The sequence below is a fragment of the Vipera berus genome, assembly GCF_964194415.1.
Source record: "Vipera berus genome assembly, chromosome: Z".
Lineage (NCBI taxonomy): Eukaryota > Metazoa > Chordata > Lepidosauria > Squamata > Viperidae > Vipera > Vipera berus.
Window position 1 is genome coordinate 31,559,308 of NC_138205.1, and position 58,685 is coordinate 31,617,992.

General features: G+C 41.0%; 1 protein-coding gene across 1 annotated transcript; it reads left to right on the forward strand.

Annotated features, from left to right (window-relative positions):
* Positions 1-19,448: 19,448 nt before the first annotated feature.
* Positions 19,449-51,740, forward strand: ETV4 (ETS variant transcription factor 4; the record flags this gene model as incomplete). The annotated part of the gene is made up of 13 exons (XM_081345390.1): positions 19,449-19,514; positions 20,443-20,554; positions 20,674-20,770; positions 22,006-22,053; positions 36,404-36,457; positions 39,496-39,622; positions 42,983-43,057; positions 44,007-44,257; positions 46,605-46,679; positions 47,865-47,933; positions 48,862-49,031; positions 49,947-50,048; positions 51,525-51,740. Exons 2-13 carry the CDS (start codon positions 20,495-20,497, stop codon positions 51,738-51,740), a joined length of 1,344 nt encoding a protein of 447 aa, XP_081201516.1. The 5' UTR covers positions 19,449-19,514; positions 20,443-20,494.
* Positions 51,741-58,685: the final 6,945 nt, after the last annotated feature.

Here is a 58,685-nt window from a genome sequence, read left to right on the forward strand (position 1 = left end):
TTTTTCTTCTGTTTTTAGATTAGGATGCTACCTGCTTACAAGTAAGTAAATAAAAAGCAAAATGGCACATAATATGAACTAGATGGAATGTATAATTTAGCCTTCTGGCATGCAGTATATTGAGCTGTATGGTAATTCTACCTCAATTTAATCTGAATCCCAGGGTAACATTTCCATGAATAAACATTTTAGTGACTGTTTTCAGAAGTGTAGCAGCACTCAGTATGTGGAATCATTTATTATTTATTTTATTTGTTTATTAAATTTTTATACCGCCCTTCTCCCGAAGGACTCAGGGCGGTGTACAGGGCAATAAATATCAAAATGTAAATACAAAAGTTAAAAAAGAGTTAAAAAGAATTAAATAATTATGCCCAATATAATACAATAATAAAAGTGTGTTAAAACTAAATCCAACCCCAAACCCATCAGACCAGGCCAGATTGTTCAAATAAATAAGTTTTTAAATCGCGCCGGAAGGAGCGAAGGTCGGGGGCCATCCGGAGCTCAACCGGCAAGCGGTTCCACAGGTCTGGCGCGCCCACAGAGAACGCTCTCCCCCTGGGAGCCACCAATCGACATTCTCTGATCGGAGGCACCCTGAGGAGGCCCACTCTGTGGGAGCGCACTGGACAGAGTGGTATGACTGAATCAGACACATATATTTTCAAATGGGAAGTGTAACTTTTATCTGCTTTAAATTCAATAGAGTTCCTCATTTAGTAAGCTGCATTTTCAGCTCATTCCGAATCACACAGATTTCTCTGTGGATTGAATTTCATTTGAGAGATATCAGTTAAAAAACCCCAAGAAAATGTAAAACAAATTTGGGTTTGGACCATTTTCAAACTCAACAGGATTGGCCTTTCTGAGGGTCTAAATTTGGATTTTTCAGGTAACATTATGGAAAGAGGATGGGCATATTTTAAAACAGAGGAACAGAACATGTTTTGCTAACTGCAAAAACTTGGGGGAAGCAGCCCCCAAAATCTCTACAAGTATTCTCATATTGAATTGTTTTTGTGCCTGAAGAAAAAGCTTGTAATCTGGGTGATTACACTAACTGAATTGATGGTATTTGAATAAACCAAATGTAGTTGTTTGTCTTTATTTGGCCTGCTTTCTTGATGTGCAGCCTTCAGCAAATGGTCAAGTTGGCTTTCAGTCTCAAAAAAACAAAGCAACAACAACACCCTAGCGTAAAGCCTATGGCTACAGGTGAATGTTACCTGGACATTGCTCTCTTAAGTAAAGAGAAAGAGGAAAGAAGTAATCCAAGGTATATCCATCTCTAATGGAACCCTTTGGGCTCTTAAATGCCTTTGCAAAGTTTGATGGCTCTTTTCCAAACAGAAGTGGCTGTTAAATGAAAGGTCCTTTCACTGCTTATCATAATGGTTATCTTCATCCCCCATCGATTTTTCTCTTTATTGGCTATCACTTCCTCTTTCTGCAAGAGAGCTATTAACTGGGTCACTTTTCCAATGAAACCTAAAGGGTGATTCATTATGTTTTAATAGGGGGTTCCTCTAAATGGTGATGGTAGAAGTATTAGAGGACAGGTTCTTCTTACACCTGCCAGAGATCTATTTTCCATAGCATGACTCATATTTCATAGATGAAGATCCACTTTTCAAAAAGGTTCTCTGCTGGACTGTCCAGTTTAAAGCTACAAAGCAAAGGATAATAGGAAGGTGTAGGAGCTGCTGGTTAGCACAGGGGTAGGCAACTTTGGCTCTTTTATGACTCATGGACTTCAACTCCCAGAATTCCTGAGCCAGAATAGCTGGCTCAAGAAGTCTGGGAGTTGAAGTCCATGAGTCATAAAAGAGCCAAGATTGCCTATCCCTGGGTTAGCACTTGGGCAGCGGATTGATTGGGAATACAGACCAGCTGGTCAAAAACCTTGCAATAGGAGTGGGATCATTGCACTGCATTTGTGTTTGTATGATCTATATTGGAATGGCCAACCAATGGCAGCAGAATTGCATGTGCCCCTATTAAGGAATAGGGTCTTGGTCTTGAGAATATGGAAGGGATGAGGGAGCTATTAAAGGAGGACTTGCAGATAATATTATTTAGTCCCGAGAAAGAGGCAAGTATAAGAAAGAAACTTAGAATTACCCCTTAAAATTTAGTTCGACATAAGCTTTTGCTTGGTGTATAAGTTTGGAATAAAGGTAAAGGTAAAGGTTCCCCCGCACATGCATGCTAGTCGTTTCCGACTCTAGGGGCCGGTGCTCATCTCCAGCGCTTGTCCGAGGACGTATCCGTGGTCATGTGGCCGGCATGACTAGACGCCAAAGGTGCACGGAACGCTGTTACCTTCCCACCGTAGTGGTCCCTATTTTTCTACTTGCATTTTTACATGGTCTCGAACTGCTAGGTTAGCAGAAGCTGGGATGAGTAACAGGCGCTCACTCTGTTACACGGCACTCGGGATTCGACCCGCCAAACTGCCAACCTTCAGATCGACAAGCTCAGTGTCCTAACCCATTGAGCCACCGCGTCCCTACTAAGTTTGGAATAGGAGTAGAGAGAAACTCTGGCAGGAATGATTTTGTCATTCTATACAAACAACATTCCTACAACAATAAAAAACCCTTTTATTGAAATCCTTGGTGTTTCTGTATTTTGAAGGGCTGACAGTCCCCCATAAAGCATTGGATACTTCCCCACAGCCCTCATAAAGGTGCGTCTGAATAATTTATGACCGAAAGAGAAAATTATTGCATATGTGGGTTATAGTCATAACCTTAATTTGCTTAATGTAATTTCATTTATTGTTTAAACTCAAATTCAATTGGAACAATTTTAAATATGTGTCTTGACCCTTCCTTGCTTCCATTTATTTATTTATTTATTGGAACACAGCCCCAACCTTTGAACTGAATAAAGGTGATATGATCTTGGATTCTATTTATATATTGTTTGCAAAATCTATTCAAATATCCATCTTTGTTAGACTTGTGCATTGTATGAATGATAAGTGTTGATCTGGATTTATAAAGACAAGTTAGTAAGAATCCATGTCAGATAAATCTTATTACGTTTCAAACTATAGATTATTGGTGATCAAAAGAGTTATTATGTACGAGTTAAACATGCAGGTTTGATGTAAATAAATTGTAGCTTTTCATCTTAATGAAAATGTGAGAGAATGAAAAAATATATACATTTGTCTATGTAAGAAATACTATTTTAAAAAATACTGTTATTCAAATTAATAATTTTTCTTAATGTGAAATTCGGAAAATTAGAATATCGTGCAAAAGTTCATTTCTTTCAGTAATGCAACTTAAAAGGGCAAACTAATATATGAGATAGACTCATTACATGCAAAGCAAGATAGTTCAAGCCGTGATTTGTCATAATTGTGATGATTATGGCTTACAGCTCATGAAAACCCCAAATCCACAATCTCAGAAAATTAGAATATTGTGAAAAGGTGCAATATTCTAGGCTCAAAGTGTCCCACTCTAATCAGCTAATTAAGCCATAACACCTGCAAAGGGTTCCTGAGCCTTTAAATGGTCTCTCAGTCTGGTTCAGTAGGAATCACAATCATGGGGAAGACTGCTGACCTGACAGTTGTGCAGAAAACCATCATTGACACCCTCCATAAGGAGGGAAAGCCTCAAAAGGTAATTGCAAAAGAAGTTGGATGTTCCCAAAGTGCTGTATCAAAGCACATTAATAGAAAGTTATGTGGAAGGGAAAAGTGTGGAAGAAAAAGGTGCACAAGCAGCAGGGATGACCGCAGCCTGGAGAGGATTGTCAGGAAAAGGCCATTCAAAAGTGTTGGGGACTTTCACAAGGAGTAGACTGAGGCTGGAGTCAGTGCATCAAGAGCCACCACACACAGACGGATCCTGGACATGGGCTTCAAATGTCGTATTCCTCTTGTCAAGCCACTCCTGAACAACAAACAACGTCAGAAGCGTCTTACCTGGGCTAAAGAAAAACAGACCTGGTCTGTTGTTCAGTGGTCCAAAGTCCTCTTTTCTGATGAGAGCAACTTTTGCATCTCATTTGGAAACCAAGGACCCAGAGTCTGGAGGAAGAATGGAGAGGCACACACTGCAAGGTGCTTGAAGTCCAGTGTGAAGTCTGTGTTAATTTGGGGAGCCATGTCATCTGCTGGTGTTGGTCCACTGTGCTTCATTAAGTCCAGGGTCAACACAGCCGTCTACCAGGAGATTTTGAAGCACTTCATGCTTCCTTCCGCAGACGAGCTTTATGGGGATGCTGACTTCATTTTCCAGCAGGACTTGGAACCTGCCCACACTGCCAAAAGCACCAAAAACTGGTTCAATGACCGTGGGATTACTGTGCTTGATTGGCCAGCAAACTCACCTGACCTGAACCCCATAGAGAATCTTTGGGGCATTGCCAAGAGAAAGATGAGAGACATGAGACTGAACAATGCAGAAGAGCTGAAGGCCGCTATTGAAGCATCCTGGTCTTCCATAATACCTCAGCAGTGCCACAGGCTGATAGCTTTCATGCCATGCCGCATTGAGGCAGTAATTGCTGCAAAAGGGGCCCAAACCAAGTACTGAGTACATACGCATGCTTATACTTTTCAGAGGTCCGATATTGTTCTACAGTATGTACACTCCTTGTTTTATTGATTGCATGTAATATTTTAATTTACTGAGATTGTGGATTTGGGGTTTTCATGAGCTGTACGCCATAATCATCACAATTATGACAAATCACAGCTTGAACTATCTTGCTTTGCATGTAATGAGTCTATCTCATATATTAGTTTCCCCTTTTAAGTTGCATTACTGAAATAAATGAACTTTTGCATAATATTCTAATTTTTCGAGTTTCACCTGTACTTTAGTATTTAGAGGTAGATGCAATGTGTGTACTATATACTGAATTATGATTTTTGAACCATTTTAATTATTTCTGCACTTAATGCTGTATGGAATATGTATGCAAATATTATATTATAAATATACATTTGACTGACTTAGCCATTACAGTAAATTAGAATTTAATTTTTAATTCTGGGAGAAACCCAGATTAAAAACAGAATCTAAAAACTGGTTTTGGGAAATACACAGGCCTCTCATATTATTTTAGATCATCTCATTATAAAAAGGCCATTTTTGACACATTTGGAGAATTTAAAAGAAGGACGAAAGACAAATTTGGTCTTGAAGTGACCTGGTTGCTGAGATTTTAATAACTAAATCTAAACCTTAGTTTTAAAAATATAACTTTAAATTTTGACAAAGAAAATTCTATCCAAATCTTACTTTCTGTTTGACTGTGTATGAGGAGCCTGACACAAACTGAAAAAGAATCAATGTACACTTGCTTTGTGGGACAGTATCTCCTTGGTGATCCAAATGGCCCAGCCTAGTAAGCTTTTCAATAGGTTGTGGGCTGTTTCCTAGGCCTATTGGCCAGGACATTAGATGAATTCTGTAGTTCATGATTGTGGGTTATTGTTTATCTCTGGCACCATGAGTGTACATTGTAACTGTTGTTTTTATAACAACAAAAAGCAATAAATCAAGTCATAATATTAATAACAAAAAGCCAAGATTTGCAGAAGTAGAATGCATTGTTAAAAATAATTAGCATGTCCAATTTAAAAGGAATCATTAAAAACTCTATTCAAAGTAGTGGCAAAACACATTTAAAATACACAGCAGATGGGAGAAGTTGGGATATATTTGTGATGCACTGCATTTTTTGTACATGTATAGAGATATTGGCATCACTTCATTTGAACCATGTATGGAGGAAAGGTTTGAATGTTACCTTGGGTGTAAATGTTTTAAAGATACAGGAATTTGCTATGGGAAGTTTTGACCTGTTTCTGCCTAATTTACTTGAGAGCACATTTTTAAAGGTGTTCCATGCTCATCTGAAGCTGTAAATTATTTTCTGACCATTCTCTCCCACTGCAAAGATTCTGCACTTTCCTCTTTTAGTGCTTCCTGGGCCATTGTCTTTAGTGCCCCCCCCAGCCAGAGCCCCCAGTTCTACCTTACAAGATAGCATCAATTAACAGCCTGCTCTATCACAGTAAAACTATCACCCACCCTTAGATGGGTCTTTTTAATTGCTTTCCTGCATTCTAACATTTTGCAGAGAGACTTCAGCGCTGTAAAGTTATGGCATTTAATTTCTCAAAGTGGTTAAGTGTTTAATGGCTTCCTTCCTGCGTGCAAAGTGCCATTTGTATGATGTCACAGTGATATTGCTGCACCACCATGCAAATAGACTGTTGGCTAAAATAATACTGAAAAATTAGTCCAGCCCACAACTGCCAAAATTTCCAAGAACTCCAAGAAATGTCAGGTACACTTGGGAAAACCCATTGCCAGAATAGCTGTTAGGACATTTTGAAACTGTGTATTTTGAGATGAATATATAGAGTAACTTGCAGATGGATCTATGGCTTAACCTTGAGATGGATTTATGGGTTAACTGGATGAATGGATAGATGGATGGATGGAATGATCTTGAGGGACAAGGTGAGAGATGCTGCCTAGGGAACAATAAGATAAAATGGGGGAGAAGCCTGAAGCCACTTAAATTTCAGAGAAAGACACTTAGAAACTATTCATCCTAAATTGATCAGGCTGTAAAAAGAGATGGTGGAACATTTGTACTTTCACACTTGCAATATTCTGTTAATGTAACTTTACAGTAAAGTAGAATTAACTCATCTAGTTGTATTTCCTGTCTAGTTTATCTGGAAGGGCTGACAACTGGTTAACTTGGAGAAGATAACTCTTGCTCTAGCTATTAATAATCTGTAGCCCTCTCTCCCAAATATGTATCTTCCAGATATTTTAAATTAAAACCTTCATCATCTAAGAACAAATCCATGTTGTCTTAGATTTAATACAGGTTAAAGCTGAATTCATCTGGAGTAAGGGACCTTGGAGTGCTACTGGACAATCACTTAAATATGAGCCAACAGTGGGTGGCAGCAGCCAAAACAAACTAATGCAATTCTTGGTTGTATAAACAGATGCACAGAATCAAAATCACATGAAGTATTAGTATCGTTTTATAAAACCTTAGTAAGACCACACCTGGAATACTGTATCCAGTTTTGGTCACCACCTTACAAAAAAGATGTTAAGACTTTGGAAAAGTGAAATGCAAAGAAGAGCAACTAGGATAATTAAAGACCTGAAGACTAAAACATAAAAGAATGATTGTCGCAACTGGGTATGGCTAGTCCAGAAAAAAAGGACTAGGGGTGATGTGATAGTAGTGTTCCACTATTTGACAGGCTGCCACAAGAAGAGGGGTCAACTTATTTTCCAAAGCCCCAGAAGACAGGACAGGAAACAATGGATGGAAACTAATCAAGGAGAGAAGCAGTCTAGAATTAAGAGGAAACTTCCTAACAGTGAGGACAATTAACCAGTGGAACAACTTGCCTTCAGAAATTGTAGGTGCTTAATCACTGGAGGTTTTTAAGAAAAGACTGGACAGCCACCTGTCTCAAATTGTGTAGAGTCTCCTGCTTGACCTCCAAGGTCCCTTCCAGCTCTATTCTGATTGAAATTGATTTGACACCAAGTTGAGGAAAATTGTGGAAATAAACAAAAGTCAGCATTAGTGCTTGATGATTGCTGTAGAGCAGGGGTGTCAAACTCAATTTCATTGAGGGCGGCATCAGCATTGTGGTTGCCCTCAAGGGGCCGGGTGGGTGTGGCCTGGGTGGCCGTGGCCTACTGGGTGGGCATGGCTAGAGTGCATATGGCCTACTGGGTGGGCGTGGCCAGCTCTACATTGTTCGCATCAAGGGTGCCTATGGGGCCTGGGCAGGAGTGGGACAGTTCTGAGGGTCTCTGGCAGAAGGAGGGTCTCTGGGCCAGGGCCAAGGCAGTGGGGGCCATTCCCTCACTGTTTCCAGGATGGCTTCGCGGGCCACATGAAACCACTTCGCGGGCCGGATCTGGCCCCCGGGCTGTTGTGATTCAGGGTCAGCCTGTGGGTTCGGCAGTTGGGTCGGACAACTCAGAGGAGGAGGGGGGTGTTGAAGACCTTGCTGATGATAGCCCTCAGGCAGGCCCCTCCCACTTGGTCACCATGGAGACCCAGCTGTGTGAGCCTGACAGTGTGGATGAAGATGACCCACAGCTGGCCCTGTTCAAGGACGCCCGACGCAGGAGGCAGTCAAGTAGGAGTAAGCAGAGGAAGGCAATGGGGCTTCTCGGAAGGAGGGAGAGAGAAGCCACGCCCTGAACTCTTTATAAAGGACTTGTGTGGGGAGGGCTGGTTTGCTGAAAGCAACCGCTCAGATAGTGTTTCAAAGCTCCGGTATCTTGGTTCGTGTCTTGTTTGTTTTTGTAATAAATTTGGCAGACGTATTCCAGCCTCTTGCCGTCTGTAAAGGGGTTGCCTTTTCTGCAAGGCCGGTAGCAGGCTGGTACAGAACAGTTTGCTTTCAGCCTCCCACCCCTTACTAATATTATGGAGCAGCTACGTGCCGAGAATGCCCAGCTCACCCAGCAACTCACTTTGCTGGCAGCTCAGGTGGCTCAACTGCAAGCTCAGGTTCATGCTGCACCCCCACCCAGGAGAAAATGCCAAGTTGCAATGCCAGATAAATTTACAGGCACTCCAGAACTGTTTCCTGCTTTCCTGGGACAATGCCAGCTCCTTATCAGCGTGAGAGCAGCTGATTTCCCCACTGACCGGGATAAGGTGGGGTTTGTGTTAAGCCTTCTTTCGGGTGATGCAGCTCGTTGGGGCACGCCTCTGCTGGCTCAACCAAGCCCATTGTTGGACAACTTTGTGGGGTTTTGTGATCATATGCGTCTGATGTATGAGGACCCTATTAAGACGCAGACTGCTACTCGACGTCTGAAAGCTCTGAGGCAGGGTCAACACCCCCTACAGGGCTATATCAGCGATTTCCGGCTGCTTAGCCAGGATTCCGCCTGGAATGAGGCTGCGCTCGTGGATGCCTTCCAGGATGGATTGTCGGAGGAGATGTTGGATGAGCTGGCCCGTGTGGATATTCCCTCAGACCTGAATGGGCTGATCCATCTCTGCCTGCGGATCGATGCTCGGTTGCAGCAGCGAAGGAGTTGCCGTGCCACCCCACAGACCCCTGCAGCCCCTGTTGTGCGTGAGCCCCCAGTTCAAAGGGAGGAGCCAATGGAGCTGGGTGCCGCCAGGTCTCGTCTATCGGTGACTGAAATGAACAGACGACGATCGGGGGGGTTGTGTTTTTACTGTGGGGACCCTGGACATTTGGCTGCTTTTTGCCCAAAGAAGCGACAGCGGGCATCAGTGATCGAGTCTGCCCCAAGAAAGTCCCCTACTTTTCTGTCGGGAAACGCCCCGAGCCCAATCTAGATGGTGTGATAGATCGGGCGTCCCACAACAACACTGAGTGACGTCTTTCTGATGCTGCCTGTGGACCTCCACGGCATCTGATATTGGAGGCACGTCTGATCCTTCCTGGCAAGCCAGAGGGGATTCCAGTCCATGCCTTAATTGACTCTGGGGCCACCACAAATTTTATGGACTCAGCATTTGTGGCCAAATGGGCTGTTCCCCAGTGCCCGGTGGATCCGCCCATGTTAGTGGAGACTATCGATGGTCGAGTGCTCCTGTCTGGGCCAATTACGGCCGCCACGCAACCATTATGTATGGCCTTCAGTTCCCATGTGGAGGCCATCCAGTTCTATATCACCTCAGACCTGCACTTCCCCGTGGTCTTGGGACTGGCGTGGCTCCGGGCGCATGACCCACAGATCTATTGGTCACAGAACTTGGTCACCTTCCCAAGCTTGCAGTGCGTGGACCACTCCCGCCATATCTGTGCCGGCCAGGTGGAGGGTTCCCCAGGGGTTTCCTTGCCTCCCGAACTGTCCGACTTTGCTGATGTGTTCAGCGAGACAGAGGCGGATCAATTACCCCCACACAGGCCCTATGACTGCCCCATTGATTTAGTCCCTGATGCGCCTCTCCCAGTGGGGCGTTTGTACTCCATGTCGGACTCCGAGTTGGCTGCATTGCGGGACTTTCTGGAGAAGAATTTGGCTCACGGTTTCATCCGGCCCTCGTCCTCGCCAGTGTCTGCACCCGTGCTCTTCGTCAAAAAGAAGTCGGGCGAATTGCGGCTTTGCTGCGATTATAGGAAACTCAACGCCATCACGGTGCGCAATCATTACCCGCTGCCCCTCATCCCCGAACTCTTGGACCGACTCCGGGAGGCTAAGATCTTCACGAAACTGGACCTGCGTGGAGCTTACAACCTCGTCAGGGTTCGGCCGGGTGATGAGTGGAAGACGGCGTTTGGTACTCGCTATGGACATTTTGAGTACACGGTGATGCCGTTTGGCCTGACCAATGCCCCCGCCGTGTTTCAGCATTTCATGAATGACAGTTTCCGGGATTTGTTGGATCAGTTTGTCGTGATCTACTTGGATGACATCCTGATCTACTCCCCGTCGCGTGAGGTGCACCATCAGCATCTCCATCAGGTCCTGCAGCGACTCCGAGAACATCGGCTGTTTGCCAAGTTGGAGAAGTGCCAGTTCTACCGGGTGACCATCGATTTCCTGGGTCACCGCATTTCTCCTGAGGGCATCGCCATGGAGCCGAGTAAGGTTGAGTCTTTGCAGAGTTGGCAACCCCCGCGTCGCGTGAAGGATGTTCAGTGACTTCTTGGGTTCGCCAACTATTACCGAACTTTCATCCCTGGGTTTGCTACCTTGACAGCCCCCCTCACCCGGCTCCTGAAGAAGAAGACTCGGTTCCAGTGGAACGCTCCAGAACAACGGACTTTCCAGACTTTGAAGGAAGCCTTCATGAAGGAGCCCATCTTGAAGCATCCTGACCCGCAACGGCCGTTTGTCGTGGAGGCGGATGCCTCCGACATTGCCATTGGGGCGGTGTTACTCCAGGCAATGACGCCCAGCGGTACCCTCTTCCCTTGCGCGTACCATTCACGAAAACTGAACCCTTCGGAGCGCAATTATACAATCTGGGAGAAGGAGCTGCTGGCCATCAAAGCGGCGTTCGAGGCCTGGAGGCATCATCTGGAGGGAGCGCGGCATCAAATCGAGGTCCGGACGGACCATAAGAATTTGGAAACCCTGCAGTCCACTCGGAATTTGAACCAACGCCAGATCCGGTGGTCTCTTTTCTTTGCGAGGTTTGACTTCCGGGTTCGGTACATACCTAGCGGGCACAATCAAAGAGCGGATGCTCTGTCCAGGAAGCCCGAATATTCCCGAGTGGAAGACAAGCTTCTGCCCAGGACAGTGATCCCCGTCGAGTCTTTTGCTGCGGTGCGGGAGCCAGTTGATATATGGGCTCGGATCCGGGAGGCACAGCAGCAGGAGGTGTGGGTGGCTCAGCGGAAGGAGGAGGTGGGGCCAGATTCTCCTTGGACGGTCACGGATGGACTCTTGTATTATCGTGACCGGCTCTACGTTCCGGGAGGGCCACTCAGGGGACTCATCCTCAGCCAGTGTCACGATAACCCGGCGGCGGGGCATTTTGGCCTGTTCAAGACCCTGAACCTGGTCTCCCGTACCTTCTGGTGGCCCCGAGTCCGACACGACGTCCAGTCCTATGTTACCTCCTGCATCCCATACAGGCAGGCCAAGTCAGCGACAGGGGCCCCGCCTGGATTACTGCAGCCTTTGCCGACACCCAAAAGACCCTGGGGGGCTGTGTCCATGGACTTTCTGACGGATTTACCCCCATCCTCTGGTTTTACGACAGTGTATGTGGTGGTGGACATGCTGACCAAGATGGCGCACTTCATCCCGTCGCGGCTTACCGTCAGCCTGCGCCACTAGTCGTATGTTCATTCAGCAGGTGTTTCGGCTGCACGGCCTCCCTGATAGAATCGTCTCTGATAGGGGGGCCCAGTTTACAGCTCGCTTCTGGCAGGAGTTGATGCATGCGTTGGATATCAAGATTTGCCTCTCGTACACGCATCATCCTCAAACTGACGGCGGAACCGAGAAGGTCATTGGTATACTGGAACAATATCTGTGCTGCTACGTCAATCTGCAGCAAAACAATTGGGTGGACTATCTGGCCATAGCTGAGTTTGCATTTAACAATTCGCAGCACATCTCCACACAGATGACACCGTTCTTGGCCAATGTGGGATATCACCCCCGGTTTTTCCCCCTTTCTCCCGTGGACTCACCGGAGCCGGCAGCAAACGACTTCATGGCAGAGTTACAGGCGATCCATCGATTGGTTCGACGTCAGTTAGAGAAGGCCAAGGCCGATTACAAAAGGTTTGCTGATCGGTCAAGACGGGATACGCCTCCACTATCGGTGGGAGATCGGGTCTGGTTGTCCACCAGGAACCTACCGTCAACACGGCCGGTGAGAAAGTTAGATCACCGATATTTAGGACCGTTCCCAGTCGAGGCTGTCATCAATCCGGTCGCCTATCGCTTAACTCTGCCACATTCCCTGCGCGTGCACCCAGTTTTTCATCGGTCTCTGTTGGTCCCCGAGCAACCGGCCTGTTCACTCCGCCGAGCGGAACCTCCCCCATCAGGACCTCGTGATGGAGGCAGCACCCCCGAGTACGAGGTCGCCAGCATCAGGGATTCCCATTGGCTGAAAGGTCGTTTCCAATACCTGATTGAATGGAAAGGTTACGGACCAGAGGACTTCACCTGGGAAGATGCGACCGCCGTTCATGCCCCTGCGTTGGTGACCGCTTTTCATGAACAATTTCCATCCCGACCGCATCCGGATCGGCAGACCCGGGGGAAGGGCCCTGCAGTGCGGGATAGTGTTGTGATTCAGGGTCAGCCTGTGGGTTCGGCAGTTGCGTCGGACAACTCAGAGGAGGAGGGGGGTGTTGAAGACCTTGCTGATGATAGCCCTCAGGCAGGCCCCTCCCATTTGGTCACCATGGAGACCCAGCTGTGTGAGCCTGACAGTGTGGATAAAGATGACCCACAGCTGGCCCTGTTCAAGGACGCCCGATGCAGGAGGCAGTCAAGTAGGAGTAAGCAGAGGAAGGCAATGGGGCTTCTCGGAAGGAGGGAGAGAGAAGCCACGCCCTGAACTCTTTATAAAGGACTTGTGTGTGGAGGGCTGGTTTGCTGAAAGCAACCGCTCAGATAGTGTTTCAAAGCTCCGGTATCTTGGTTCGTGTCTTGTTTGTTTTTGTAATAAATTTGGCAGACGTATTCCAGCCTCTTGCCGTCTGTAAAGGGGTTGCCTTTTCTGCAAGGCCGGTAGCAGGCTGGTACAGAACACGGGCCTTGTGTTTGACATGTCTGCTGTAGAGTCACAACTATAACAACAGCTGCTACATTAGCTTAATTTCACTGATTTCACTTTGTGTGTTTCTTTCCTGCTGCTTCCACATTAAAAAGCAGGCGAGCCCACTGGAGTCATCAGCCAGTTCTTAACCAAGGCAGAACCAGGCCCACAGGGAGTCCAGATATGGTGTCTGCAGGAGTGGCAAGTTTTGGACAAACAGGCAAAATCTGAATTGCAACACTGTGATGCTGCCTGCATCTCTCCGACTCCTTTCCCCCCTCACTTCCTTTGAATACCACTGCATCTAGTTTGCCATGAGTAGGCTAGAACAAGACAAAGCAAACCAGGGCACGAAACTACGTCAACCAGTTAGATGATTGGATGCACACTTAGTCAGGCCTAAAACTATCCCGCTGAAATCAGCACAGTAAGAAAGTTAAGATCAATGTAATAAAGGGTTTTTTTGAAGTATGACTGAACATCTGAATCCAATTGATTGGTGGCATGTTACATCCAGTCTGGCACTTAATAAGCCTTAATGATAATAAAACTAAATAATCAGTACAGTCTGCTTTTGCTCAAGTCCCACTATTTCCACTACTTTCCCCCTACTACTAGGTACTGTAGTCCTCAGTTAACAAACATTTGTTCAACGATCGTTCAAAGTTATGGTTCTGGTGAATGAATGGTAGTTGCAGTTAATATCAGAGTTACGGCTATTGCAGCATCCCTGCAGTCATGTGATCAGGATTCGGGGTCTTGGCAGCCAATCCACACTTACAGCAGCAAGGCCATTCAAGTCTCCCCACATTTCTTCCCCATCTCTGTCCTTCCGTCCAGCCTGCACCCTGCCACCCTGCGCTTTACTACTCTGTCACTTCTGACTGACTTTCTGTTTTCTTCCTCCTGCAGCTGATGAGGTGTGCCTGGCCTGGCCTCTGCAAGGCAGCTGCTGGCTGCACCAGGCCTTCTTCCTGAGGCTGAGTGTGCACTTGTTCAAACTGTATGAGGCTTTATCCAAATTGCATACAACCTTCTTGTGAGGCTTTTGAAGGTTTCAAAGTCCTGCAAGAAGGCTGCATACATTTCTTTTTTTCAGGAACAAAGCCTGGTGTGGCTAGCAGCTGCCTTGCCAAGGGTGAACCTGAAATCACTTTATCAGCAATGGAAAGAAGGTGACAGTGAAGGTCAGCTGGGGGTGGCAAAGCTGGTAAGGTCAGCAGAGTGCAGGGAGGCAGAACTGGCAGAGTATAGGGTGTCCAAAAGGCCAGAGATGGTGGGGGAGATAGTTGGTTGGGGAGAGTTGAAGAGGAGGCAGTCCCTGACCTTTTTGAAGTTCAGGGTTGGGCGGGACAAAGCAGGGAATGGTTTGGAGGACTGCAAGGATTTCTGTCACTAAGCAATGAGGTCCATCCAACACCACACTTTATCATGCATTGCTTAGCAATGGAAATTCCAGTATCAATAACCAAGGACTAACTGTATTTATAGGGGATGTTCTAATCAGGCTGCAAAAACCTGGCTGATTACTAGATGGCAGAATTAAGGTTATTTGTCTTGCTTTTCTACCTGCTACCAAACATCTGGATTTCTGCAGAAATATTTTGCAAATGTGAGCCTTCCAAACCAGTTATTTCTCAGAGCTGTTATGTCAGCATACTATAGGATTCCCCCATTGCTGAATCTTATTCTCTCCCACACAGGGTAGGTTTATTTATTTTTATTCCACCTTCATTTTTGGTCATCTCAATGTCATGTATGTTCCTAATACTCCTACCTCCTATTGTGTGTCCTGCCAAGGAGAACAGGTGAACATCTGATGTACATGATCATCCCCTCTGCTGATAAGATGATGCTCCACCCCCAGAGTGTCATGGGCAGCTTTAGTGCCAAATTTCAGAAGCCCACAGTGACGCTGCCCACTATGTGTTCAAAGCATTGCCATCCTTGGCAGTTTCACCATAGGGCTACTGATTGCAGCTCTTCCAAGAGGAGCCCTATTGCACTGTGACTTCCTTGCAGTATGCTGAGGTATGTTGAGGGTAAGTGGGTGGATACATGTAGCTCAGGAGCTCAGGCTGAAAAGGCCTTGGAAGGCAGCAACCAGTGATCAGAATAGGAGAATGCATCATGTAATTGCAGGGAAACAGTGGCCTAAAATTAAATAACAGAATAACAGAGTTGGAAGGGATCTTGAGGGTCTTCTAGTCAAAACACTTGCACAAGCAGGAGACCCTATACCATTCTGGACAAATGGCTATCAAATCTCTTCTTAAAAACCTTCAATGATGGAGCACTTACAATTTCTGAAGGCAACCTGTTCCACTGGTTAATCGTTCTCACTGTCAGAAAATTTCTCCTTAGTTCTATGATGCTTCTCTCCTTGGTAACTTTCCAACCACTGTTTCTTGTCCTGCCTTCTGCTACTTTGAAAAATAGGCTGACTTCCTCTTCTTTGTGGCAGCACCTCAAATATTGGAATGCTGCTATCATATCACCCCTAGTTCTTTTTGCTAGACTACACATACCCAATTTCTGCACCCATTCTCCATATGTTTTAACCTCCAGCCCACTAATAATCTTTTTTGCTCTTCTCTGCACTCTTTTCAGAGTCTCAATATCTTTTTTATACTTTCAGTGACCAAACTTGGATGCAATATTCCAAGTGTGTTCTCACCAAGGCACTATAAAGCAGTACTAACATTTTCTGTTATCTTGATTCTATGCCTTTGTTGATGCAGCCTAGGATTGCATTGGGTTTGTTTTGGCAGAGGCAGCAAACTGCTGTTTCATGTTTAAGTGATTGTCACTAGAACTCCACCTCATACTTACTCTATATGTATACATTTGGTTTTTCTTCCTAAGTATAAAGCCTTACTTTTCTCACATTGAATTTAATTTTGTTAGTTAGGGTCCAGTATTCAAATCTGTTGAGATCCTTCTGGATCTTAAGCCTAATGTCTGGGGTGTGGCTGTTCCTGCCAGCTTGATGTTGTCTGCAAATCTGATGAGTTCCCCTTCTATTCCCTCATCTAAATCATTTATGAAAATATTGAAGAGTATTGGACCTAGGACAGAACCTTGGAATCCCCCACTGCTTACTTGCCTCTATGTAAATATAGTTCCATTGAGGACTACACATTGAGTGTGGTCTGTCAGCCAGTTACAAATCCATCTGGTGGTGATGCTGCTTATCACATTTTTCTAATTTACCAAGCAGTAGGTTGTCTGTCAAATGTCTTACTGAAATCCAAGTATACCATGTCCACAACATTTCACTGGTCCATTAATTTAATTACTCTGTCAAAGAATGAAATAAGATTTGTTTGGCATGATCTGTTTTTGATAAACCCATGTTGGCTTATAACTTTGCTTGCTTTCTAGGTGTTCACAGATCTGTTGCTTGATTATCTTTTGCAGGGTATTCCCAGGTATTGATGTCAGGCTGACTGGTCTATAGTTTCCTGGATCCATTTCTTTTTCTTTTTTTGAAGATGGGAACCACATCAGCTCTTTTCCCATCCTCTGGTAGTTCTCTGCTGCTCCAGGATGTTTGAAAGATATGGTTCAATGGTTCTGAGATAATGTTTGCCAGCTCCTTCAGAATTCTGGGATGTAATCCCTCTGGTCTTGGTGATTTGAACTGATCTAGGATGGACAGGTGTTCATGAATCACAATAGGTATGGCAAGCTGCTGCAAGGCAGAAAAGTTCACAGTTATTTATCTGCTTATTTAATTTTAGGTTCATAAGGCTTTACAAAAATGCCACTCTGGACAACATACCACTATAAAAACAAACCACACTATCCCGACAAAAACGCTGTTACAAGTACAGACACACAACCTTGGCATAACAATCTGTGCCCCACTTCCCAGGGTGAACTCATGTGACATCCTGGCCCCAGTGCCTGAGGATCTCCAAAGCCTTCTTGGAAGCTAAGAGGGTCAGAGCCAGTTGAATCTCAGGAATTGGTGGGGGGGGGGCTGAGGAGGAAGGAAGGGAGGTCATGCTTGTGAGATATTGTCAGAAGACATATAGTTAGTCCTTAACCATTCATTTATCAACTGTTTGAAGTTCAACAGTACTGAAAAAAGTTTACTTATGACTGATCCTTGTTTGCATTTACGACCATGGCAACATCCCCATTCAAAATTTGGATGCTTGGCAGCCAGCATGTATTTACAACAGTTGCAGCATCTTGGGGTGATGTGATTGCTATTTCTGAGCTTCTCAGCTGGCTTCTGATAAACAGAGTCAAGGGGGGAAGCTTGATTCATTTAACAACTGCCACGATTTCCTTAACAGCTGTGGCAAAAGCAGTCATAAAACCAGGTGTAATTTACTTAACAAATGTCTTATTTAGCAACAGAGATTCTGTACCCAATTGTGGTCATAGGTTGAAGACTGCCTGTACCTCCTAGGTCTCAGTAGATGCATTGTTCCAGGGAACTAGAGCAGGGGTCCCAACCTGTGGGCCGTGGCTGGTTGTGGGCCATGGCCTGCTGGCCACCAGGCCCCAGGACAGGCTGACCATGTGCACGTGTGTGTGCGCACATCCCCTCATTTGCCTTAGCGCCGTGACGTGGGATGTGAAAACAGGATGCCATGCCACGGGGTGCAAAAACAGCTGCCGCTGTGCCTCAGGATGCAAAAATGGGACACCAACACACCTTGGGGTGCAAAAATGGCCCGCTGCTGCCCTGCAGGGTGCAAAAAGAGGCTGCTGCCACTGTGCTGCAAGGGACAAAAATGGACACTGCCACACCACGGGGTGTGGAAATGGGCCGCTGCGGCGCCTCGGGGTGTGAAAACGGGCTGTCGCTGCTCTGCAGGACACAAAAACGGGCTGCCACCGCGCTACAAGGTGCAAAAACAGTTGCCACTGCAGGGCATGAAAACAGGCCACTGCTGCTCCTTGGAGTGTGAAAACAGACCAATGCCATGCTTCAGGGCATGAAAACAGGCCGCTGTCACATTGCGGGGTGCAAAAACGGGGCACTACTGCACCGCAAGGCTCAAAAACATCCATCACCACACCGCAGCGCATGGAAATGGGGCACTGCACCACACAAGAACAGGGCAGGGCTAGTATCACCCTCCTGTCCGCCAACCAGGAAAGGTTGGTGGCCTCTGATCTAGAGAGCCATGCCCATTCTGTTGCATTGTGTGGGATAGGTGGAAATACCCAGCAGGAAAAGTTGGTCAGATATTGCCTTTCTGGTGTGCTGGGCATTGGTTGATGATGACATTGTCTGTTCTTACTCTCCAGAAAAATGTGTGGCTCATGCAACCACTTGGCCAAGTGGGTGATGGATACACTCCTTGGCATAAACTAATGAAATCCAGTGCAGCTGAAGTACTATATGCTGTGAAAAATCAGCTACATCTGGATTCAACCTAATGTTTATGCTCTGAGTATTATAAGATCAACAGTTGTATCATTTAAGCAAATAGGTGTCTTCCTTTTCCACGTTCATAAAATTAAATTTTCTTATTTTAATACACATTTTAAAAAGGCATAAATTGAACCTATTACAAAAACTTAATTTTCCTCCTCTTCCATTTTCTGAAATGGAGTTCTAAATCCGGAGGGAAAAGGGGAAAAAAAACCCAACTTATTGATATCTTCAGGCAAACTCAGTATCGAACATATCCGTGAAAATTTGCAACTTTTATTTTTCTCTGTAGAGACCTTCCGGGCCCCCAGTGCCGATGGCGGGCTTAAGAACGGGTGGTAAACAACTATACTTACACCCTTACTTACGTAACATATCCAGTGTTAGGCCAATTAGAAACGAATTCGATCGAAGCCAAGCCTTCGAATCTACAACCCGTGACACACTCCCTCCCTCGCCAGCCTTTATGAATGAACTTTGGGAGCTCTTGTTTTTTTTTTTTTATGAATGAGAGTTCCAACGTTGAATGAATCTTGGAACATCTCAAGCTGATTGGCTCAAAGCATTCAAACCACGCCTTATTCTTGCTGCTTAAGACTTGATTGGTTGGGCGTGTCCCAGCGAGCCTAGGGAATCCCCCCTCCTTTCTTTCATTCACAAAATCAATGAAACAAAGAGAAACAGAAAAGAGTCTGTTTCTGTGAAAGAGGAAACGACTGCGGGCTAGAGGCGGGAGCAACTCCACACGGCTCTGTTTTTTTTCGTGAAGCAGTATATTCTTCTTGTTTGAAATCAGCTGCCTTGAGCTGGGGGCCAGCAGGAAAGACCTGAAGTGACCCCCGCGTTTCAGTTCTGAAGTGAGGTGAGGAAAAGATAAGTTTTCATAGAAACTCCTTTATTTCACATACTTTTATAGACTTTTTTTGGGGGGGAAGTGGGGAGACGAGGAGGAAAAAAATATATATCTAAAAGAGCCAGGGGCCTAGTGGGTGCTGGGGAAGCAGGACTGCTTTTTTAGAGAGAATCATGTAGCAAACATGGGCAAATAAGAAGATCTATAGGTTGAAGCTTAGGAGAAAAGGGCAGCTGAAACAAACAAGAGGGGTATCTGAAGCTGGAGATGTTTAAACCTAATCTTGTTTGTATTGCAACGAAGTCTCACTGAAGTAAATGGGGCTTACTTCACAACTGGCTTCTTGAACTTCTCAAGAGGAGAAAACCAGAAAACCAGGAGTTGTTGGTATGATTTAACTCCTGTCCAGTGGAATGGGCAAAGCAGAGGTTGAGGAAAATGTAGAGGAAATTACAGGGCTAAAGGAGCAAAATAAAATAAAATAATAGTAATATCCAGGCACCCAGGAAAAGGAGAAGGGGAAAGGAAGGTGCAGGAACATAGAGGGGTGAGAAGGTTTTGTAGAGGACCTGAGTTTTGAAAGTAAATTTTGGGTTAAGGATGGCATCCATTCTCCTTCATTAAGCATTTCGTTAAGCCATTCCCTTGCAGTACATTGGATTCATCTTCAAGATAGCACATGGCTCATGAAGACTGGAAATGTTGGGAGTTGTAATCCCAACAGATCTGAAAGCATCAGATTAAAGAATTTTCCTTCTGGAGGTGGCTGAGGAAAAAAAGCACCTTTTGGCCAGGGAAAAGGACCAGTGCCTTAGGAATCCATTTAAGAGACCCTTCTTGTAGACGATGCTGCAAATTGCATGCAATAAAGAACTTACCACAAGTAGCATTTAAAAATCTTCAATCTGTTGGTGCATTTTTTCCTCTTTCTTTACAGCTACCTGGTGGATTTTTCATGTGCCTTCCATGCCTTTGGGAAACTTGCTTCCATGACTGATGGGAGGATGAAAGGATATTTGGACCAGCAAGTGCCTTACACTTCTGCACAGGTGAGTGAGAGCGGAGATTTTGCCCTTAAGGCTTCGGTTTTTTTCTGAGCAGTAGTTTGAGCACCCGGTACCCAGTGGTCTGTCTTATATTAACTTTAGTGCTGTTTGTCTACTTATAGAAACCAACAGGGAATGGAACTATGGACAGCAGAGCTGTGATGGCTTCACGGAGGAAATCCATGGACCCAGGGGTGTCCCATGTTCCAGATTCAGAAGGTTTGTGGGGAAGGGGGAAAGGTGCAGACATGGAGGGTATCTGAGACAATCCTGTTCCAGATTTTATTCTAGCTTGAAACTTCAACCTGATTTGGGAATGTAATGATATCCCAGGGCAACCATGCTTCCTGTTTTGCAAACAGGGAATAACAGTTTATCATGGACCCAGATTCCCTAAGATGTAACGCCCAGTGCATGGTCTACTAAAGACCATTTTTGGTTCTTTCATTTTGGATAACTGTGGAACACCTGAATAATTGAAAATGATGTTTCAGAAGCTGTACCTCCTTTCTTTGCATAGTCTTTGCCTGCAGTCTGGATGGAGAGCACGTCATAATTTCTGCAATGCTTACCTAATGAACAGGATAAGGATTTTTTTTGAAATCATCTCTTTGACTTGGGAAGGCTACAGCTTGAGGATATAGATCTTTTTTACAGAACCCTCCTAGTGTCAAGCAGCTACCTTCCTCACTGCTTGGCACTACATAAAATATTTAAAAGGTTAACATTCTTTAGCCTGAATGTGGATAACAGATTTTTTTTAAATGGGTTCACTGGGGACAGAAATGCTTTTTCTTGTTTCTTTTAAATGAGAGAAAGTTTCTTCTTAACAGCTTTCAAATGAATCTTCCATAATTCTGCAGTGGCTAAGGCACTGGATACTTGCAGGCTGCATAGCTGCTTTCTGTTATAGTGGGCCTATTCTGACAGCATGGATCAATTTAGAAAAATCAGTTTTACCTGATCAGCCTTTTCCCCCTGTGGGACTTAATGCAATTGTGAAGAAACAGCTGTTAAGAGTTGAGGCAAGCTCTCTTTTTTATTACTTTTTAGGAGAGGACCTAAACAACATTTTTACTCAGGATATAATTGGATGTTTTAGGATTGTAAGTTTGGAATAAAATGCCCTGAATTTCAGAATGTTCCTAATGGGGCTATGTTGGTTAAAGGTTTGGAACAAAACTATTTCATTTGTTTCATGACATCCTTAGATTATATTGGACTTCTGTAATGTATTTGGCCCTCCTTTAACCCTTTAACCCAGTATTCCTCAACTTTGGCAGCTTGAAGATGGATGGACCTCAACTCCAGCTTGCTTGCTAGAGAATTCTGGAACTTGAAGTCCACCAGCTTCAAGCGACCAAGATTGAGAAACGCTGCCTGAACTGTTTCTTTCAAACATCAACCTTCTTCACTGCTCCATTGTTATCACGCTCTGCTCCATTTTCTTGCAGATCTCTTCCTTGATCTAAACCAGTTCCAAGAAACATGGCTGGCTGAAGGTAAGGCTGTCTTAAGATCTTCCTTTGTTTGCTGCCTTTTTCCTTGCCATGCCCATCATCATCATCATCATCATCATCTTTTAAGTATCTTTCTTTTTGCTTCCATCTGCTTTCAGTGTAGCTGAGCCTGAGTAAATTCAAGAATATGAATGGCATCATTGTGTTGGTATTTGCTTATGAAAGGAACTTGGCAAAGGACCTTCAAAGTTTCCAGCCCTCTGGAGTGATGACTGTTGACAGGAGGAGTTCAGCTCCCTCTTGCAAACCCATGGAGCCCCTCCCTGCTTTAAAGCTTTCGAAAAAGGGTGGTTTTAAAATGGGATGTCTTAGAATCTTGCTGGTTTTCACTACTTTCTGTTCTTTCTTGCTTCCATTTTGATCAACATTAACCTGGGATGAGAAACCTCAAATCTGCTTGTTCCCTAAGTGCCCAATTAAGAAACATGGTTAATTGCAGTTTGGAAATGGATTTTGTATTTTGTTCTTGCAAGTGTGGACCTAGGGACATGGCATTTTGAAAAGGTTACAGAGGCTATCTGTGTGTTTACTTAACATGTATTGTTCCTCTGCTTATCTGAAATTGGTGGTGCTCTCTGAAACCAGAGCAAAAATGGAATAAAAGAGAGCAGCTGATCAGCAGTCAGATTGTTTTAAAAAGTATATAATATGGAAGAAGGAATTCCATTGAAATGATTCATGTATATATTCCTGTATTTTTTTTTAAGTTAAGTAAATACTTGTCAGCACAATTGATGCTGCAATACAGTTTAGTGATGGCTAGTCAGAGTGTTGCTAAAAATTTCTTTCTTGCAGTTCTGGTGCCTAAAAATTGAGAATTTGCTATTGTGATTGGGAAATGAATATCCTGAGACACTGCATTTATTTTACACATTATTTTTTGAAAGTAAATGACATAGTTTCAATGAAAAACTTGGAAGATCTCTATAAATCCAAATTGAGCCAACTTAAGCAAGAATGCATAATTATAGCACTTTATTTTCCAATCTTAGTATAAAATCCTAAGACCGTGCTAATGCTATTGATAGCAAGAGGCAGGATATAGAATTGAAAACAGGCACTGGTAGTCCTCAACTGGAATTATGGTCATAAGTCATGTTGGTTATTAAACGGATCACCATATGACCATGCCCAATTTTACAATTTTTTTTGTGGTGGTCATTAAACAAACCCATTGTCTGCAATATACCTTTTTTTGCCAGAAACTGGAATAAATGCCACTTTCTGGCAAAAAAAGGTTGTAAATCATGGTTACATGAGTGCAGGACACCACAAACAGCTCTGAATGTTGGGTGATTGTCAGAATTTCAAATTCAGGGTGTACGTCAGTCACAACTTCAAATGATTCCTAAGCGACTGGCTAGTAAGTTGAGGACTTCTTTCTTATACATAACCACAAAGACTAAATGCTTCCTTTCCTCCCTCTTTTCCTTAAAGGAGAAAAAAAATGAACACTTAGATGTTTAGAACTGGATTTGAATTCTGAAATCGAAGATTTGCTGATGACAGCAAATCATTTAGAACAAAGACAGGAAAAAATGAATTGTTATTTGTGGTTTCTTTCAGGCTACAATATCTTAAATGGAAAACAATTTTTTTTTCAAATCAAGACTTTTCTTACACTTCATGGTGTATATTATTAGGGGTGGGAGCAGTTTGCTCTGTATTTTGAGACTATATATTTAGATTTGTTTATATGGTTGTCCCTCTGACAGCATTAAACAACCATTTAAACAATATAAACTAAGGTTCCTAGAAATGCTACTCCGCCTCCCCCCATATTCATCTTTTATGTTAAAAGATAGTTCAACAAAATAATGTTAATTCTCAAACCCCAGTTGTGTGGGATTTAAACTCCCCATTTACTTCCACCACAGCATGATTACTGGATTACCCTACTCATCTGGAAGGAGGCAAGTTGGTAACAAGTTCTTTTATATCCCTTCATGAGAATATTAACCCTTTGGAACAATTTATTTCAGTAGCTCAGCAGTTTCAAAATAAATAATACCAGGGCTAATTTTCCACAGACTAAAACAGTGTGTGGAACAAACAGGCTACATGGTTTACAACTGTAGTGGCTATAGGATAGTCATATGAGTTATCTAGCCACACATATGCAAAGCTTAGAGCCAGTAAAATGAAACAGGATATACGGATGTATCCCTTGAGTTCAGATCTAGATAAGTAAAAACAATTGCAAGTAAATTGAAGCAATTATATGTTTGCATAATTGCTTCAGTCTAAGATTCTAAATGGATCTAGTGGAAGAGAAGAGATTGCTCAACTCCAGTGTTTTTCAATCTCAACCATTTTAAAGTGTGTGGACTTCAACTCCAGAATTCTCCAACCAGCACACTGGCTGGGGGATTGTGAGAGGTGAAGCCTACATTTATTTATTTATTTATTTTATTGGATTTGTATACCACCCTATTCCTGTAGGACTCAGGGCAGTTTACAGGGCAGTTAAAACCATGAATACAAAAAATTAAAAACAAATAAAACATGTCATATCATTGTTGAGATGAACAAACATTGCTCTCTTTCCAAGGCCATTTAATATAAATCTTTCTTAAAAATTAATCTGTGAAAAGAATGTTTGTCTGCATTTTTAAGTTAATTGCTCAGGAAGAAAGGTTTTCTACAGTTAGCATGAAAATACAGACTACTTCATTAAAAAAATATCCCTTTGATGAAATGAACTAGCACACAAAGGCATGGATGAATTTTCCTTTTTCACTAGCCCGTTCATTTTATTATTTTATTTTTGTTAAATTAATTTGCTGCCTATCTCACTGTGGGGATACTCTTAAGTGGCTTAAAATAATAAAAAGAAGAAATGAAAAGAGTGCAAACAGAAGCAAGATAATAGGACAATAAAATAAACAATGAAAAAAAAACCACAATGAGAATGCAACAATATGATTACCAAAAAAGAAAGAAAGATAGAAAGCTGAGAATGGTGGGGGTGGGGCGGAGGGGGGGGGGTAGAGTCTGTCTTTGACATTCAAAGCACTGACCTGCAAGGGAGTTGCTGATCCTCAGAAGATTGCCTTACAATTTGAATAATCTTGCAGAAATTAAATTTTTGGTCTATTGGGAAAGAGGCTGCGAAACCTATTTAGGAATAATGTGCCAGGGAGGACTACTGAAAGAATAGAGGTATGTGTGATGGTATTGGGACTGCTGGTCACAAGCCAAACCCACGCTGAGCAATGGCTATGCTGTGAGTGCTAGCTTTTTTCTCGGTGAAGTTGGAAAGAGGTGGTTTTATCTGTCTTTTTGTTCTGCTCTGACAACATCAAAAGATGTTTAAGGTGTGTAGACTTCAACTCCCAGAATTCTCCAACCAGCATGCTGCCTGGGTAATTGTGAGAGTTGAAGTCCACAAGTCTTAACATTGTTGAGATGGACAAACGTTGCTCTCTTTCCAGAGCCATTTAATAGAATGTTGAATATAAGAGAATGTTGAGAGCTGCTTTGGAGAATGCAGTGGCTTGGATAATGGATGCCATCTAGCCACTTCTTAAATGTATCTTGTCCTGTTGGCTTCCCAAACTGAGCCAAGCATGTTAATGAAGTGGATTGTGTGGTCCAGGATGGGTGGGTGGTAGAATGTGTGGGAGTTTTATCTGAGATTATAATTGCTTAGCCTCATAAAAGGCATGCATAGCAGAAGTTGTATTCTTTACTTGAATTTAAATGGGTGTGTTAAAGACTCTGAAATTATCTCTGCATGAGCTTGAGGCTTTATTTTATATAAAATAAGTGTAAAATTATGTAATTTTACATAATGTAAAATTGCAATTGGTTGGAATTAAGAATTATCTAATCCAAGGCTCCTCTAGCAATGGTCAAATTCTCTGAAAATTTACAGGGAGGATATGATGGACAGAAAGATCCCCCATTGCTTGCTTCCAATTTTTGATCAAAGGTAAAAAGAGCTGGAGCCACTGATATTTTCCATAAATTATTCCATGAATAATTTGAGCCTTCATTGAACAGATAAAGCATTTATTTATATCCTACCTGTATTATTTTTATAAACAACTCAAGAAGGCAAGCATGTCTAATAATCCTCTTTCCTCCTATTTACCCACAACGACAACCCTGTGAGGTGGGTTGGGCTGAGAGAGAGTGACTGGATCTCATGGCTAAGATGGGACTGGAATTCAGTCTCCCTGTTTCTAGCCTGGTGCTTTAATCACTAGACCAAACTGGCTGATATCATCTCACGGGGCTGATTGGTCTAATCCCTGTGCCCCAAACACAAATATTTTACCAATAGTTTATGCAGCTGTGATCCTTTTATCTTGGGGAAAAAAATTGCATTTGTTTAACAAACTATGCATTACACTTCCTATGAAAAGGTCTTGACAGCTTTTTATTCCTTGCATGATGGCATTAGCAGAAAGAGGATAACTGTATTGGAAAATATTTGAAGAAAGAAGGCGATATTTAATCTATGTAGTTTTTCTCCCTTTCCCCCCCCCCCCAGCTGTGTTTTCATTCTGCTGGTGTATCTTACCCATTTATCTTGCAAAAATCATCTTGGAGACCAATGGGAGTAACAACAGCTGTGAATGAAAGAACTATTGGCAAGAAGGAAAGAGTTAAACATTACTTCCTTTTCTTAGAAAATCCAGCTTTTATGCGAAGCCGATGGCTTCTTTTCTTAATCCTCTACTGTAGATTTCCTTATATGTTGCTTTTTTAGAGTATGACTCCCATCAGCCCCAGCCAACTGATTAATGATCTTGGGTGATGGGAATTTAATGTTTTGGGAGGTACAGATTTCCCTAAAGCAGGTCAAGTGATATGTGCACGAATAGTGCTATATAAATAAAAATATTTCCCCTTTCTGCTAGAATATAATGCAAAAGAGGACAGACTGTCTGGGATTCGCCATAATACAATGGTAATTTTGTCCCTGGATCAGAAAGGGCTTAATATTGAGATTATTTTTAAAACTTGTTCTGCACTTCTTCAGTGCTTAAAATTATATTTTGCTCTCTAATAAATGTATTTCAGCATTGCAGTTTTAATTGGCTCCAATCCAGAGTCTCTTTGAGGTTAGTAAATGATTTAGGAATAAATCATTCAGTAGAATACATAATAAATACAATATGTCATTCAAAAGGCTGACCACATTTTATTCCAGTGTTGTTCTTTGATATAGAAAATTAAACTTAATGGATCATATTCCATAGAAATTATGACAGTATTATGAGAATATGTGCAGCAGTAATGTATTGAAGCATTGGTTGAAATCATACATTACACTAAAAGTATGGGTTGTTTAAGCATGGTTTAATTAATAAATAATAATGGATGCGCTCACAGAATCTTAAAACCAAGCAAAATAACCTATATTACAGCTTTGCAGCCATTGTTTTAAGTCAGCTTTGTTAATTGCAAGTAAGATTCAAATGCAATTAATGTACTGTAAGCTGGAAAGAAACTAGAAATGTAATGAGGTGGATGATGAAACTTAACTGGGAAAGGATTCAATTTATAAAATCATTGTTAGTGATTTCGCTGCTTTCTCAGGGTTTTTGTAGAAGTGGCTGGGGAATTCTGGAGTAGAAGTCCTGACTGATTATCAATCAATGGGTACCAAGTTATGATTTATTTATCCATGTTAATTGAATACACTATTTGGCTGTTTTCAAATAACATATAAGGCATACATCATGGTTTACAAGTGAAACTGGTTTTATACAATACACTAAACCCAAATCAAGCAAATCATTTTATGGCCTATGTGTAAATCTATGAAATACCTGCTAATAGAAAAAAAATTTCAAGGAAGATCTGATGAGTTTTTGCTTGGCTTATTTGGAATGTTTTCTCCAAACCTGGTTGCAACAAGGCATAAAAATATTTTAAAATCTCAGCTAGAGATATTTCTTCCACAAAATAAAGAGCTTTGGTTACATTCACTTACTGCCACAAGTCAGAACGTTTAGGGTTAGTGGCCCAGGAGTCCTGGACATAAAACCATAATTGAGAATGGAATTAATAAAAATGCACTGATCATTTTATGATATTTTTTGGGGAGGGCATTGATCATAAAGTGAACAGGGTGGTTTTTAAGTAAGCACAATGGTCATTGAGCAAACTCATACCCACTGGACATCTTTTGCCAGAAACCAGAAAAAAACATTGGTTTCTTGCAAAAAATATGATAAACTGCAGTCATGTGGACGTGGAATGCTACAAATATCTACAAATGCAGACCAGTTATCAAAAGTGCCTAAAATGTAATCATGTGATCATTGGGTGACTGTTGACTCTGGGAAGGTCCGTCATAATGTTGACCTGTAGTAAGCCCAGGACTACCTGTACATTAATCTACAATGAGTACACCATGCCAAACCCAAAACAAACTGCTATAGCTCAGCCCCCAGCCATTCTGTCTGGGGAAAAGGCTGACATTTGAAACTGCTATGATGAAAAACAGTACCATGGAAAGACCTGAATTAGAAGTTTGGATAGGATTGGTAAGCAATCACATAAATATGCTATTACAAATATCTTTGTCTCTACTCTTGATTTTGGTATCTAGTGTAGATCTTGTCCACTATTTTTTTCCTTCTTAGGACTTCTTCCAAAAGCAGATTCTGCAGAGAAAAAGATTGCTTCTAAGGAAAACTTTGGATTTAGTAAACTATATTTTTCTCATTTCTTTTATTAAGAATAATGATATTTTGTTTCAAGGTGTTTCTAAAGAATCTTTTGCTGAGGGGGCCCACATCTGAGCAACAATTGGATGGTGCAATTTCAAAACAGAGATTACCATTTTCTGCTTCATCTTAGCCAGTTTAGCGGGCAGTCTTTTGTATAACCTGAATAATTTCCAGCACCTATTAAAACATAATTAGAACGTCTATTACCACCTCCTTTGTTTCATTAAAGGCTGTAACAAAAGGCTGTGATTTCACTGTTCTGTTATTTTCTCCTTTTTAGTCCCTCCCCTCCCATTTGTTTAACTTCTAAATTGTGCTTCCTCACTCATACTTGAGCAGTACTTCTATTTTTCCCTCTCCATTTATTTAGAACACTTTTATCTAACTCACCTTCTGCAAGCCATCATAGTTTTCTTTGACTGAGGCATTAGTTTTAAACAATAGTGGAGTCACAGGAGCTAGGTTTGCATAAATGATGTTAAATGGGAAATAAACTTCCTGAGTTAATTTACTTATTTCAGTCCTCTCTTTGTTCTGTGAGGCTTGAGGGATAGTTATTTTCAGTAGCAAGTAACTGTGGCATTCCAAATGTTGCTAGCTACTAGAATACTCCCAGCACCCATCACTATTGGGCACTACCGTATTTTCCGGCGTATAAGACGACTGGGCGTATAAGACGACCCCTGACTTTTGAGAAGATTTTCATGGGTTAAAAAGTCGTCTTATATGCCGGAAACCCTATACCATTTCAGATAAATGACTGTCCAGTCTCTTCTTAAAAACTTCCAGTGCTGGAGCATTCACCACTTGTGGAGGAAGGTTGATCCACTGTTTAATTGTCCTCACTGTCAGGAAGTTTCTCCTTAGTTCCAGGTTGCTTCTCTCTTTGGTTAGTTTCCATCCGTTGCTTCTTGTCCAGCCTTGTGGTGCTTTGGAGAATAGCTTGACTCCCTCTTCTTTGGGGTAGCCCCTGAGATATTGGAACACGGCTATGTGGACTTCAACTCTCAGAATTCCTGGTTGGCTCAGGAATTCTGGGAGTTGAAGTCCATGATCCATAAAAGAACCAAGGTTGCCTACCCCTTGACTAGACATACCCAATTCCAGCAACTGTTCTTTGTATGTTTTATCCTCCGGCTAAATCCGGCTGCAACACAAGCCCGATTCAGTCCCGTCTGATGCAGATGGTGCAAAGCCACCCTTTTGAAGCCCAAAGGGGCTTTTCCTTCCACCCACCCTTTGGAATACACGCAAGAGCTGCGTTCACACGACATGCTCTTCCAGGCCAGACTCTGCAAATAGCACGCTAGAAGCCGCAACCACCGCGGGAACTCTGAGTCCCTGCCTTTCGGCAGCCTGCATGGCCGGCTTTGAGAGCGCATTTGCAGATGGAGCAGCTGCTGTGTCTGGAGCCAAGCCCCGCCCGGGAGAGGGTCGGCCAGGCGGGCCCGGAAGACGTGCTGGAGAGCCGGGCTTGGGGCAGCGATGCCGAGGCTGGCTGGTGAGGGCTGCCGGGAGAGATAGTGGGTAGCAGGGCACGCTCTGCTTATGCTCAGATGCAGCTTGGGTGAGGGTGAGGGGCTTCCTGCCGCTCCCGGGGTCTGGCGTTTGCAAGGGGGAGGGGAAGGGGCTTAGAGGCTCTTGGGGGTGGGAAGGGAGGGTCACGTTGGAGGGGGGACTGGACTAAGGAGGCTTGAAGTTGCTTTGCAAGAACGGGGCACTTGATTGATTTATGTACCCGTATTTTCCGGCGTATAAGACAACTGGGTGTATAAGACGACCCCTGACTTTTGAGAAGATTTTCATGGGTTAAAAAGTCATCTTATACGCCAGCCAGAAAATACGGTACTTCCAAGGAAGTTGTAGCTGAGAACATCTGTCTCTTAAATCTTACCCAAGATCAACTAATGAACTGAAGGATGGCATGATTTGACCCTCAGTTTCCCCCGTCTCAGTCCAGCACTCCCCCCACCCATTTAATTAAAAGTAGGGTAGCCATATCTTGACTCTAAAAATCAAGATAAGCACTAATGTCAACAAACAGAGGTAGGAGAGATTCCTGAGATGTTAGAATGAGGAGTGCTAGGCCTTCTGTATTGTTACCTCAGCTTAATAGCTACCTACCTGCTAGCTACTATGAATGAGATGGAAATTGTAGAGTTCAGTTTAACTGTCCCCCAGTCCTGGGAGGGCAGGACATGAGGGGAGAAAAAAGGTGATGAAATGATGTTGAATAAAATCTAAAGGGAAATATTCCCTGATGTTAATGGAACAAGGACAAGATAAAAATGGAACAAAATGGCTATTTTGGGAAGGCTTACTTAATGGACACAATTCAGATCTCCTGTGGCACATCTGCTATGGCTTTCATACCTTCTGCTGCTTTAGTTTCTAGGAAACCATTTTTCCTCCACAAAATTCAGAGCCAGGTTGGAATGGGCAAGTGTATCACTTTTAGCTTAGTGCCATGTGGAAGACATTAGCAAGTGCCAACGTCTTGGAAAATTTGAGGGTTCTATTTATATTATGCCGGCAGGAAATAAAGAGTAGACAGTCTGAGAGTGTAATGACTGAAGGAGGGAGACAGCCAGACAGAGACTATTGAGGATTTAAAGGGCAAGCAAAACTTAGCAAGTGGTGATTCTTTTTTAAATAAAACATATTGTTTCAAAGTAATGTTACATATAACTTTACCCAACATCCATTATGGGTTAAATTACAATAGATTGGTTGGGATTATGGGTGTAGTATGGTAATTTACACACACACACACACACACACACACACACACACACACACACACACACACAATTTGTTGTGAGCTGCAGTGCTTTGGATAGCTGTTTATATACATACAATCTGTTGTGAACTGCAGTGCTTTGGATAGATGTCTTATCCCCTAGTATTAGTACTGCATGTGGCTGTTGATTTAGCTTACTATTTTTTCCATAGGGTTTTTTAATGAGAAGCTGTCATATTATGAAGCATCAGGTTTTAGCTTCATTGTGATTTCCAAATATGCTTCTGGGTCCCACATGGGTCCCATTAAGACCCCATGTGCCCACCCACGCTCACAGTGGGAATCATTTTGTGACATGCCCTGCTCACTTAATTCTGTGGAGTCTTTGGTGCTCTCTGAACTTAATTGTTTTCTTGCAGAAAATTTCTTCCTGGAATTAAAAAATGTTCTGGAGGGTATATTACCCACTATGTTGCTAATTAATCATACATAGGCAAATATATTGTATATATTCTGTCACATCAAAAGACTTAAGTCACTTTTTAAACCTGAAATAATATTGAGAATTGGGAATCATTCTCATCATAAAAATCACTGAATGGGATTATACATATGGTAATAGGTTTGGTCCATATTGCCCTGGCTGGGGAATTCTGGAAGTTGAAGTCCACACATCTTCAAACTGCCAAAGCTGAGAAACACTGCTTTAATTTGATCCTATAATCTTTAATTTCAGTCTTCACTTTAAACAATAGATTGATTAATAGTGGCAATCAAGTTGTTGGAGTAGATGGGTGCCCAGATTTTCCTCAAAATGACTTTCTTATTCATTCTGCACCGGCCTTGAAGAAAGAATCCAAGTGCTAAAGCATTGTTTTAAACTTGTTTTTGCTCTGTTAAGCCTTTTGGCACTTCCAAAGAGCAAAAATCCCTTGATGGGAATTTTTTTATTCATCAGAATGTTTTCTCTAGTATGGATAAATAACAGACAAGGAAAGATTGATGCAGTGGGGTAAACTCTGGAAAGTGAGTTGCAGATCTGAGTTATTCCCAAATGTTTTATACTGTCATGGGGACATGTGTGGTGGTGGTCAGGAGCTTTGGGGAGTGGTGAAACTATACAAATAGTGCTTTTTTTGGTCATAGAACCTTTTTTCGATGGATTTTCCAATTTTTAAAAGTAACTTTTGAAAATTTGATGTTTGGTCCACATGGACTTGAATTGCCCTATCGAGTGTAGCAGGTTGGTGGCAAAATCATTAAAACGGTGCATGCAGACTGCTTGTGTGTCAAGTCCGATGCATCCGTACTTTGTCCGTGCTGGTTGTGATGGTGCTGCTCGGCTTGTGGCACTGCTCGGCTTGTGATTGGTCATGTGGTTGTGTGCGCTGTGCTTACTGCGGGTGGCAACCGTTGTTTTGTTACACAACTGACGTGTGGATGTGTGTGGTTGACTACATGCGAAAGGTAAATAATTTCTTTATTTTAAAAAATCATTGGTGAATTGAAAATCTTTTTTTAGTGTAAAATTTACTATGAACATTTGCCTTAAATACAATAAATTAAATTTATGTTAAGAACTGAATATATAATTTTTAAAATAAAAGATTAATAAGGTGTGAGTTCTGGCACCTTTTTTCTTACAAAAACAGCACTGCAAATAGTGAAGTAATAAATTTCAATATTTAATTAACATTGAGTCAGTTAACTGATTTTAATATTCCAGTAACCAGCAGAACTACTATAAAAATAGATTTTCTCCATGATAATCTGCCCCTCACTTGATTTTTTGGGTCTTCCAATAATATATCCATCATCACCTGTAGCTGAGTCATCCATCTTGCTGTTGGTTGTCCTCCTGTTTCCTTCCACCTTTCCTAACGTTAAGAGCTTTCTCCAGAAGGCACACATATGCACCTGTCCATTTGCTTGTAAAAAGATTTCAGATTATCCTTTTCATGACATTTTGTTATTACGAGACCAAACAATTTAGCTCTTTTGTGTGCCTTATTATATCACCTATTTTACAAAAAATAATAATAAACGGATCTTTGTAGGTTGTCCTGCACATTCCCAATATGATTTCCAAAATATAAATGCTGGAATATATATACACACAAAATTCTTTTAAAAAGCAATTATTTTTTCTGTAGCTAATAATACTAGTATGCTAAAATATACAAAAATAAAAATCTCCATGAGTCGGCAGCGAGACTTTTAGTAGCGCAATATTGGAAGAAGGAAGAACTGCCGACTATAGAAGAATGGACTTTAAAAGTTTCTAACTTGGCGGAAATGGCGAAGATTTCAGCGTATTTGAAAGACCAATCGCAACAGAGATACATTGTGGAATGGAGGAGATGGATTGATTATATCCAGAACAAATATGGGACTAAAAAGTTTCATTTAGCATTTGAATAAGTAGTGGATCTATATGATGTATAATTAGTTTGCAGTTATTTTATTATTATTCGGACGATGGAGAGTTAAAGTGCGATAGAATTTAATGTTTTATTGTTGTTAGCATATTTTAGATTATGTTTATTTGTATTTTTATACCCTATATTCAGCTCTGGGAAGTCGGGGAGGGGGAGGGTAGGGTAGGGGGGGTCGGGGAGAGGGGGGAGAGGGGTTTTTTTGGTATTCAAAATGTATTTTAAAACTTTTCAATAAAAAAAATGAAATGACAGAAAGTGAAACGGGCGAACCATTTAAAATAAAAAATACTTTACCAATTATTAAATGTGGGATGTGCTTTGGAATTGAGTGGCAATCAGTGGCTCAGGAATCTTATGGAGATGGGAGTGGATTCAATTAAATGTAAACATATCATAGAAGCTTAAGGATGCAGAAGGAATGAAGAAACTGACCAAAAAACAAAAATCACAAGTTTGAACAGTGTCTTCCAGGAACACAGTGATCTAAAATATACCTCCATCAACTATGAAATAACTATGGGAAAGAAAAATAATGGTTTTAGAATGATCTTCAAAAGTCCCCAAACTTGAATATTATTGAAGATCTGGGTGGAGATCCCAGACATGCAGGAGACTTAAGATTTCTGACCTGGAAGAGTTCTGCAATGAAGAATGGAAAAAATGATCAGAAGCAAAAATAAAAAGTTGTAGCTGATTAAAGAAAATGTTTGAAGTATTATTTTTTGCCAAGAGACATATAATATGTAGTGATTGGAAGGATGTCCAAACTTTCGCACCCATCTGTATTCATTCTTCATTTATTCTGAATATGCAAAACAACTGCACATAAAAAATAAGCATGCACCCAAATTTGCAGAAAGATTCAACACTTACCTTTACATGGAGACTGTGTCAGGTTTTGTTTGCTTATAGATTTATTGGTACGTGCAAATTGACCCAGTGTGTATAAATTTTTGCATGCAACCATACGTAACATATTTTAAATAAACCGTAGGCTTAAAAAATCTATTAAGAAAAAAAAATAAGACATAGTCCTTGAGAATTTTTTCTATGCCTGCAGTAAAGGGGCTGATGTCTAATGGAAGAATGCCACAAATATGTGAGGCCTTGCTAACTTATCAAATTTATCCCAAAAATGCAGTAGGGTTAACTCTAGAGTTATGCTGACCTAAATTTGAGGAAATGGTTGGTATGGTTAGTACAAGTCAACAGCTGCTGTTGATCTTAGTCCAAAAAGACCAAACAAGAAGTTATAAATCACAAATTCCCTGATAAGAAAATGGAATTGCATTTTTCTTTCAAGCAGAGGGAAAATGTTAGTATAGGAATAAAATGCAATTTTTTGCTTCAAGATAATTGATTTCTATATCTGTGTACGCTATAACTGATTTAATAAACAATGCAACTCTTAAGATATTTATTGGGTTCTTGGTGTGTTTTCTTGGCCAGTTTTTTTTCTTGCAAACATTTTATTACTAGGCAAGATAACAAAAGTGATGAGAACATTAGGAAACCAATAATTTCTCTGAGCTACTTATATTTGCAGTTATTGCCATTCTGGCATATTTATTTGGAAATAAATAGGTATGTTCAGTAGAATTTTCTTTAAAATGTAAATACATGCAATTACTTTGTACTTTTTCTTGATGAGTTGCCTTTCTAACAAATGTCTGTGCAATCAACATTAAGTAAATGTAGTTCCAACACATTCCATGCAGATAATAGTTTTGCTGCAGATCTGAAAAAGTATCCAGAAAGAAGTTATAATGATGATAAATATTCTAGGTATATAAATGGGCTGATTTTACAGATCATGCTAAATTATAAAATGGTCAGTATGATTCTGATTGGCATGGTTTATAACCTATCACTGGGTGTTGTAAACTATGGTTTATATAGTTATGCTGAATGCTGCTTTTGTGGTCTTTGCCAATAAACTACAATTAAGGCACTTCACAGCTTAGCTGGATATATGGTCCTTTGGATGAATAAGAAAAATAAAACCTTTGATCTCTTTGGTATTGCTTAATCTGCCATCCTTCTCTGAGCTTCCTTTGTTAGGATTTCATTGTGATCCAGATCATTTGGTGTGATTTATGAGGACTAGGGAATTAGGGAATCTCTCTTGAGCTGTGGTGATGTGCCTATTTTAAGTGTTAAGTGATCTTAAGTGTTAAGAGGCCAGTATTGCACCATGAAAAGAGGAAAATACTCATGAAATAAAAAGCTAAGTCTGCTCATTTGCTAATGGCAACTCTACTGGGGGAGAGATTACGCAGACAAGGTTGCAGTCCCAAGAGAGAAACTCCCTTCTGTTTCTTGGCAGTGATTTATTCCCATCTCATACAAAGGCAGCATTTTTCCTCCATTATTCTTTCTTTTATTTGTGCGTGCATATGTGTGTTTTAAGCAAACCTTTTGCAGGATGCCAAATGTTACTTATCTTCCTCCATTACAATTTGCAGCACAGGTTCCAGACAGTGACGAGCAATTTGTGCCTGACTTCCATTCAGAGAACTGTGAGTCTTGCAAATGGGCGGATGGAGAGGTGGGAAGGTCATGCTTTGATGGGGAAGAAGATGAAAAGTACACAAACATGATCCCAATGTCTGAAATTCCACCATCTGATCCTTCATGCTAAAAGAGCCAGAGTTGAGTTTACTTCTCTGGATGCTAGATAGGGTTGAAAAAAACCACCCTGGCCACATTTTTTGATTCTCCCTGTGATACTTAAGATTCTACTTAATCTGCTTGTTGGACATTGCTCATTTTTATATTCCTACTCTTGATTTATTCCTGATGAATACTTTAAATTTTTGTTTTTTGGAAGCATATCTGTGATAGTTGGAAGTCCTTAAGACCTCGGTTCCCTTTTGGGAGGGTAAATGAGGGGCCACACTCCATAGCTAAAAGCCTCTGATTTCTGCTTTCAAATTGCTCCATTAATGGATCTAGGAAGGGGGTGTTGTGGGAATATTTTGGAGCACAGCATGGAATCTGGGCACTGACATTTCTCTATATGTCTAAAACATGAGACAAAAGTGATACTTGGCATGATTTATTTTTCTTCTGTTGTTTTCAGTAGGAGTGAAACACAAAATAAATGTCCTTTCTACACTCTGCCCTTTGTGAGATAAGAAACCTTAAGTAGAGGCCATTCACTGCCATCAATTTCCCTTGCAGGATAGTTTTTATATCCTGAAAACTATACTGCTCAAAAAAATAAAGGGAGCGCTTAAACAACACAATGTACTGTATTTAATAATAGGATGTCTTATCTTGTGTTCCCTTTATTTTTTTGAGCAGTATATTTATTTGCAAACTCAATAATATGATCATTTTAATTGTTTTTAAAAAGCTGGAGGACAGTTTTGGGGGGCAGTGTTTTATTCATCTTAGGGGCCTCTTCCTGCCTAGATAACCTTCCTTTGTACTTATATATCAAAACGAACATTTTTAGTCCTTTTGCTTTTGGAAATTTAAGGTTATATTATGAACAACATTCACGAACAATAAAATTCTCTTAAGAGAATTTTTATTCCAAAGACCAGAAAATATGGGATGTAACTAAAAATCTTGGCAAGATTTTGAAGTCTTTCTTGGACTGAGAGAGTGTGACTGGCTGAAGATCCCCACACTGGCTTCATGGTTCATGGCAGGCCTAGAACACATGGCCTCCTGGTTCCTAATCTGATGCCTAAATCACTGCCCCAAACTGATTCTCCCTTACCTCTAGCCTAGCATATTTTCACTTCAAACCCTTTGCGGCCCTAGGCCTGCATTCCATATTAGGCTTAGGTTACAGTTCTCTTCTGTTATGTTTGCAGTACTGTTGTTGCTAATGGTGGGCCTTGGTGGAGCAGTGGGCTAATGCCTCCTTAAGTAACACCAGCTGCCTGCAATTAGTGCAGGTTCGCATCCCACCAGGCTCAAGGTTGACTCAGCCTTCCATCCTTCCGAGGTAGGTAAAATGAGGACCCAGATTGTTGGGGGCAATAAGCTGACTTTGTAATAATGCCGCTTGGGGGGTGTATGAAAGCCCTAATAAGCAGGCATATACATAGAATGAAGGCTACTGCTAAGCTTGTAAGCCGCCCTGAGTCTTCGGAGAAGGGCGGGATATAAATGGAATTAAAATAAAATAAATAAAATAAATAATAATGCCATAATGCCATAATCCCAATTTTATTTATAAGTATTTCTTACACTTGTAGATTAGATTGAATCCAGATTTGGGAATATGTGACTGCAATTAGGTCTGACTGACTACCTGTAAATTATGATTCAGTTCAGTGAGTATAGTCTAAGCCTTAGACTCTAAGGGTTTTATGAACACAGGAGACTAAGCAGAATTTTTAACTATCAAATTGTAATGATCCAAATCCAATCAAATACAAAGTAAATACATTATGGCAGCGCTTAGTCACCTTTGCAGGCCTTTAGATGCTATTACATAATCTGATTTGAAAGGCCAACTACACTCATAAAAACACCCAGATCTTATGAAATTTTAGCTGCCTCAATCCAAGATCTGGGCAGATTCTGCTGTTTTTTATTAAATGAAAGAAATGTTTTAATTTTGAGGAGATGTAAGTATAGGTAAGGCAAGGGCATCTGTGGGGAGGAAGAAAAATAATCAAGATGAAGATCATGAGCCCATAATTAACCCACCCCCTTTTTTTATTTAACTTGTGCTTGATGCACTAAAAGAGAATTGGATTTCTATGATATGGTAGTTCTTCCTTGATTAAAATGTTCTTGATAGGAAGTAAATGACAAAATATGTAAAAGTCATAGAAAAGAATATTCCTCTCATAGTTTCTAATAGAAACTCCTAGGACATCATAGAAATTCATGGAAAAGAACCTAATGGTTGACTCAATATGCATCCAACCAAAGTGAGCATTAGAAGAAAGAGGCATGAAAGTTTGTTAGATGATTGATTCTGGGTCATTCACCATCTCATAACCTGTCCTTTACAGGGTTAATTCTGTGAGCGAAAATTGGAAGACAGATAGTTGTGTGCAGCTCCTTTTGAAAGGTCAGGTTGTAAATCTAAATGTAATGAACAAGCGCAACTTTCCAAGGATTTTCTCAGATGGAACTGAGATGATCTAATGTAAATAATTGTTGAAACAGAGGGATGGAGCTGCATGAAATATAGAAACTGCCTTATTTCATATAGGACAATTTTAGCGAATTGTTGCTTATCTGGACTGGAACCTGACTGTTAGGCTATTTTCATAATTTATGGACTCTCAAGCAAGAAGTTTAAATCTGGGACTTTTGCATGCTAAGAATGTCCTTTTGTACAAAGTCCTATCTCAGATTCCTTTGTAGCTAGGCTCTGCAAATATAATTCCGATGCAGGTTAAAACACCTCTTCCCTCCCCCCCTCTTTTCAAATCAGAGGGAACATCTAGTTCTCAGTTGCCTCTTAGGGATTGGGAGGGGAGGGAAGTCCTTGTCCCCTTGTTATGCTTGGCTGATGCAAACTCAGACTGATGAGTATCCTGATGTCCTTACTCTCCTTTTCCCCCCACCCCACCCCCCACAGTAGCCCTTCACAGTCCTCCAGCTAAGATAAAAAAGGAAACACAAAGCCCATGTGTGGATGCTTCCAGTTCCTGCAGACACAGACAGCCTTTTCCTTACCAACCCAGGGAGCAATGCTTATATGCCAGGTAATGCCGCTAGTGAGCAAATGTTGTCCTGATCACCTTGTGTTCCTGCAGTCATGAGTATTTGTCTTCTGTTAGGAATTGCCAAGAAAGCTAAGTAGAGGTTCCCTGCAGATATGGCTGGTTCAAGCAAGTTTGAGAAAAAGGCCAAGGCATGCAGACGTCAACTGTAGCCAAACATCAAGCCTTACAACACTGTATTATCCAATAACTCACCACTATCTTCCATATTTTGAAGCTAAGAAAACCTGGTTGTCCATACTGGTTGGCCACTTAATATGTTGGGAGTGCTGATTGCTTGATAAATAATATCCAAGTCTATCCCGCCCTCCCACCAGAGAATATCATATCACCTAAATGTAGGAATTTATCAATTAACCATCAAATTAAGTCTGATCATATAAATGCAGTTATTGAAAAGGGATCAGTGGTGTAAAAGTAACGAACTGGATGTTTGGCAATTCAGAAAAGTAAAATAAAAAAGGGGCTCTTGGACATGTTGTAGGTAGTATTTGCAATCAGTTCTTGGCTCAACAGTACACAATCTTTTATTCTTCAGTTTGCAGGTTGATAGAATAGAATGCATAAATACTCTGCATGTTTTAGAACCAATTCAAAAGAAGTGCTTTGGACCTCACAAATGCATAGCACCTCTTGACTAATAATTAAAGCATCCTGAATTTTCTCAAACATCTGTATGAACTTGGGGAAAAAACACGCCACTAATTTTAAGGCATCAGTGATTTGGATTCTTAAATTCTTTTTTCTGGATTGCAGGGAATCTTGAACAAGAATCAGTATGTAGTGATGTATAGCCAAAGGGTGCTAGGAGTTTATGCAAGGTCTGAAGCCCTTTATCATTTTCACAACCTGCAGAGTTTTAATTTGCATTCTTATTCTAAACTGGGCAGGCTGACTCTGGAGCATATGTTCAATTCTGAACACTTTAAAAAGCACATACAAAACCTATGCAGATGGGGAGTTACTGCTGAAATCATTGAGTAAGTTTAATTTGGAGAGATGATTGAAAAAGACATATGATAATGATTCATTTTATCCTGAGAGTTTTAAATGATAGAGCAAATTTATCTGCTGCCAGAAGGGGTGCAGGGGATGGGAACTGGGAATCTTGACACACTGTTGGGAGAAGCATGAGCTAGTCAGTAGGAAAACAAAGCTGCCTAGGAGAGGTGATGAACATTCTTTGGCTTGGAAGTATTGAAGTAGAGGTCAAATGTCCATCTGGCAGTGGCACTGAGCATAGGAGATGGCTAGATAAACTCCAAAATGCATTCCAATCTTATGATTCTATGAAAATAATTAAAAGTAGCTTGTTATTGAATAGGCAAAAAATGTTGAATACTAGTTGCCTTCATTCAGCAAGAAAACCAGAGAGGTTAACATATGATAACATTGGGCTGGAAGAATGGAGGGACCCTGAATAATTGTGGCCCAAGAATTCTCAACACCAACTGTTTTGTTGTCCACTGTGACAAATTCTCCAGCATCCACACCTCCCTGATTCACACTTTGATTTATCTGCTGCAAGGCCTTCTTTTTGGGTTGGTTCTCTCTTTTTGATCCAGCTGGACCAAAACTTTAGATGGAGCTTTCCAGATTCAGGGAGTATACAGTATGTGACAACCCATAGCCAGAAATGAGCAAGTCTCATCCTTACAACTTCCTTTCTCCACCTCTGAATTCAGCTGTGGGGGTAGCTGAGTGGGTTAGCTGGCCTGGTTGTTTTCATCCGACATGCTTGACCAGTTTCCTAAATTGACCCATTTTCTGAATTTGCCATATTGAATCATAAATTATCAACTGGACTGGAAAAACGCAATAAGCCACCAAAATAGATTGACACAAACCTTTAAAAAGCGTGACTTAAGGTGTCAAGCCTAGCTTAAAACACAGGTATTTATTTAATTTGGTTAAACATTTATTTGGACAGATCTTCTGTGTAGGAATGCAAAAGAAACAGATGTAGGGTGAATCTTCAAAGGTCATACTCCTTATTAAGTACCAGGCAGTATCTCAATGTTGTGTATGATAGTGGAGGTGCCTAAAATAAATAAATAAAATTTGAAAAACAGCCCCAAATGTTGTTGTTCCTGTCCAATCAAGTGTTTCCTCTTTGAAATAGTATTGTGGATGATTTCTAATGTTTGTGTTAAGTTGATTGTGGGTGGAGATGATTGCTTCAGCCTCTCTCATTATCTCTCCAGTCTTAAAATCCTTGTTGATTCTTTGTTCCATTGACATCCTCTACTTGCCCTTTAGGCCAAGTACACAGTTTTAGTGTAGATTTCCCATGAACCAGGGAAAAAAATCTGTCACTGAGTCATGCTGTATTTCTTTATGCATGGCATTGTTAAAAAAAAAAATCCAACCCTTTCTGCCTCACCATTCATAAACTCTTCTCAATGGTCCTGACATTCCTTGTCCTGCTTTTTGCAGCTTTCTATTTTCCAGCCTTTATTTGCCACATTTCAGTGTCTCCTCTCCTCTCCTCTCCTCTCCTCTCCTCTCCTCTCCTCTCCTCTCCTCTCCTCTCCTCTCCTCTCCTCTCCTCTCCTCTCCTCTCCTCTTCCCTTCCCTTCCCTCCATTCCCCACTTCCACATGCAGGGTCTTGGATTCGAGTGCCATTTTCTAGCCCTTATTTATCCTTCAAGCTCTCTTAGGTCCCTCTCACTTGTCTTCCTATCCCTGTTCCTTGATATGTTCTTACCTATAGAGCTCTTTTCACTTCTCTCCTTCAGTTTTGCCCCCTCCTGAAGTCCTCATCATATTTAAATGGTGCCATCCAATTTCCTCTGCTCTCTTTTCTGTTTCACCTCCTTTAAAGCAGGAGTGACCAACAGCTGAATTTGTTCTTTTGATGAGTTGCATATTAGAAGCCTATTTCTAAAAATAGGTGAGATCAGAAGTTATTTAAAGGCAATTTTCAGTTTAATTTACATTTCATAGAATGAATATGATTCCTTCCCCTGTGGTTGTGTTGACATCCCAAGCTTTCAGTAGTCACACATGTGCAGCTCTGCTTTAAGAGCATCAGCATGGCAGCCTGTGGCTTAAGAATCGTGTGGAGTCCTCAGTCTAATTTAGTACGTGTAGCAAGGGAAAAAAGAAAGATAGGAGACCAGAAAGAAAGCCCAGTTCCTTCTGAAAAACATAGGTCATCAGTGTTGGTGCATTTGTCTGACTGCAAAATAAAAAAATCAGGTCTGAGTCGAGTTCTGAATAAATAACCTGTTCAGAGCCTATCTATTGTGATGTATCTGGTTTTGCTGGGGGAAATGGGAAATACCAGCAGAGGGAGAGGGATATATCTTGCTGAACCTGATGCTTGCACTTTTGTCTAGGCAAGATTCAAACAACGTGAGCCACCATGGCCCATTCCAGACAGCCCCTGGCCAGGCATACTGTATGGAACACAGGTAAGCCAATGCACTGGGTGGATAAAATTTCTAATATCTCTCACTCTACCTGAAAGCATAAAGGCAGCTTAATACATTATAAGAACTCTGTTGCTCTTTCAAAAATTACCTTTCAGGCATTATATTCAAGCTGCTGCCTGGGTTCATACCATGGGTTAGGCTAAAATATCATTTCTTTTTTGGTGGTGTGGTTTTTGTTGGGCACCACAGGGTTGGTTGAATCAGCACAAATTGTAAATACTCATTCCTGGGGGCTGGTAAAATAAGAGTTCAAGCTACTACAGAGTTGGTTGGGAGACCATCACTCTTTGCCATTTTTTAAACTTTATGAAATACACAGTGATCCAAGTGAGGAGCTGGTTCTACCACAGATGGAGACAATTTCCACTCTTCCTGTCCTGTTCCACCCTTGCCTCAAATATAATAGATGGTGACAGTGAAGCAAAATAGAGAAATGGAGCTCCTGCTCAAAGCCCTCCTTCGACAGCCTCCACCTCTAGGAATTTTCCTCAATAGCAGCTACTAGACAAAAGAACTAACATTATTCAGATGACACAGCTGATGGGGGGAAGTTTGTTTAGCTCAAACAGAACTAAGAACCTAACAATCTCAATTGTATTTAGCAATTTACATGACATGCTGTCTCTTTGCCCAATTAAACATATCCAGTGGAGGATATTAAATAAGCTACTCTGATTAATAGTTCAACAGGATCCCATCATCTCAAGCGGCATGTTGAAAGGGGATGATGGGAATCGTTTGGCTCAAACACCCAAAGAGTACTATATGGCTTACTTTTGCTTTGATAAACTTTGTTGAGCATAAGGGTTCCATTTCCTTATCTTGGACTCTATTCAAAGGAATGATGGGTTCCCATGCTCTTTGTACACTTTAAGAGATGATCAGATTATTAAATGCCTGTTCTTGGTTTCTTCTGCATTCCTTCCAGTTCCTTGTACCAGCTGCATGCTGAGGCCAGCAAGTGCTTCTCTGTCTCTCAGGCCTTGGTATCAGACAGTCCTTCCATTTATCAGCGCTCATGGTCTGCCCCATGTCTGCCGTATCCCTCTCAGGGCTTCAAGCAGGAATTCCACGACCCCATGTATGAGCAAGTGAACACACTGGGAGACGTAGACAGTTCCCGGTATGCAACTGGCGTGGTGATAAAACAGGAGCAGATGGACTATGCTTTTGATACAGGTAGAGTGCAAGAAAGTGGAAGTGTATTACACATATATGTGTGTATAATAGGACTAGTGTCAGTTCTTTGGACCTGATCTATCTTTTTCTTACTACAGAAACAATCTGAAATTTTCTGGGTCTAGCTATGCTGATTAGCAGTCAAAGCATTTGGGCTTACTGCATTGCATGTAATACTATGCCCCCTCCCCCCAAAAAAAGAGAAAGAGAAGTGGGGAGGCCTCAGTACTGTTCCTGCCAAAATCTTGCATCCTTGTTGCTATTGAAATATGCCATTTGTTGATTTCACAAAATTGAGCATATAGAACATATCAAAACTGAGCACACAGAACAAGACTGATATCTGTATGTAAGTATATTTCCCAATGATACATCCATCCAGGAACCCTGGGATTGTGGGTTTAAACCAGCTTCCCCCAACCTCATGTATGCCAGAGGTGGTGGTCTATAATTCCCAGCACTCCCATATTCTGGTAGGGGATGAGGATAGTCCTAATTCGGTGTATCTGGAAGTTACCTAGAAGGTACCCACAGTATTACTATTTTTATCTATTCCCAATACACTCACTGTACATTATATTCAAATTCTCTTTCATACACACTTGATTTTCTTATAAAAGTTTTATACATAAATAAAAGAACAAAAATCCTGCAGAGGGGTGTTTGTTTCTGGTGTTAATGCTCCCTTGCCATTGTGGTACAGAGGGCAGAGCACTAGGTTGAGACTAGCCCGATCTTAAAAGCTCAGTAGGTTGAATTGGGTTATAGTTGGTTGGGGAACCATCAGGTCTGTGGCATAACTGGCCATTAAAAAAAAACACCAGAAGATTACAATGGGAAATCTCATCCATAAGGTTGCCAAGAAAACTGTATGGAGTTGAGCTTGATTCATGGGCATCTTCACTCTTACTTTCCTCCAGTGGCAACTGCCCAATCCATTTAATTAGTTTGCTATGGCTTGGCAGGGGGAAAAAATGCCAACACTTCTTTAGCTCATGAGAAATTCTTCTGCATGTTAAAATGTTTTTAAGCTGCCCTTTTTCCCTTATACCCATTAAACTTCAAGTATGTTCCTTTTTATTTTCTTTTACTACCACACTTGCCTATAGAAGAGGGATTTTTATGGATTTCCTGACCTTTAAATGTTAGGCGAGATAGAGGAAAAACTATTCTGTCCCCCAGGGCTGGCAAAGCGTTGCATAACCTTGAGTCTCTACCTTCCTGCTGGTTTGGCCCAGAGCCTGTCTGTGTTGCTGGCTGGAATGGAAAGGAATTTCATTCACAAAATGGATGCACAGGAACTGAGCTCCGGATAGAGAGTGTTGGGTTTCACTGCTCATGCTCTCCTGGTGGTGCAACTCAAATCAGCAGGCAGGCTGGTAACACAAGCCAAAGCTTGGCTCACTGCCCAGAGAAAGTGGGAGCAGGAATAGAAAATGACACCTGCAAACCTGGGGCAGGGTGGGGGAGAGAAAAGCATCCAACTGGCGTTTGAAGTAGGAAAGCCTTTGGCTATCCAAGAGAAACACACACCCTTCCTGACCCTTTTTACAACTCCACATTTCCCAGGGGACAGCTATTAGTGCCTTTCCTCACTTGCTTTTTCCGCCACTATAAACTTCTTAAAGTGTCAGTGATTAAAAAAAGAAGAAGATTGCATTATCCATGATAGTTGTCTTTTCAGGATTTAACCCATTAATACTGAATAAATGTTTACTTGCTTTCATTTTTCTTTGCTGAGTGTAATTATATGTGGGTAGATGGGGAGATAAAACTGTTAGGTGGGAATGAAAGTGCCCAGTGAGTCATGGATTTGGCTATTGGAAGGTGTTTTTGTAGGTATGGATAACCTAAGGCCCTCCAGATGTTGATAGACTGCAATTCCCAGCATCCCTTATAGCAGGCTAGTTTAGTTGGAGTTTCTGAGAGTAATGGTTCAACGGCAATTGAAAGATCAGAAGATCTCCAGATCTTATAAGGGAGGCATGATGTACACTGTAAATGGGATTTTTATATCCCACTTTTCATTCATTCATTAGAATCATATAGATGTCATACAATTCCTGCAAAATAAAAAGCTAGAGCCAAAAAAAAGAGTCCTCTGAAGAAAAATCATAGCAAAAGTGGTCTTAAATATCTTAATGGGTATAAAAGTATGGATGGAAGTGACTATATGCTCCAACAAGAGAATTCCCCAAATTAATTCATTTTGGATTTAATTCATATCTCATTTGTTTCCCAAAAATGGTATCCAAAGATAGCGCTGGCATCTTTAGTAGCTATACATATAAAACAAAGCCAGCAAATCTATTTATTCCATGCTGTACTTTTTCTGTTTGAGTTACAGATGTGGCAAGCTGCCATTCAGTGTATATGAATGCAGAAGGGTTACCAAATTGTTCCAGTTCTGAAGGCATATTAGGTGAGAAAAATAATCTTGGGATTCTGGTAGATTTGATACAATTTTCTTCTTAAGACGATGATAATAATAAACAACATCTGCCTGTCCCAAGTCTTTGGGAAGGACCTGATTAGTGGACAAAAATGCCAAATCCAATGTAAACATCTGGCTGACAGTGCAACCAATTTTCCGTGGATTGTTCTGAGAATAGGTTTGGATCCATAATTGGGCAGAAATTAGTGGGGACAAATTCCACCTTGTATCATTTCCCAGAAAAAGTCCAGTATTTTTCATAGCAAAATTGCTCTGTGTACAGAAGTTTTCCAAAATTCTTAGCAGATACCGCTTTGATTATTCCCATAGAAAAATCTGTGGAGTGCAGGCAGAAATGATTTGGTAGGCTTAAGCCTTCCTTTTACCCTACAACAAGTAAGTAGAAGATACAGCAGAGGTAGTCAGTCTAAAAAAAATTCCACCCTGAAGCATTCATAAAAAGTCAGGGTTTGAATTGCATTTGATCCTAGGACTCAGTTCTAGGATGCAAGGCAAGCAACTAAACAATCAGTTACAAGAGCACATGGATTACATGATTTTTAGCATTGGGTTTCCTTTGGACTTTATCCAAGAGGGTTCAAATATTCACACAATAAAGATTGCATCAATTATAGTAAAGTACATTCAACAGCAATGTTGACTTGTAGGTAGACATTTATTCTTGAAGAAATATTGAGTTGGCGTTTGTTGCTTATTTACTTATTGCTAGTTAGAATGAACAATACCAAGATGGACTTGGGATGTGTTTTATAAGAGACAGATTCATACTTTCAGGAAAGAGAAAATTTTCCCCAGTCTGGTTTCAGCCATAGTACCTATAAAGCATTACCCCGCCTCTCCACCCACAACTAAACAATGAAACAAAAAAATCATACCTACTACTGAATATACAGCTATCTTAACTTCTGGGAGAATGCTCAGTAGAATTAATACCATTAACAATGGAAGGTTTCGTAATGATAAGGAAGTCTCACATGGCTGAGTCTAGCTAATTGAAAGCCTAAGGAGCAGCAGTTGTGTGATCAATCCTATCAATCCTGGCAAGAGTTTTGGTAGTTAATTTCCGAATGTTAATGACTTACATATATTTAGAAGAAATGCAGATCAGATTCTTGATATTTACCTGTTGTTGTTTGGGTTGTTTTTTTGCAGGCTATGGTTATGAGAGGCAAATGCGACCGTTTGCAGAAGATGCTTGTGTTGTCCCTGAGAGGTTTGAAGGTCAGAAAAGCATTTGGCTTTAATTCCCTTAATAGTCAAGCTACCCAATCCTCCAGATGAATATTTGAACTAAGAGTACATCTTTCATAAATGCAGTATTTCCTTAAGCCAATGGTTCGTGGCCGCAAAAGATATTTAAAGGCAGTCTGTGGTGAAGAAAAGGTTGAGAACGATGACCTGAAACATTATTCCTCCACTTATAACAGACCTCTCCAATTTTGCAAAGTTTACAGGTGCTGTCCTTCAACTTACCTCATGCTTTATATATTTGGCTAGTATCAAGTTGGCCAAGTTATCTTTTAAATCTGAACTTGAACAGAATATCCACATATTAGTCCCAGGGAATATGTGGTCTGTGATATTTTATAGGTAGATATTTGGATTATGTTCTCGCCTTCCAGAGGGTGGCTATCCAATATGAAATCCACTTTTGCATACTATTTGAGAAACAGACTTCTAAATATCAAAATGTACAATCCACGTTTAATTTTGTATTTTTGGAAAACTTTGGAATTCACACAGGTTTGCTGATATTTCCGTCTTGCTTCTCAGTGCCTCTATATCTATTTGTAATCCAACCTGAGTTTCCTCATAGATGGTGTGATAAGGAGAAATATTTTGAAATATAGCAGCCTTCCTAAATGACCTGGAATTTTAATTTCCAAATTTCCAGCCATCCTCTGCCCAGGTTTGTTAGGAAATTTGGGAATTGTCATCTCTCAGTATTCCTGGAGAGCAAGAGGCTGGAGAAAGCTGGTAGATACAATACGGTCCCTCTGTCTTTTGCCTGTAGGGGAAGCAAAGTATAGAAGTTTGATTTCAAGATACGGCATGGGTCGTCCCCATGAACTTTCTCCCAAAAATTCAGAGTTTTTAAAATCATTTTTTTTCTTCCCTTTTATTGTATTGTATATGTTGTCTTTGATAGGGGATATTAAGCAAGAAGGAAGTGGATACCGTGAGGGCCCACCATATCAACGGCGTGGATCTCTGCAGCTTTGGCAGTTCCTGGTGACTTTGCTGGATGATCCAAGCAACTCCCATTTTATTGCCTGGACAGGTCGAGGGATGGAATTCAAACTCATTGAACCAGAAGAGGTGAGATTTTCTGTTACTTCTTTTAACTGAAAGCCATCTTATATTACCCTTCATTGATTCTGGATTACAGGAATCTAGTTAAAACCATATCTGATATTGGAATATTGAGCGGGTGTCCTCCCAAAATTGTCAAATTATACTGCTATGGAAAAAGAGTATAGTTTTATTTGCTGATTGCAATATCAATCAGCACTCTCAATTTATATTGATAATCCATAAGTTAAATGGAGCTTTTGTGCTGGCCAACTTACTTCTTTATCCGTGCCCCACTTTCCTGTAGAAAAGAATGCCCAATACGTGGTCAATGGCCACATATGGGCTATAGTCTCAGAAAAAGTTGCACATATCTAACTTTTTAATAACTGAACAAAACCAGCTTCAGACCACCACAAAAATGCAGTTTCCATTGTTGAAAAGGGGAGTGTTTTATGTACTAAAAAAAGTAGATTTTTTTAACCCTTTAGTGCAAATGTTCTTTCCAAATGTATATATAAATACGTAGCCAGTTATAAACCAATGAACCTATATTTTCTCAAACTGTAACTTCAGTTCACAAGTCAAGTCTTTATATGGGATCAAAGTATATAACCAAAAATCATTATATTGGAGAAGATTCTTGGATGAGAAGCAAAATGTTTTCAAAGAAAACACCAAGAAAATCCAGTTGGCTTTTGGAAAAAAACACCGTTGGGACAACCATGACCTGGATGATTTAAAATCTCCATAGACAAAAGTGCTAATATTGGGGAAAGTATATAAAAAGTGGATATATTGGATTGTCTATCAATTGTCATTTGGATTTTTTAAGAGAAAGTGCCCGATTGTGAATAGAAAGTTTTAGTTTGTCTCTCCAAGACCTGGTCCCAATTGCTTTGCCTGTAAATCTGATTTCCTCACTCTGAATTGGCCCTGCAGGTGGCGCGACTTTGGGGCATTCAGAAGAATCGTCCAGCTATGAACTATGACAAATTGAGTCGCTCTCTTCGCTACTATTATGAAAAAGGCATTATGCAAAAGGTTGGTCTGGAGTTTGATTGCTTGGCACATGCCATTTAAACTTGGGAAGGTGGGCACTCATCTGATAAAGAGCTGACAGAATTGTTAATTCTCATTAACAATTTCTAACAATATCTGGGGCACTTTGAACACAGATGATCTTAGGTTAAGCATCTATTCACCGTTTTTATTCAATATTTTGGGTAGGGCTATGTATTTTGTGCCAAGAGAACAACATTGGCTATTAGTTGGATTAAAAATATAAGAGAAAGTGAGAATGGCACATCTTACAATCTAGTTTGGCATAAGCTTTGTAATCTGAAGGGAAGGGCCACTGGCAGTGCAAAATTCTAACACTTTAATAACAATTATGCTAGGTCTTGATATGTAGTAAGGTCAAGATATCTGTCTCAAGTAGCACCATGAACTGGGGCTCCATCAATAATTGTCTCAAGGGTACAGGAAGATATAATGCGTTGCCCTTTTTTATATTGGGGTATTTGTTTTAATAATTTTGTTCAGCACTTAATGCTCTTGAATTTTGTTCCATTAAAAAAAAATTGTTTGATGAAGGTTAGAAATCTGCCTTAAAAAAAACTTGGTTGAGATCTTCCCATCTCGATTGTTTCTTTAATTATTACAAATGCTGACAGTAATTATGTATATTATTATATTATATTATATTATATTATATTATTATATTATATTATTATATTATATTATATTATATTATATTATATTATATTATATTATATTATATTATATTATATTATATTATATTATATTATATTATATTATATTATATTATATTATATTATATTATATTATATTATATTATTATATTATATTATATTATTATATTATTATAAATGCACACGTATCTTTGAGTCAATGTTGATTCTTAGAATTGCTGGTACAAGTTGCTACAGTTTTTCCGACAAGATTTCAGAACTGGTTTGCCATTGCTTTCTTCCTAGAGCTGAGAGAGTGTAACTGGAGTGAAGTAATCCAGTTGGCTTCATGCCTAGTACGCTGAACCTCCAGTACATGCATATTTTGATTTTAATTGAAGTGACTGTGTATTCACAGTTCTTATATGTTATTTTATGAACATAAATAGTTTCAGTGTTTTTCTTCTGTTTTAATCAAAGTTTCAGAGTTGGGGGAAAAATTGACTGGAATGACTTACAGGTCCTGTAAGATGAATATTAAAATGTATATAGAAAGTCAAAGTAAAAAAACAACAACCCACATATTTTAAATGTGTATTTTCAGCATTTCTTCCCAGGATTTCAGGCCACTGTTTTGGAAAACACCTGGATTGCTATCAAGCCAAATTAAGCTTCTGGGAAATGGCACAATAGAGGTTAAACAAAGAAGCAACATGGGATGCTTATCACTTCTGGGGACATCTGTGCGCAGGGGCGGGGAGTGGGGAAAAGACTTGCCAAGAACAACTACTGTAGTGCTTGTGTTTTTCTCCCTCCTTTGACATAGGTGGCAGGTGAGCGTTACGTGTACAAGTTTGTCTGTGAGCCTGAAGTGCTGTTCTCCCTTGCTTTTCCTGACAATCAGCGTCCATCTCTGAAGGTTGAATTGGAGTGGCATGTCAGCGAGGAAGACACAGTGCCTCTGTCCCACTTGGATGAAAATGCTGCCTACCTGCCAGATCTGGGAGGTGCCCAACCTTATGGGAAAAGCTGCACATACTAGACGACAGTAGAATGGACAAATCACATAGGGGCGAGTTGTATGTGTGTATCTGTATATATATATATATATATATAAAATCTGCTGTGAACTCTGCATGGCGTCAAGAAAGGCATCCGGACAGTAAATGCTTAGCTCCATCCAGTTGCCTTGACTCTACCCTGAATTAAGGGATTACAGATTTTTTTCTCAGTTACCAATATAGAATGTTGCCTTGGCTCTTGGAAACAAAATCAGAAACCTTGGAAGAAAGGCAGCGGGGTCTGCCACTTCAAGAGCAAAGTTTGGATTTGGGTTCAAATCCTGACTTAGTCATAGACTCCTTAAATGAATGTGGGGTAATTCTTTCAGGCTTTTTCTCAAGGAGGGGCAACCTACCTCACAGGGATGTTGTGAGGACAAATAAGATAAAAATTGTGAAGTGCTTTGTATATTTGCCTTTTTATTTTAAGGGATATCTTGGTTCAAAAATAATTAAACGAAACCTAAACAAGGAAAGGCAAGGTCTTTCTAGTTTTAAATAGTTTTTCCCTTGTTTGGGGGAGATGGAGTATGTATACTCCAAACTCAAAATAATTTCTTGGCAGCTGGATGATTGATTGTTCTATTCTTGCAGAGGATAAATAATATATGCAACAGAGAGAGAGAGAGCCTTACCCATCATGATGCCAAGAGCTCAAGAGAGAAGAGTTAGCAAAGAAGTTAAGCTTTTAATGTCCTGCAAGAACCATAAAACAATTGCTGCAGCTTAGCCTGTGTAGCCTCATTCCAACAGAAAGGAATACTATCTATAACATAATTGATTCGAGTCAAGAGAGATTTTTATCTAGATCAGCCTCCTGCGACTTCTTGGCTTCAGAAGTACTAACTCCAGTTTACCATCACTAACAGCTCAGAAAAAGAAAATTCACTGCTGCTTCATGCAATGCTAAGTAATACAGGGAAGGTCCTTTCCTTCAAATGCTGTTGTTCTTGTTATTTAGATTTAACATTGCTGCTCACTCCACTTGCCCTCTAGTGAGATCTAGATAAGCATGCCTTTTCCATAGAAGCCTCTGCCCTGGGGAATATCCTTTCCCCCCCCCCCCCGGGATCCAGCAAGGCCCCAACCTTTTAGCCTTTTCAATAGCCAAAAGACCTGGTTCTCCCCCCAAACGTTTGGGATAGGTAGGATGAGACTGAAGTGTTGTGAATAACCCAGAATTGTGCTATATAAGATAGTGGCCACCATAAGTCTTATAAGGTAAGTGAGTAAGTAAATAAGGATCATAGTGCCTGAGCTATTGTGGTGCAGTGGTTAGAATGAAGTATTGCAGGGTAATTCTGCTAATTCAGCAGTTCAATCCTGACTGGTTCAAGGTTGACTCAGCCTTCCATCCTTCCAAGTTTGGTAAATGTCGGGGTCAATAAGCTGGAGGGCTGTAAAGCACTATGAAGTGGTATATAAGTCTAAGTACTATTGCTAGGGCTATCATAGTAATAATGGCTTAAATTAATTTTATAATATATTTTAATTTTACTATTATTTTTCTTTTCTTTTTTTAAAACAGTAGACCCTAGGTATTGTGTCTTATTGTTCTGAATGGTTAATTTGTGCAGAATATCCACTGAGACAGGAAGTATGTAAGCCTCGCATGCAACTAGATTTTCTTGAGGCCTCCCTGCAGATTTATTTTCTTGAATTTGCTTTACATTTCTGTTCTAGCACTTCCATCTCTGTCTAATGGTTTCCAAGACATGTTAGTATTGATGCCATCCTGCTCATCTGATGCCTGGTGTCATGTGCTAATCCATGCTTTCTTTAACCACGATTTATATAAACTATAAGTGGAGAATGAATTACTAATCAAAGTGACTGGGGTCATAAAAAAAGCAAAGCCAAAAATAAAACAAACTACACTATATCATGACAATGTAAAATGAATGAATTTGATCAGTAATGTGGGAAAAATGATGCCTATTTATAAATGTCAAGCTCAGAAAGATTATGTACTAAACCACTGTTGATGTGAAAGTGGTCAAGAATGTTCTGCTTGCTGCCCGCTTGAACACTTGTGTCAGCCAAGAACAAGGGTGGAACTAGGCAGAATTGGGAAGAAGCCCTATTGGAATCTACTATGCCTGAATAATTCTGCAAGGATACAAATTCCAGTCTCTATCAAGAAACTAGCAGCTCCCTTGTCCTCGGGGTGAATTTTAAGTGAAAAGTTATTGTAGGCTCTCTGAACATTTCCAGGACTTTTGTCCCAAAAAACCACCATCAGTCAAATTTCTTGTAAGAATTCAAGATGATGTATTCAATTGACTATAGATTATTTTTTGTGTGTGCATACAGCTGAATATTCAGATCTGATTTTTTTTTTAATGGCAACTTGTTTTCACTCATGTTGGCTGCTCTGGATAACCTGTCTTTGATCTCTGTCCATGCAATCTGGTTTTTGTATGTTTGGGCTAACAAGCATTGTTTGAATTGTTTTAGAATGTGAAAGACAAAAAGTGCTTCAATTATTTAAATTATTTGATGGCCATAATGGTACATGAAATGACTCTTAATTTTCCTTATTTCTATGTTATCTATGAACTAGAGCTAAAGCTCAATTTAATTATTTCAAATTTCCAGCATATAGTTAGATTCAACATATTTGGAAAACGTATATTCTACCTTGTTTTCTCTCTAATTATTATGTACACCAATACTCATGCAAAGCCGGGACAGGGAAAACCATGGGAAGACAGGATATCCCTGGATATAAATAATTTTTCCATCTAAGAGTCAGTTTGACCTCAGAATAAAGATGGGCTGGACTAATCTGCCTGGTTTCACAAAATCCAAGGAAGTGTGGAAAATGGGGAAACGTTGCTTTGTTACTGTAAAAAAAGGTGTCAAGGAGATAGATTTTCACAACTATCAGCCCCACATTGTCATGTGGACTTCTCCATCCCATCCTCTGGCCTGCAAAGATCTGAAAGCCCTAGAATTTAGGACTATATTGGTATGTATATATATATTGTTTCTGCAGTTGTGATTGAAGACACACATTTCTATTTGGAGGGGAACATCTTTTTGGCCCAGGGAACCTATGACCTATAGCTGTTATTTCTCTCCCATAGCTCACAGGAATTTAGATAAACTTGTTTTATAGCACTTGTTTTATAGCAACAGGATATAGAATGTATACAGAGTTAATATTTGATTTTTTTTGTCTTGCTGGAACTCAGAACAGCTTGTTTGCATTGGCCAAGAGGTCACAAATTAGCGCACTGAAGCAAACAGAAACCTATTTCATTTCAGCAAATATTGCTAACTATAAATATGGTTGCAGTATCAAGCTGCCATCACATAAAAACAAGATATTGACACTAAATTGTCTCAGCAAAAAAAGGGGGGGGGGCTTAGGAGGTAATTAAACATTTCCAGCCAACAATATAATCATTTACAGAATTTTCTCATTTACGTGCTTTAGTCGTGTTTAAAAATTCCTTTACATTAGTTATGTGGAACATTTATTTGGGTTATTTTTTCCAAGATTTCTGAAATTTCCTTTTCACTCTTATCAGGAAGGATATTATTTGCAGAGCTCCAAGTCTAACTAAAGTCTTCCAATAATATGGAATGTATCTGGGCTTTAGAGGAATCCTGAATTTGAAGGAATGGGGATGTAAAATTAAAACAAAGGATCTGTTATGAAAACAGCATATCTTATCAAATTAAAATTACAAGCAAAACAAGTTTGGACTGTAGAAAGCCTTAGAAATTTCCCTCAGAATGGAATGATGCAGCCATTACCTATGCTAGCAATGGATGGACCATCCATCAACCAGTTCATATTACCCTAGCAACAATAGTGCCCAACTTTTGACCAATAGTGCCTGGCACCTTTGGAATTGTTTGCCAATGAAACTAATTATTAATGGAGTCATGATTCTTCTGATTGTAACCTTTTAAAATCCAATGCCTTACAACAAATCTTTTGAAAACTTTAATCACAAGTGCCCTCTTCTAAATAAATAAAGCTTTTAAATAAAGCTTTTAAACAGATTTCTGTCTTGCATGTTAATTGGTGTGCATACCAAGTTCAATGAAGCCAGAGTTTCCTGGAATAATAAATCTAGTAAATTTACAACCTTCTCTCTGACTTCTTTTTTTTAAAAAGATTCCTATGATTTTGTTTTGAAATCCTGAGGAAAGAGAGTTTATTTGCCTCTCTGGAGTTTCTCAGATCTTTTAACAGATGTTCAGAAAATTCCTAGAACATTTAAGATGGTTTCCCCTCCTTTAGCCTACTGCAAAAAGTAGCTTAAATTACTACAGGGCCTTGAAATTGTATGTTGTTGTGTAGTGAGTTCATTGCACAGGAATGAAGACGAGGCGAGTGAGTTCAGCAATGGTCATGTATATTTGCTTGCAGGATCTGAACTGAGGAACTGAGCTGCAGCCTGCAGCAATTTATAGCCTGGCCCCTAGGCGGCAGCCAATACATTTAAAGCAACCCATTGCCGCCTAGGGGCAGCCAATAGCAGCACCAGAGATGGGGTGTCTGAGTTGCTGGGAGCTGTTAGCTAGCTCCATCTTACCACAATTAAGCCCAATACATAACACCCCTCCCTTCTTAGAATGAACAATATCATAGCAACAATAAGCGTGAAAATAACAAATTACAAGATTTAACAATAGTATGAATAGGTTTCCCTTAACAATACAATAAGACAGTTAACAACATTATAGCTCCATCATTGTTTTAGTACAGTCTCATAGTCAACAATTATCACAAGTACATACAACATTATAGTTCCTTTATTTTACTATATAATCTGCTAAATAAGCAGGATTGCGTACCCTTGTGGAACGCCTCAGGGGTTCAGTCACTTTCTGGTCTACCAGCTTACCCACCAGGCCGGGCAGACCAGTGTCCTTTAATGCACTTGAGCCAGAAGGATTTGGTGCTCTCTGGCTGGCCTCTCCAGGTTGGCCCACCCCAGAGTCAGACTGTTCAGCAGAGTTGGCACAGCAGTTGTGAAAGTCAGGTTGGCTTGCTCCATCAGGGGATCCATGTTGCACTTCCGGACTCCCCTCCTCATTGCTTGTGCTGTGAGAGTCTTCAGAGTCTATGCAAGGGCTGACTTGGTTGCCAGTTTGGGGACCTTGGGAGGGACTTATGACGCTGTCCTCCCTTAGTGGCAGTTCTGGAAACTGCTTTCTGAGTTGGTCAATGTGGCGTCTGACAACTCGCCCTCCCTCCAGCCCCACTTCGTAAGAGAGGGGACTAGATGATTTAGTGATTTTTCTAGGAACCCACAGATTCCCATGCCCATAGCTTCTAGCCCACACCCCATCACCCACTTGCAGCCCCCTCAGGGGTTTTGGTCAAGAGGCTTCTGCTGCCACTCTATCTGGATGCAACCTGTCCAGTTTTGTGATCAGGCGTCTCCCCCAACGTAGTTCTGCTGGGCTTTTCCCAGTAGCAGTGCAGGGCGTGGAATGCTGGCAAAGTAAAAAATCTGCCAATCTGTGATGCCAGTACCCAGTTACTATGCATTTGTGGTCCTTACCATATGTTCAGCTTGACCATTACTGGATGGGTGAAATGGGGCAAACATTGTGTCTGATGAGATTTGCTCTCAGGAAAGCCTGAAATTCAGCAGCAGTGAATTGGGCCCCATTGTTTGATACTAAGACATCTGGCAACCCATGTGTGGCAAAGAGTTTTCTCAGCACCTGGATGGTCCTAGCAATAGTCATGTTTGCAACCGGGATTACTTCAAGCCATTTAGAATGGCTGTCTACCACTATGAGGAAGAGCTGTCCCTGAAAGGGCCCAGTGAAGTCTATGTGAATTCTAGACCAGGGAGTGTGCGTTTCCTCCCACCTGTGAACTGGAGCCTGTGGCATTTCAGGCCTTGATTGTTGGCATGTATAACATCCATGCACCTGTGCCTCGATGGCCTTGACTAGGCCTGGCCACCATAGGTAGCTTCTTGCTAAAGCTTTCATATGGACAATGCCTTCATGTAGTGACTGTAAAACTCTATCTCTCAGTGAAGTGGGAACTTTGACCCTGTTTCCCCATAGGATACAACCCTTGTGAGCTGATAGCTCATGTCTTCTAACAAAATAACTCTGGAATTCAGAGCCTGGGCTTTTATCTAGCCACCCTGTGTGCACCCATGAAAGCACTCTACTAAGTGTTTTATCAGTAGCTGTTTCTGCAGCTATGTCGCCTGTGTGGAGGGGAAATTCTGGCAAATCCTGAATGGACAGGATTCTGGCCGCTGGGGCCAGATCTGGTTCAATTAGTGGCAGTGGGAGTCTGCTCAGGCGATCAACATGGCCCATTTCTTTGCTGGGTTTGTGAACCAGTTTAAACATGTAGGCTGATAGAAAAATAGACCATCTCAACATTCTTGGGGAAAGTATGTGGGATGTTTGTTTGTCTGTTGTAAAGAGTCCCAGTAGTGGTTTGTGGTCTGTGAAGACCGTGAAGTCCCTGCCATATAAATACTCATGGAATTTTTAAATTCCTGCTACAATGGCTAAGGCCTCTTTGTCAATTTGAGTGTACTTACGCTCAGCAGAGGACAGTGTCCTTGAATAAAATGCAATAGGAACTTGTGTTCCATTCTTCTCTAAATGACTCAAGACTGCCCCCACCCCATAAGGGGATGCATCACATGCTAAACAAACTGGTTTATACTCCCTAAAATGAGTGACAGTAGATTTAACCGACAAAAGTGCCTTTAGGAGTTGGAAACTTTTCTCGTGAATGCTGGTTCATTTCCATGAAGCTTTTTTATCTAAAAGCCTTTGAAGTGGCTCTGCCAATGTGGCCTTGTTAGGCAGGAACGCATGGTAGAAATTGAGGAGGCCCAAGAATGCTTGTAGCTCTCCTTTTGATCTAGGGCTAGGTGTCATTTGAAAGGCCTTCACTTTGGACTCAGCTGTTAGCATCA